Below are 66,893 nucleotides of genomic sequence, written 5' to 3' on the forward strand. Positions count from 1 at the left end.
AAACAGATTCGGGAGATTGTGGGAGGCCTGTATGAGAAGAAATTCATTACAGCTAAACAAAGGTACTACCTGTCTGGTGAGGACCCTCCACGTCCACGCAAATTCTACCTCTTGCCTAAGATCCATAAGGATCCAGAGACCTGGACGGTCCCACATCAGGTTCCTCCCGGCAGACCTATTGTTTCTGACTGTGGAAGTGAATCATACAGAATAGCAGAGTTTGTCGATCATTATATCAACCCCTTGTCGCAAAAACATGAGAGCTATATTAAAGACACCTATGAGTTTGTGACCAAACTTAGATATATCATGGTGCCACCTGGTGGAATGCTTTTCTCTGTGGATATTGACTCTCTTTACACCAACATAGAGACTCAACTGGGCCTGAAAGCGGTACGAGAGATCCTCAGGAAGTACCCTGACCCCACTAGGCCGGATGAGGCCCTCCTCACACTTTTGGAACTAGGCCTTGTGAAAAATGACTTTGAATTTAACTCTGAATGGTATCTCCAGGTCCATGGAACTGCGATGGGGAAGAAGTTCGCCCCGGCCTACGCCAACATTTATATGGCAGACTGGGAGCGTACAGTCTTCCCCAAGTGCAGCAAACTTCCAAGCTTCTATGTCAGATACCTGGATGATATCTTCGGGATTTGGAGTCATTCCAAGGCCGACTTCTCTGATTTCATTTCGGTTCTTAACAACCACCACCCCTCCATCTCGGTTAAATATGATTTACAACAAGACAAAATTCCATTTTTGGATACCGAGGTGTTTCTGATTAGGAGGGAAAATGGGGAGGGGAGCCTGGGAACGAGGGTGTATTTTAAGCCGACCGACACCCACGCACTGTTACACAAGTCCAGTTACCACCCGAAACACACCTACCGGGGAATTGTGAAATCACAATTAATAAGGTTTCGTAGGATTTGTACGGTAGCGGGGGATGTCGAGTCTGCGACAATGACCCTATTCCGGGCCCTGAGACGTCGGGGGTATAGCAGGACCTTCCTCCGGGGGATTAAGGTTGATGTCCAGCGGGACTACCAACTAAGCCTGAAACCCAGGGGGGGGGATGATAACCATCACCTGCTCCCCTTTGTCTCCACCTTTTCTCCTGCCTCCAGGACCTTGAATGTCAAGGTGAAAAAGAACTTTAAGAGGGTACAGGACGAAGTGGAATCACTTTTGGATTTCAAAATTATAGCAGCGTTTAGAAGAAACAAAAATATAAAAGATCTTCTCGTACATGCCTCCCTGGGCGGAAAACATAAAAAAGACAAGCATAATAGACACTTTAAAAACACTAAATTCATGGTGAACCAACACACTCACTTGAGTGCACCCGTTTGGCACCTGACCAAACCAGGGTCAATGAATTTGGTGTATTGTATCGAGTGTGGGGTTTGTAACAAACTGTATATTGGGCAAACCAAGAACAGTTTAATTCTAAGACTGAAGCAACACCTCAACTTGATCGACAAAATGAATAAAGTAACTCACCTCTACGAACACTTTAGACAACATGGGAGGGAAAACCTCCTCATCATGGGGCTGGAGTCAGGATCCTGGTGGTCGGATAGACAGCGACTGGCTAAAGAAAGACAGTGGATTAATAAACTTAATACAGTTTATCCACATGGTCTTAACCAAAATAATTAGAGCCAGTGGATCAAAACGATGGACTTACCTCCTCTGATGAGGGTGGGGACACCTGAAAATATGAAAAAATATACAATACAAACCCCTCTTGAGAAATACAAGTATTAATGCCGATATTTTGTGTGCCCGTGCCCTCTGACTGCCTAAAGGCAGCCAGACCCTTTTTTTTCCCCTGCACCTAACCCTAACCCTAACCCTAACCCCTAACCCTAACCCTAACCCTAACCCTAACCCTAACCCTAACCCCTAACCCCTAACCCTAACCCTAACCCTAACCCTAACCCCCCTAACCCTAACCCTAACCCGCAGCAGGCTCACACAATCTCCTGAGGAAGCCGATACTAGGCGAAACGTCGAGACCACTCTCTCTCCTTTTTAAACTTTTTTATGGCAAGCTTTTGGACTTTGTATTTTTAAAGTCTAGATCTTTTAAAACTGGGACAGCGATTGCCTTTTTTAGCCACCTAAACCCGCACGATGGCTGCACATCTTGTAAAACGCAGCTAAGAAGGCTTGGAGCAGGACAAGGCCGAGGGTGAGTCACCTGAATTCAAACAGCAAGAGTGTGCACACTGAAGACATCTGCCAGGATTCACCAAACTCGGAGCCTTTGACTCTTTAACTGCTGAACATTACACCCTGCTGTGTATACCTTGGAATACAAGGGGATCTACTACAACACTCTGATCCCTGAACGTGAGTGCCCGGTGGTGGGTTTTTAAATTGGCTGCAACCAGTTCCTAGTTTTAAAACTCCTTTTCTTTTTGCTACAGTGTTAAAAGTATTTAAAAAGAATTGCCTTTTCTCTTTTAACTGTTCTTTCTTTATTCTCGTCCATCTTTCTTGGATTGATTGAATTATTTGAATTGTTTTTGTTTGTTATCCCTTTTAGCAGCTCAACAAATGACTCTTGTTTTATTTTGTGACTGAAAGTCCCACCCTGTCTCCGGGTCGGAATCGGACTGATACACGACTTCTCTGTGGAAGACACCGGCAATCCAACTGGAAACCCCCCCCCCCCCTACAACCTTTCAACTTTCTTTCCAGCCCTACAGCATGACCCACCCAGCAATAACTCTTACAAATAGATTTAATCCACTGGTTTCTGCCCCTGGGGTGGAGGTGAGCGATGTTTCACACCGCTCTTCCCTCCCCCCCAGGGGTCAGAACCAACAGCCTCCACACACACATAAGACACCCTCAGACATTCACACACATACCAAAACCTACTTTAAAATACTTCAAGCCATCCATCATTCAGAAATTCTTAACAACACATTTAACACCAACACATTTCCACAGGGCATGATGAGGAAGGTGAAAAGACTTACCTCCTTCATCAAGCCCGCATCACCAACTGAAATAACATATCTCAAGGTTCAGCAGAACACGGATAACTGGATGCACACAAACATGACAATACTTAGGGAACACTACGATACGGTGATTGCTTTGGGGCTGGAAACAATTCCTCTTTTTAACCAGGTCATTTTTGACAAGGCGATTCAGTGGGGGAGAGCGAGATACCGGAGGAAGCTCACCCCCTCCTCCATCAACACACTGCGGGACATCATATCGAAGGTCCCGCCAACGGAGGAGGCTGCTTCCCTTGGTCCGCTCTCCCTCCAGGACTTTCCTCCACTCCCAACACCAGCCAACCTACCTTTCCAGCAACCCCACCTTCTTCAACCTTCTCCCCCCTCTTCTTCTCCCCCCACCTCCTTACCTCGCACTCCCTCCTTTTTTCCACCTGCCACTATCCCCACTGCCCGCTCTTCCTCCCCCCACCCACCCCATGCTTCCCCACCCCCTCTCTCCCAATCCAATCCCACCTCAACTCACCGAGACCTCTGTACCCCTGGAGAGGACACGGGTGGGCCTGATGTGGGGACAGCCCAGCAACCCAGACGCAACCCCGGACGGGAGGTGAAAATACAATTCCATGCCCTCCCCCAGAGACAGCCCCAACGTCTACTGGCCCCACGGGTTGTCCCTTCCGTCGACCCACCTGCACCCCCCTCCTCCTCTCCCCCCTCCTCCTCACATGTATGCTTACTCAGTAATGTTGCTCTACCATGCAGTAACACAATCTCATCCTCTCCATTGACAGAAATAACACCCGGACAGCAGAGGGAGCCAGTGCTGGTTGCCGTCGGGCCCGCTAACACGCAGGCGGGCACTGAGGTGGACAACGGACTCATGATGATGAAGGGAACAACAAAAAGCGAAAAGCTGACTTCATCCCCAACACCTGAGTTGTCCACCTCAAACCACAGCAGGGGCTCGGCGGTGCCACCTGGCTCCCCAGGACGGCTAGAACCCCACAAACACCCCCACACCCATAGAAAATCACAAGACTGGTCGCTGGACGTGCGGAAGACGACCCTGATTGTTGGGGACTCGAACCTCGCACGCATCCCAACATTTAGACATCCACACATACAGATAGATAGTTACCCCGGAGCCACCCTTTACCATATCACAGACGTATTTAAGAAACTCCCTCCTCAGTTAGACACAGTACACATCATTCTCTCAATAGGCCTCAATAACTGTTTGGCAGAGAACCATCTCCTCACCATGCAAAAACAACTCGGACATCTGTGGAGGACCAGCCAACTCACTTTTCCCAACGCCACCATCTACATCCCAATTATCAACTTTTCGGACACACTGACACCCAGAAAACAAACACTTCTCACCCAGTTTAACACTTTCATCGCTAACAAATACAACTTCATTCCGGAAATTAACCCACTTCTCTTTCACGTCAACCCAAAAGATGGTATTCACTGGACAGCGGAGACGGCCGGAGTGTTGCTCAGGTACTGGAAGCAACATTTAAACATGTAACTGGGGAGGAATGTAATCATACATCTCCCCATACCTCCAATATCACCAACCTCTGTTCTACCTTCTCCCTCACGGCCGCACAGCTGGAGATACTGGAAAAAGGTCTCACTTTCATTCCCACACCAAGACCTCCCACCCGACCGGAGCTCAGGGGGGATCTCCACACCTTTCACAGGAGGCTGAAACTGATCGACCACTTCTGGGGAGCACAGGGGCGGGAGCCTGTACCCTTCACTGGACCGTCCATCTGGGAACCACGCTCGGACACCATCTCACCAGTAATCACACAATTAATTCACATGAATTTACAAACACTCACACGATGGCGTCCCCCTACACACACGCAATCCAACATTAGCCAGGAACATCAACGCATCATTAAAACACTTAGCAACAACAAACACATAGTCATCAAACCAGCAGATAAAGGGGGACAAATAGTTTTACAGGACAGACACAACTACATTTTAGAAGCCGAAAGACAGTTAAATGACAACACATACTATAAACCACTTACACATTCTATACAACTAGAAACACAACAACTTGTAAGGAACATTACACATAGTCTACACCATAACAAACATATCACTGCAAAACAAAAACAATACCTGGACGGTCCAGATGAACCCAGGCCTCGCCTCTTCTACCTTCTCCCCAAGATCCACAAGCCTCCTGGGACGTGGACGGTCCCCTCTGTTGTTCCGGTCGGCCGCCCCATTGTCAGTGACTGTAGCTCCGAAACATATAGAATAACAGAATACATAGACCATTTCATCAACCCACTCTCCAGACTTCATCCCAGTTATCTTCAAGACACCTACCAGTTTGTTAATAAAATAAAAAACCTTCAAGTACCCGGTCACACTTTCCTTTTTTCCATAGACATAGACTCCCTTTATACGAATATTGAAACACCACTCGGCCTTGCTGCCATTCAACACATTTTCAATAAACACCCAGATCCAGCCAGACCCGACAAAGAAATCATACAGTTACTACAAATCACCCTCACCAGAAATGACTTCAAGTTCAACAATAAACACTATCTCCAGCTGTGTGGCTGTGCAATGGGCCGGAAATACTCACCATCGTATGCTGACATCTACCTGGCCCATTGGGAGGAGGAGGCCTTCACCAAAATGCAATATAAACCCCTCCTGTACTTCCGGTACCTGGACGACATCTTCGGCCTCTGGAATCACACAGAACAGGACTTTCATACATTTCTGGACACCCTCAACTCACATCATCCCAGGATCAAACTCAAACACAATATCCAGGCAGACACGGTCGAGTTCCTCGACACACGGGTCTTCTTCCGTGACTCCGGCGACCAGCAGAAAACACTAGCCACTAGGGTATATTTTAAGGACACTGACCGCCATGCACTCCTTCACAAGTCGAGCTATCACCCCAAGCACACGTACAGAGGTCTCATCAAATCCCAGCTGATCCGCTTCCACAGAATCTGCACCTTCCCGGAGCATGTGGAGGAGGCTACCAGCACCCTCTTTGGTGCGTTGAGGCTCAGGGGTTACTCGAAGCGCTTCCTCAGAAGTACTAAGGCGGAGGTAGCCGGCACCTTCAACAACAACACCCAGGTGCGTCCGTCCGACCTATCCCTTGTCCCCTTAATTACAACCTTCTCAGATGGGACACACAACTTTCTAAAGACACTGAGAAGCAACTTCCAGGGGACGAGGGAGGACTGTGCCGCCCTGGTTGGGTGCCGGATGATCTCCGCCTTTCGTAGGAATAAAAACCTAAAGGATATCCTGGTCCACACTGACCTGAACAAAACAGAGACCAGGAGGGAGGCGCTTCGAGGTTCGGAGATCGGTTTTATGCGTCTCCCCCACGTTTTTAACCCCCAGAGCAAACTCGGTTTTAACTTGGGGCAGGCCCTGCCACCCACAGCATCGAATGTGGTTTATGCTCTTAGATGCGGGGCCTGCCACAAACTATACGTGGGGGAGACAAAGAATGAGCTGCACCTTAGAATTAAGCAGCATTTTTATATGATCAATAGTGGGAATGGTACCAGCGTCCTATATGCACATTTTAAACTCCATGGCTCACATGGTCTCCAAAGTGTGGGCCTGGAGAGCAGCGGGCAGTGGAGCGGGGCACAGCGGCAAGCAGCGGAGAGGAAATGGATCCACAGACTGGGTACTATAGACCCTCACGGGCTGAACGAAAAATACTAACTCCCAGTCTGTTTTTATTGGAGCCTCGCCTGCCATCCCTTTGTCCCTTCTCTCACCCCCATTACATCTCCAGCAGGGTATTTATCTTATATTATATACATGTTTATTTATTTATTAATATTTTATATATTTATACTTGTCTTTCACGTTTGGTTTTAATATATTATGCATGTTTTTATTCACCCGCTTAACGATTTTAATTGTGTATTATTGTTAAATTATTTATTTATATTTTTAATTATCTGATTATTTATTTATTTATTTTAAATCTTCCCATGTTGGAGATGCACCCTATGTCCTTCCCTCCCCCCACAGGCAGACGAGGCCCATTTTTTAGATTCCCAACCGTGTGGCTGAAGTTGGAGGGGGTTATTTGGCATAATTTTAGACATGTTTCCAATTTTGTATGTTTTTTTACATTTTAAAGCACTTAATTTTTAAAAGCACTTATCTATTTATTTTTTTTTTTTTAAGTTTTAGATGTGTGTGTGTGTTTACATTTATTATATGTTAAATTATCTTTTTATATTTATATAATTATTGTGCCTTTTAACCTCCCTTCCCCTTTTAGCATCTCCTCTCCGTCTGTCCCGCTGGCGGTTGCTCTGCTGTCAGGCTGTTTTTAATAAAATTGTCTAATTGTTTTTTAATTGTTTTTTATTAGGGTTTTTTTAAAAGCCTTTTTAAAGGACAGCCCCCTTGTGCCAGTGCCCCTCGTGGCCCTCTTAGGAGGGCCCCGCTCTTAACTAAACCTAACCCTAACCCCTAACCCCTAACCCCAACCCCAACCCACCCCAACCCCAACCCCAACCCTAACCCTAACCCTAATAAACAGATCTCTGCCAAACATAAGGGTACTTACCTTCAACTTACCTGATTTCAGGACTGGAGTTTGGGGTGGGGTGATCCGCGGGTGGACGCCAAAATAAAAACTTAAAAATGCTGTCCAGTGGCCTAAAGGAAAAACAACAGAAAATAGTCATTTTATTTGGAGGCGCAAGAGGGAGCAGGATAAAACTGTATGTGCCCGTGCTTTCTGCCTACCCCTATGGTAGGCAGAATTACTTTTTTCCCTAACCCTAACCCCTAACCCCTACCCCTAACCCCAACCCCTAACCCCCAACCCCCAACCCTAACCCCTAACCCCCTAACCCTAACCCCCTAACCCTAACCCCCTAACCCTAACCCCCTAACCCTAACCCCCTAACCCCAACCCCTAACCCCAACCCTAAACCCAAACCCTAAACCCAACCCCTAACCCCTAACCCCCAACCCCAACACTAACCCCAACCCCTAACCCCAACCCCAACCCCTAACCCTAACCCTAACCCCTAACCCTACTACCGGATGACCCAGCACACTGGACACCAACGACTGCCTTGGAGATGCTAGAGTGTTGGCTCAAACAGTTGATGTAGGAGTTGGGGCGCAGAGAATATGTAGCTACATACTAATGGACAGATCTCTGCCAAACATAAGGGTACTTACCCTCAACTTACCTGATTTCAGGACTGGACTTTGGGGAGGGGTGATCCGCGGGTGGACGCCGGAAGGAAAACTCAAAAATGTTGTCCAGCGGCCTAAAGGAAAAACAAAAATAGTCATCTTATTTGGAGGCGGAAGAGGGAGCAGGATACACTGTATGTGCCCGTGCTCTCTGCCTACCCCTTTGGTAGGCAGAATTACTTTTTTCCCTTACCTAACCCTAACCCCTAACCCTAACCCCTAACCCTAACCCCCTAACCCAACCCTAACCCTCGTGGCCCTCTTAGGAGGGCCCCGCTCTTAACTAAACCTAACCCTCCCAATTAACCCTAACCCCTTAACCCTAACCCCAATATTTTATTATGCACGTGTGATAATTTATGTACAGAAATTATTTGGTCATACATTTTTGTAATTCAGTCATTCTCAACAGCCATAACAGACACAAAAATTCAATGCATCACATTATGTGGTTCAGATACAGCTGCCTGTGATTATACACTTGGCCAGTAGGTGGTTTCGTGTGCACATGAAGCTTCGAGAAATTAACCCTTTCTTGAACCAATTGGCTGAAGTGGTTCGATGCCTCATGAGGCTTCATCTCACCATCACTAACGACCGCCAAACGGTCCAGATCCCGGACAAGCCTCAAACTGTCACGACCTGGCTCTGACAGTCATAACCTAATCAGGGAGATGCAGACAGGTTACCAAAAGCAAAGCGTTTTATTCGACATAACAATACATCAAACGACAAAGGTGGCTGGAAAGAGCCGTTCTCGTTCCTCCATGGGGTGATAGGAGAGCGGAGCCCTGTTGCCAGGAAGGCGGAGCTTTATACTGGAGCACTGGCCCAGGTGTCTCCAGTCTGCAATCTCCCGGATCCTGCCATTAAAGGGACACGCACACAAACCAGGAATATGGCAGGGAACCGTCACAACACCCATACCAAAGGAAGGAGCCACAGTCTCCAAATTGAATACACATCAGACATAAGACAAACACACACAAGAAATTTAAAAAAAAGTTTTAGACGATTGGAGCATCATCAATTTGATGATCGTTGTTATTACCCCCTTACCTGCACTCGGTCAAAGTACATATGGTTGGGGGGATGCTGAGTGACATGCGCAATCCTGTGCCTTGCCTTAGATATCTATTCAACTGCGGAGTCGATGGACGACGCGGGGAGATCTATGGGTATACGATTTCACTCAAACTTAAACCACGCACACAAAATAAAGATTTCATGGACAATGCATGATTCTCCAATCACCCAATTCCAAAGAAAAATTTGACAATTTCTATCTCAATAACTCTTATTTATTGACCATGACAAATATTTATGGAATGTGCATCACAAAAAGGTCTAAATTAAGATTAAACTTTAATATCAAAGGAAGTGACATCATATTTGTTCATCTAAAGAACTATAGCAATATGAGACCTTAAATATATCAACAACATAGATTGCATATTGCATTTGTTAATAGCTTACCTGTGATCATACACTTATAGTTTTCTGGTTGGCTCCGTTTCTTGCAAATACAATTTTAATAACACATGTGACTTATACAGCTAAACATTAATATTTGCAATTGTGGGAATATTTTTTTGCAATACTTACTTTGATAAAAGATTTGAGATTTTCATGCTGGATGTGCACTGCTTTCTTTGTCAATGCTCAGATGATAAATGTCTCATTCTTTTGTCAAGAACAAAGCAACACTTGTTACTGACTTAACTCATCACCACATATGCCAAAGAAAAAATCACTACATACGCTCAACAATGATATAATAGAAACACACTCAGTAATTCAAGGGCTACAGTTATGACAAGTCTCAAAATAAGAATGTTACACTTGAGAACATTGAAATAGAACACAGCACTACAGATTCTTGAATAGCAGAGCAACATAACAAGTACAACACACTTGGTGCAAAGAAGGCTTTTCTTTTTCTTTCTTCAAAAACAATAGCTTTTTGTGTGCCTGAACATGTAGAAATTGCAACATTCCCAATGCATTATACTTTTTTTTTCTTTAAAAAGCAACAAAAAAGATCTCAATTCCAGAGAAGGGTAGACCATACTATCACATCATGCTTAGTAATTTTCAGTTATACTAGGAATAGTACTACTTTTTATGACCATGAATTTTAGTTTTTGTAGATTGTAGAGTTTCAAACCATTGTGTTGTCCAGCAGACCGCTGCAGCAGGTTACAAGGTGTTTTAGGTGTCGGCTACATGCTGACTGGACAGCTTGGACACAGATGTCTCATATTTCTGCTCATTTCTCTCCACAAGCTGAAGAGACTTCTTACTCCAAATGCTGTATGAAGTTTTCTGGGAATAGTCCTTTGTGAGCACCAGTGCCAAGTATTAACCACTCACTTTCTTTGATTCCTGTGAGCCAGCCGGCATCCTGCAACAACCACAAAATTACTATCAGCCTAAATTACTGTTGACATTATGTTCATTCCTGTATGCTGGTGGCTTTTAATTGCCAGACCAAAATGTCTCACCACCACTTCTCACCTGATCCTCTACTGAAGCAGTGGGAACCACCAACACCACATCACCTCTTTTAAGTTCCAGCTCATCTGAATTTGCAGCCTCAAAGTCATGCATTGTCTCCACCTGCAGGAAGAAAAACATCATCACCCCTCTGCTGACAACAGGTTGAGCATGTAAATTATTCATGTTGAAAAAAACATTACAGCACATCAACTGTGTATTTTAGAATTATCTGCTTTAAACGTTAGAAGTTGGTTTCTGGAGGAAGACCCGCCTTGTAGAGGAAGTCATCAGGGAGTCCCGACACTCCACCAGATTGATTCATGTGTTTGATGGTCTGGTTTTCAGCTGTTACACCGTTGTCACTGATGAGAGTGGGAGAGATGATGTCAGCATCACGGTCGTCATCTCCTTCATTACTGGAGGCCGGCTCGACCACCACGGAGGGGATTGGCATCTTTTCCTGAAGACAAAAAAAATGTAATCTCACATTAGTAACCTTTCACTTTCTCTGAGTTATAATAATAAATAAATAAAGAAGCATAACTGAATGTTTTACACTTAATTATATCTAAATTAATTATGTATTGTATCGCCACGTTACTGATCATAATTTAAAATTCAATGAAGAACATGTTGTAGTGTCTGATTGGGTTAGTTGATTGTCTATTCATGGTCATGTTAATGTTAATGGTCAAGGGTTAATACTTTCAGACAGTGGGTTTAAATTTATTATTGATTATTACAGACCCATTCAGAATTGAAACACAATGATAATTAACTTGATTGCTTTTAATGCTTGTTTTGATTACCGGTCATAATGAAAGTTGAGTGATAGTTACCGATGGCGCTGCTTCACCTGCAGATGTTTCAGCTTCGTCAGCAGGAGGAATCTGTTTGCAAACAGAATTTTTTTCATGAAACAGGAACAGTCACATACGGAGTTAACACACATTCTGCTGCATATTAGTTGAAATGTATTCAAATATATTGATATTACTCAGAACACATCAGTTTGTATTTTGGACAAACATGCAATATAAAAATATTTCCCACAATTTCCATGTTAGACAGGGTTAGAATGATGATGATGATGGTAGTGATGATGGCTAGTGAGTATTTACTTCCACTTACATCAGGCTTGTCTTCCTTCAGGCTGCCAGAACCTTCTGCTATATCTTCCTCACCAGCAGAGGAAGCTCTAAATTCCTCCAACTCTCCTCCAGCTCCCACTGCTGGAGGTTGCTCACCAGCAGGTGGCGCTGGAAGCTCCTCACCAGCAGGTGGCGCTGGAAGCTCCTCACCAGCAGGTGGCGCTGGAAGCTCCTCACCAGCAGGTGGCGCTGGAAGCTCCTCACCAGCAGGTGGCGCTGGAAGCTCCTCACCAGCAGGTGGCGCTGGAAGCTCCTCACCAGCAGGTGGCGCTGGAAGCTCCTCACCAGCAGGTGGCGCTGGAGGTTGCTCACCAGCAGGTGGCGCTGGAAGCTCCTCACCAGCAGGTGGCGCTGGAAGCTCCTCACCAGCAGGTGGCGCTGGAAGCTCCTCACCAGCAGGTGGCGCTGGAAGCTCCTCACCAGCAGGTGGCGCTGGAAGCTCCTCACCAGCAGGTGGCGCTGGAAGCTCCTCACCAGCAGGTGGCGCTGGAAGCTCCTCACCAGCAGGTGGCGCTGGAAGCTCCTCACCAGCAGGTGGCGCTGGAGGTTCCTCACCAGCTGGTGGCACTGGAAGCTCCTCACCAGCAGGTGGCGCTGGAAGCTTCTCACTAGCAGGGCGAGATGAAGGCTTGTCTTGTTCCTCAGCAGCTTTTGTCACTGAGGCTTCTGGATCGTCGGTTGAGTCTGCGGTAACTTCATTCTTTTGTAAAGAAAGATAATGGTCAACCCTAAAATTATTTCTGTTGCATGAAACTTAATGTAAGGCTCAGAATTCTACATGTCTAAATGGACCATTCATGAATACTCATCCAGCTTTCATCTCTGCTTGTGTTGTTCATCTCAACATGCATAAAAGTTGAAAGTACTGCCCATACCGTACACAACACCTTTCATTTGCAAACCCGCAAAAACCTAGCTTTTCTTCCATCGACCTTCACCGACTGACTTTAACAATTTCTACGTCAACACCTTCTACCCGTCTCTTAGACCCCATCCCGACGAGGCTGTTTAAAGACGTTTTACCTGTAGTTAGCACCTCATTACTAGTTATTATCAATCTGTCTTTACTGCCATTACATTCTGTTACAGAGACTAGATAATTTGATTGGCATTAAAGGAAACGCGCTAAGCTGGTTTAAATCCTATTTATCAGATCAATCTCAGTTTGTAAATGATGAAACCTCGATGAACACCAACGTTAGTCATGGAGTTCCACAATGTTCTGTGCTTAGATCAATTTTATTCACCTTATATAGGCTTCCTTTCGGCAATATTATCAGAAAACACTTCATAAACTTCCATTGTTATGCAGATGATACTCAATTATATCTATCGATCAAGCCAAACGAAACCAACCAGTTCACTGATCCCATTATTACAAAAAATAGAAATGCCAGCAGAATGGTGGATAGGTGATATAAGAACTAGTTTACTATTTATAAATGATGCAAAAACAGAATGTAAATCTTTTCTTAATAATTTTTTTATATATATACTAGCTTTGGCTGTAACAGTTTGTCTATTTGTGCAGAACCGTCTAGGTACCGGGTCTAATGGTATATTCGATTGATGTACGTAATACAGAACTAAAGTCCACAAGTGCAAGTTCTGTCCGAAATATTTTAGCTGTAGGCCGTTAGCAAAAAAATGATATGTGGCTAACACAACAAGCTAACGCATAGATGTGCCGATCGCTGCAAGGAGGAAAAAGTAAACCTCGTCCTCATTACCACATTAGATGCAAAAACCGAATGGGATCCACCAATTGCAGAAGCAATCTGCATTTACATTGGCTTGGCGTTATGGCCATATTCCATAGTGCTGCTCAGATATAACAGAACTAATGACTCCAAATATTTACTCTGTGTGCTTTAACCACGTTACATTTATGTCACACTAGCGCACTGCAATACATACATGTTTGGGTGCTTTGAATATCTATTCAAGGTTAAGCTAATTGAAATACTGCTCCTAATGGGTTCATTTCATTTTTTTTATTATTCTACTTATTTCATATTTTTAGTTTAATAGCATAAACAATTATCCTTTTATAGCATATTTTGACCTGTTGCCTTTTGGAAACAGAGTAATACAGAAGTGTTTGTTGTTTTTATAATAAACATACTTTACCAAAGTTGCCCCAGCAGGAGGATTGTGTCCATCTTTGACACTTTCACTTCCATCTGTTCTATATAAATGAAAACTAATTGATCCGTATGCATTTGGTTTTCATTTCTGCAGTACCGATTATACCGATCAAATTATATTTTTGAGGTTACAAAGCACTATGGATCAAACAGTAAGAAGAGATACACTTGGCACAAATGTGGGCAAAAAGTACAATGTATATTGCAAAAAACTGATTGAAGGATAGAACTGCTGAACAGAAGAGTACATAAAATAAATGAATAGACCATTCCAAGTCGCAAGATGTACTTCAATTTAAAACTCACCATCTTATCAAAATCAGCAAAGAATGATGGGACAGTGGCATCCTTCAGGGAGCATGTATCAAAAGCAGAGAAGAAGAAGAGTCACAACTGCCAATCACAATCTGGAAATACATGATTGTTTTCATTCAGAGAAGAGAAGAAGAGTCTTTAGAGAATATGAAGATACAGGACGTACAGGGAATAAGGCTTCTGAGGGTCTGATGATGTAAGCATGCAGTTAGGGTCAATGTCTACTTTAAAGTAACTAACATCAGCAGCAACCTCTGACCTCTGCAGCAACTTCTAATCTTTGCAGTGACCTCTCACCTCTGCTCTGACCTCTTTGTTCCACTCAAAGACGAAAGATAAGTTCAGTAGTTAGACCTGGCCACTGACAGTTAACGAACATCTGAAAGATTGAAACTTACAGCTGGAGGGCTGAATGGCTAAATTACAATTAACTAATATCAGAAGTCCCTGTTGACTGAAATAGCTCTGAACAATCTGCAACTAAAATATGTGTAAATTGTAATCAGAACAGTTGAATTAATCTCTGCAAACTAATAATTTCAATGTTTCGATGGAGAATAGGTGCAAATTCAAGTTTAGTTTGAACAATTACCTGTGAAAATCCATTAAATGCATTGGTCACCTAAATTGAATTGCAAAGATACAAATTAGTGTTTGAAGGTAAAATAAGTCTAAGATGAGCTGTAACGATAGACTCGATGTGTGAATGAAAGAATCAAATGAACAAGCAGACAAAGCAGGCAAGAGGAGAAGTGGGAGGAGCTCAGGCTGGGATCCAGGTTTCTACTACTTTCTAACTACTTTCACTTCGGTTCTCAAACTGTGGGAAGGTAGAAGACAGAAAATGGGTTTTCATTTTTTTCTATTCTACCCTATACTAATCTACCACAATAAAGACGGGAGGAAGTCAAGTACCTCTTCCTTTTCTGTGTCTATCTCTTGGTACAACTTCCCAAATCTCCGGTTTGCAGACTCATCTTCGGACATGTCTGAATTTTCTGGTTCTTTGTGAATTATGGTAAGGACTACATCTTTAATTCCCTCTGCTGTTCCAGAGAAAGCAGCAGAAGCAAAGTTTTGTTGAGTGACAGAAGAGCCGAAGCCACTGTTGTGACTAACTTCCTGCCAGGACATGGCGTTGGAGGCAGGACCCTCAGTCTCTGAAGAGGCTGCTGGGAAAGTGCTGGCAAAAGGGTCTGTATCCCACCCACCTCTTCCATCCCAAGTGGGCACAAGTCCACTTTCTCCTGAGGTCGCAGCAAATGGATCAAATTCAAAATCCCCCCCCTTGTGAGCAAAAGGATCTAAATCAAACGCACCTCCTTCCTGTGTTACAGGTGAGGGAACTGAATCAAACAGACCTCCTCCCTGTGTTTCAGCAAAAGGATCTGAATCAAACGCACCTCCTCCCTGTGTTTCAGCAAAAGGATCACTATGAACTGATTTGAGATCAGTTACTTTTCCTGGCAGCTCTGCTGCATCGCTCTCTGGGGAATCTTGTTCTACTGATTGAGAACGATCTGCTGCTACACCATCATATCTACAACCCAACCCCTCTGAGACATTCACTGGGGGAAAATCTTCATATGAAAGTTCATCATCGGCACTCGCCCAGCCTCCCCCTTGACATCCATCTCCCCACTCCTCAGCGGTCTCATATTCAGACCCAGACCCATCTGGAGACCTGGACCACTTGTCCCCTCTGTCCTCTGTACTGTCCTCAATCTGTTCACCATACTCATTGGTAAATATCAGTCCTGGGGTGGACTTCCTGTGATCTTCCTGCCCTGCATCTCCCACTGAGTCTGACAGCCTTGTCTCAACTTCATCACCTCTAACTGCAGAGGAATGAAGGTCGGGGTTAGTTTGAGAGTTCCAGCTGCTAACCTCATCTTCAGCTTCTGTGGCTACCTCACTGTCCTGAGGAGGTGTAGCTGTGTCTGCATCTGGCTGCCAGCCGTCTGTCTGGGGCAAGTCCTGAGCCCCATTTGCCCCACCCTGTGCCCCCTCCAGCCCTACAGCAGGGGCCTCCACTCCTGGAGCAGCATCCTCATTTGCTGACACTGAACCAAAGTCAGCGGACCAGTTGGCGACGAAGCTGGTGTCTGCAGGCTGCTTGGGAAAAGCAGAAAATGTAGTGTTAAAGGTTGACCCCCCTGCTCTAAACCCACAGTTCTGAGTCAAACTGGATGCAAATACACAGTGTGTGTGCGTGTTTTTCAAGACCAAGACAGGAATGATGTGAGAATCTAGACAGGTTGCACATAGAATACAACTATGATCAGACTGTCTAACTAAGAGATGCATGAGACTCAGTTTTCTACTTAACAAATCTGTTAGTTCCTGACTGATGTTCTACAGGGTGAACATGTCATTTTACCAGTGGCAGGCTGTCAGGGCCTGCAAGGCCTTCTCTGTTGGCCTAAACAGAATCACAAAGCTATATCTATTTTATGATTTAATCATTTTTCTTAAATACACTTGTTGGGGTTCTGGCGCCACCTCCTGGCTGGTTGAGTCCCTCACATGGGCCTCCCCTCCTCACAAATGACCTAGGGTCTGATCCTTGCCCCCTTGAGATGACCACACCTCCACCTTCGGTCCACCGCGGAGGTGGACCTTTCATTGGCCGACAAGCCGTCTCCCGCTGTATGCAGAGACCCGCTTATAAGCGGCAACGCAGCCCAAAATCGGTCTCTTCGCTCTGGACTTCCATCTGGTCCCCAAGAAGAATCACCAGAGGACCCGATCGACCTCAACCCCCACTCATCTCAGCACGCACATGCCATTTCGCTGGTCGAAAACCGACCACGTCGTTTCTGAGTTAAGGCCTCGGCCCACGAGAAGCATCCTTCCTCCCACGCGCCGCTCCCCACCTTCGTGTACACGCCACGGTACTAGGGAGACCAAAACCTCTTCCTTCACCGACCATTACCGGGAGATATGAACCGACACGTGTCTCAGCCGACGTTGGAAACCACAGGCCCTCCTCTCTGCAGCGAGCCGGCCCGAAACAGCAGCCGCTCACCAGCGACGCCGAAACAGCAGCAGACTCACGCTTTTCTTTTTCCTCCTGGAGGAGGAAAAACCATTCATCGACAGCACTCTACAACGTTGCCACGAAGCATCTCATAGTAAGAGTTACGGTGTCTGGGCGTAGTTTAGCTTAAATTAACTTAAATTAAATTCAGGCCATTCATTTATATGTTATTATTCCCGTGTTTTTGTCGTGTTAAAGTCATTGTTTTCGTTTTGCTGAGAGATTGCGCAATCGTCGACGGAGCTCCGAGGCCCGTCGTACTGTGCGTTTCCTGTTTGACTGTTGCTTTTGGGATTATTTTATTTCATTTTTTGTTCTTGCTCTATTTCCTTGAATCGATTCTGTGAGTGAAGTGTGGAAACGCGACTATCGGGCATAAGTGTCGTCAGTTCGCGAAGCGACAACGCCAACTTGTGTGAGATACGATCGGCGATCCTCATTTTCACTACAACGCGACATCGCACACAGAAACTCTGATTCCTCTCTCTGCCCTTTTATTCCTCTTGTTTTCCGTAACTTGCACACACATAGAGCTCCGGATTGTGGGTGAAACTCTCACCTATTGTTCTAACACACGTGTGCGGCGACACACGCAACCACATATAGCTGACCCCCCTCCCCCCCACCCCCCTTCGCCATTTTGTCTAAGTCACTCGACTCCGCCTTCTGGTGGTAGGTTTTAGCTATAGCTCTTTAAGGCCCCTCCCTGTTTGTCGGCGTCACTCGACGCCGCCATCTTTGTAGTCTTTAGCTATAGCTTTAAGACCCCCCTTCCTTTCCACATCCAGACCCACACACACACACACATACTTGTATTACATACATCATCACCCATTTTATTCATTTGTTTAGATATTAGGCACATAAAATTGTATGATAGCGTTGTTGGTTGTGATATTAATTGATCTGATCACTTATTATTTCGATTTAATAAATTCTGTTATATTTTAAAGAGCAGTCGTTTGTGATTACTTGTGCATATTTGTGTAATAAGATCTGGATGTAGTAGCCCGTGTACGAACATAAACCTTCACTGTCACTTCGGATGTGTAGTCACACCTGACTATTGACATTACGAGTGGCCACTAATTATGAGACTTAGTTTATCGTTTGGTTATTAGTCTCTGTTTACAGGGTGGTGCCCCGTTGTTATTAATAATCATTAATAATTGTTACTTACATTAATAATTCTATTGATGTCAAAAATTCAGTTTCTTAAATGCTGATAAACCAAACACGCCCCTCTACGTTCCCAACACACTACATGTATTATAATTTATATAAATATTTTCCCCATTATCTTATTTTCTCATTGCACAGCTACGGTCTTCCTCAGTTGCTCTGCTTCCAGTGCAGCTTGTTTTAAGTAGAGCTTTTATCCAATCAGATTTCACCTCTGTGTCTCTAGGTAAGAAGTCTGTAAGTATGTGTTTCTTGTGTTGCTGCCTGTCTTGTCAACAGGTTTTAAATAAAGGTTAAAAAAAAGAAAGAAAAAAAAAAGAAAAGAGACCCAGTCCTGCAGACGGAGGCCTGCATCCATTTGCAGTTCAAGTGAACGGGGACGATATTGTTGATTGTCATATCCTTCAACCAATCAGATCTTTAGTTTGACATGTTGAGCGTATTCTTTGACGTGTCAGAGCCTGCTCGCCGGCCTATAATGACGTCAGCATTACGCTCAGTGTCTGCCGCGAGGTGCAGAGTGTGCTGTGATTGGTCAGTGGGCGAGCACGTGACTATCGTGAAACGAAGCTTAACAGCAGAGGTATGTCGGGTAGTGAACGACATCACGTGATGCAGCTCAGCCAATCAAATATGGGCATTCTGACTGAGTGAGATGAACCATGACACAGGGGGCTGAGATGAGGAAAGACACTGCAGAGCAGTACGTACAACGCTCAAGTTGTGAAACTAAAATCATAAGACGATCTCTTTGGGCCGTGACTTGTCATTAAGGAGTGATTGTGGGTCCCACAGCCAGATCAGCTGAGAACCACTGGCCTCCATGAGCGCAGAAAACATTATGTTTTCATGAATATAAGCTTCTGCATTCTCCAGATGCTCTAGTACAGGGATTCCCAAAGTGGGGTGCGCGCACCCCTGGGGGTGCGCGAGCTGCCTCTAGGGGGTGCGCGAGAGGAAAAGTGTAATGGCGGTCTGATGGTGTAATAATATTAAATATTAAAAAAAAATGTAATTTTAATTTAAAAACTGTCAGGTGGGACATCTGAAGCTATCAGTCGTAAAAGAGGAGAGGGACAGAGAGAGAGAGAGAGAGAGGAATCGGAGGCGAGGGGAACGGAGAGGTGCGTTATTGGGGAGAGACCGGGAGAAGAAATCGAGCCAGAGTCAGAGGAAGATGAGACGGAGGAAGGAGGAAGGGATTGCACAGACAAATCGGGAGCACATCGGCCCATCGCGGAGTCAAGGTGAAAAAAGAGGAAACGAGAGTGAGCATCAGACTGGGAAAAAAAGAGGAAATATGATGAAAAGTATCTGTGTCTGGGCTTCACTTGGATTGGCAACGCAGATTGCCCAAAGCCACAGTGCGTGGTGTGCAGTGAGGTTCTGGCTAACAGTCTGAAGCTCTTATTTACGTCGCCACCTGAACACCAAGCATGCCAGTGCAAGTCAAAAGCCCCTTACATTGTTTATATCGAAATTGGAGGAATTACAAAACAGCCAAAACAACTGCAGTCTCATTCATGTGTTGGGTCTATAAATGACGCACTACGGGCTTCATATCTGGTTACAGAAGAGCGAGAAAGGGGCTACCGCACACAATCGCCGAAGACGTGAGCTTGCCAGCTGCCAGAGAGATGGTGGAATGTATGATTGGGGAGAAAGAAGCAAAAAAGTTGGACATGATCCCGGTGTCCAACAACACTGTCGCGCCGCATCGATGCTTTGTCCGAAGACATCCTGGCTACATTAGTCGCTCATTAATTGTAAATTAAATGTGATAATCTGCCTCTGAGCCTGTGCGTGTGTGCTCGCGATCCGTATTGCTCTTTAAAAGTGACGCCTTGTGTCACTGAAAGTTATTGAAACTTTGTTGCAGTGTTTCAGGGCGTTTTCACACCTTCAGTTCGTTTGCTTTGTTCCGATTCAGGGATTAATATGATACAATGTTGCAGTTGCTCCTTTGTTCGGTTCACACTGCAACATTTAACAGCGGACTAAATCTTGTAAACAAATGCCACGCGCGAGCAAACTGTTCTCTCATTGGTCCGATTCTTATGCGGCTATGAAGGCTTAAAAGGCTCTGTTGCTTCTTTTTTTTTTTTTTTTTTATTAATGGGGGGGGGGGGGGGGGGGGTGCGCGAACCCGGTCTGGATGTAGAAGGGGGTGCGTGGCCTAAAAAGTTTGGGAACCGCTGCTCTAGTACTATTCAAACGTATTGCAAGTCTCGTACCGAACGTTACGTACATAGGTACGTACATAGGTACAGCCTTAGAAACTGATAATATCTGTGGCGCCATCATGTGGTTATAAGGTGGTATTTCAGCTGCAGGCCAACAGTGAAGGCCTAGGTATAAAATGCACGGCCCGCCACTGGATTTTACTGATGTTCTGCAGGGAGAACATGTGATTTCACTGATGTTTTAAAGTGAACATGTGAAAATATTGATGTTCTACATGGTGAATATCATCAGCGTGGGGACAGTGAGTTGAAATTAAAACTCACTCTTCATTAATAATTCATCGTGTTTTAGTGATGACGATGAACAGATGTGTAACTGTGTATAACAGTGTGTAACAGGTGTGTAACTGGTGTGTAACTGGTGTGTACTTACAGGTTGAGCTGTTTGAGCGTTTGCCTTAAAAAAAATCAGAAAAGCGTAGAAGATGGTTCAGAGACATCTACTCTGATCTGTGTACTGATGTAATGTATTCATTGATTTCTTTTTAGAAAAGTATTGATTCGTAAAGTTACTACACTAACTTCACTTTTACATTCATACCCCAACCTCCAAATATATCTAACTCTAAAAATGATCACATCATAAATTTAAAAGATGTTATTCAGTGTGCAGTGTAAATTCATATCTTTTAACAACTACAATTAAGACAGAAGACTTTACTTACCGACCACATATCCCAAGGCACAGCAGTCTGAAATAGGCAGAGCACATGTTGTTCATGTGGCTCATATTATAAACACATACCAGATACATATCAACATCTTATTATCAACTGGGATGGATTTGGAATGATGAACTGGACTTTTGAGTCTGACCACATCTTCACTTACTCATGTAGTCCACAGATATTTAGAAAATAATATATTCATGATTATAGTCTATGTTTTACTTATTTTTTGTATTTTGCTACAGTATCGAGAGATTAACGCTCATTTAAACACGAAACTCAACAGATTCCATAAGCAGGTGATCAGTGACCCGTCTACCTGAGACTGTGTCAAATTAAATATGCTGAGAGCAGGTAAATCATGTAAATCAGCACGCTTTGTAGTGATCTACTTCAGTCTCTTAGTCAACAGACCATTTTGTTGGTGCAACTTGGTGTTCTGGCATTGCTTTGTCCAATCAAACATATTCCAGTGTTCTTGATGTGAATGTCAGTTAAAGAGAACCTGAGGTATTGGAGAAACACTTTCATCTGGCTGAAAAGCATCAAAGTCCATGTCGAGAAGAGATTCTCCTGGTCTTTCATTGGGCTGTGGGCAGCAGCAACAACAACAACACCACACAAAGAGGTAAGCACGTGTATAAAAGCACACAAGGTACATATTATCTGCATCTGTTTGTTTTCGGAAATGTGAATGAACACAGAAGAGGACTCCACAGACCTGCGATGGTGAAGGTGCTGGTAAAAAATCTCCTCCAAACAGGTCGATGATCTGCTCTTCTGCCACCTCCTTGGTAGGTGTGGCTTTTGGTGGTGGAGGCACCGGCGGCCCCTTTTTAAGCTGCCAAAAAAAGAAAGATGTATGTTGTATAAATTGTAAAGTCCTCTGAGGCTAATTTGTGATTCGTGATTTTGGGCTATAATTGAATAGAATTATTGCAATTGCTTATTATCAGGCTGCTCTAACAGGTATCTGAAGACTCTTCAGTTGATCCAGAATGCTGCAGCACTTAGAGAAGAGATCATATTACTCCTATATTAGCTTCTCTGCACTGGCTCCCTGTATAATCTAGAATATAATTTAAAATATTTCTTTTTACCTATAGAGCCCAAATTGGTCACGCACCATCATAGCTTAAGGAGCTTATCGTACCATATTATGCTACTAGAGAGCTGCACTCCCTAAATTCAGGGTTACTTGTGGTTCCTAGAATCTTAAAAAGTAGAACAAGAACCAGAGTTTTCAGCTATCAAGCTCCTCTTCTGTGGAACCAGATTCCAGTATCAGTCCGGAGGGCTTAAGACTTTCCTTTTTGATAATGCTTACAGTTAAGGCTGGCTCAGGTTTATAGTTAGAGCTGGCTCAGGTATATAGTCAGAGCTGGCGCAGTTATATAGTTAGGGCTGGTTCAGGTTTGCCTTGGATCAGCACTAGATATGCTGCAATAGACCCAGACTGCTGGAGGACTTCCTTTGATACACTGAGCTCCTCTCGCCTCCTCTCCACTTTATATTCATGTCCCATTAATGCACAATACAAATTTTGCTTCTTCCCCGGAGTCTTTGTGCTTTTTCTCCTTACAGGATTCTATGGTTTTACCTGGACCCTGGTCGTGCCTTCTGCCATGTCCCTGCTGACACACACTGATATTATTATTATTATTATAGCTTTCATTAATGTGTTGGGGTTTGTTTTTTGTTGCTTCAGCTTAACATCATTTTGTTGAATTTGGTTAGTAAATTACACCTTTTAACATGTACTCCTCCCCATCAACCGACTTTTCAACATTTCAAAAGTTTTCCTCAGCCAAGCAACACCAATTTACCACCCCTTCATATTGGGTGGTGGCATGACATATACATATGTACACGCACATGACATATATACACATACATTACATATATACACACACATATTTGTCCAAATGCCTTTGACAAACATGTAACGCTATTAAAGGCCAACACTGAGTCAGTGTCTCGTGACCTTAACTATTCTAATCTCAGCCATCAACCTATGGTGTTATAAATTCACTCAACACATACAGTAAAACAGACAAATGTTACATGTTCACTCACCAGTTAACAGACAAAAAGAGGGCAGCAAAGAAAAACAGTCGCATAAAGTTACTGTGAAGTTCCAACAGTTGACTGAACCAACAAACAGATCTGATTAAAATAAAATATATAGAAACACTATATCTGCTGGTACAGAGGTTACAACAGTTATTTATCAATCACTCTTAAATAATCTACCAATCACTTTTATTAACCAATCATTGTTATACACATATATCATTATATAATTATCTATCAATCACTGTTAAATTGTCTTATTATGAGACAAATATTCTCAGTAAATATTTCATTTTTCGAGACCAATAACATTTGTTTTGAACCTCCGATGGAGATCTGGATCTATATACGATTAGGTCTCCCTGTGACGGAGATCTGGATCCGGTTAAGATTAGATCTCCCTGTGATGGAGATCTGGATCCAGTTAGGATTAGATCTCCCTGTGATGGAGATCTGGATCCGGTTAGGATTAGATCTCCCTGTGATGGAGATCTGGATCCAGGTAGGATTAGATCTCCCTGTGATGGAGATCTGGATCCAGGTAGGATTAGATCTCCCTGTGATGGAGATCTGGATCAAGTACAGATAACGTAAATCCATGATGAGATCTGGATCCAGATAGGGTGGGATCTACCTGTGATGCAATCTGGATCCAGATAGGGTGGGATCTACCTGTGATGCAATCTGGATCCAGATAGGGTGGGATCTACCTGTGATGAGATCTGGATCCAGATAGGGTGGGATCTACCTGTGATGAGATCTGGATCCAGATAGGGTGGGATCTACCTGTGATGAGATCTGGATCAAGTATGGATAACATATATCCATGATGAAGACCTGGATCCAGTCAGGATTTGATCTAATTGTTACTGAGATCTGCATCCAGTTATGGTAACATCTCCCTGTGATAGAGATCTGGATCCAGTTAGGATTTGATCAACCTGTACTGAATAATTGTATCAAGATAGGGTTGGATCTACCCATGATGAAGATCTGGATCCATTTACAATTACATCTACCTATGCTGTGAATCTGGAATGATTAAGCATGAGATCTACCTGTATAGGGGATTTGGGCCGCGGTGGTCCAGGTGAGATAGGGCGGAGCATGTGATTAGAGTTGGTGTCTGGACTCTCAGGTGGACTCTCATCTTCTGGTGGTGATGGGGTTCTGGCGAGTCGCAGTGGTCCTGAATCACTGCGGGACAAGACAGAATTCATGTGATCACATAGTGTCAGAGTCTTCTGACGGCCAATGTCAGATGTTATAAACAGACACCTGTATAGCAGGTGTTTGAATGTAATGCCATAAAGTGGACTAAAGTGTTCAACTGGCTTTCCTTGTCTAACTGTGCCTATATACTTTCAACTTAATGAACAAGTTTATTGGGAAAATACTATTTAGATGTCCCACAAACATAAACTTAACATTGTTTAAGGAAACATGAACTGGAAATCTTTCTGTGATGTTGTGCATACGTTTCCAACAATATATCTAACAGGTTAGACTCAGATGGTGATTGTATCTGTTTCTAAGTAGCAAAACATGAATGTTTTAGATGCACATATCACTGTAACTTTACATCATCTCTGAAGACATAACATTAAAACACACAGATGTGACCCAGTTAACTGAGATCAATGGACTTAAAACGCCTGAGATCGTCTTATCAAGAACATTCTCAAAGCATTATAACAATCTGAAAGATGATTCGATCACACAGAAAAATACACACTTGATCATTTCCGTGAAATAAAATCAAATATTTTACAAAACTACGATAACGTTTGAAAATGAAGATTGACCTTGGTGCTCCTTGGATGGTGAACATTTTGTCAGAATGCTGCTCAGCCAGTTGGGTCATCACCTCATACAGCTGCCTACATACCTGAAGGGGAACAGTGAGAAGAAAAATAACAAGTTTACCTCTCCCCATGTAACATGTGCTGTCACAAAGTGCCCAAACACACTGATGTCTGTCATGAGTCAGACTGAACAGTATAAGCTTTAAAACGTTCGTATTGTTCTAATCGTAAAAACAAAGTAGTTAACCCCCCCTACTCACCTGAGAGATCTCACGGTGAAATTTGGCCTCCAAATTGGTTACACTCTTATAGGTGCTGATGTAGAAACCAACCCGGCTACAGAAGTGAAAGAAAAACAATTGTTAGTGATTTTATGTCATTGTTGTTCTCCAGATGATCTAAACGTTGTTGATTAAACTCTTCTTCTGTGGATCTGCACACATTTTACAACAGAGGAAGTGTCAATAGTGCAGGAAGATGCAGTGCTAGAAGGTTTGTATTTGGTTAGTCAGTCAGCTCATGAACATCTAATGTAAACAGTCTAGACGATTTCCCATTAAGAGAGACTCAGCACCTGAATCTTCTGCAGTATCTTTACAAGTGGATGTTTTTCTAACATTTGTTTTAACGAACTAAGCCAATCAAAGATGTTTGACTTTCAACGAAATGCATTAATTGTACTATAAGTGTAACTAGAAGCTGACTCAGGTCTATTATGAGGGAGGGTTGTTTGATTCAGCCACATTTCTGTTTGAAATGTGAGAATAATTGCAGTCAGATTGAAGGCAACAAACATAAAGAGGACCACACTTTTATCCAAAGCGACTTACAATAAGTGTATTCAACATCGGTTTTTGAGAGAACTACTAGTCACCAGAAGTCATAAGTGCATCTCCCCTCTTCAAACAAGCATCTAAGAGCATAAACCAGCGCCAACGTACAATGCAGAAACAAACAAATGCAATAAGTGCCACAAACTAATAAGAAAACAATAAGTGCAATAAGCTAGTTTGAATACAATAGATGCTAAGTAAATGCTAAGTGGAAGGCTCAGTGTAGGCCTTTTTGAAGAGGCGAGTTTTCAGCCTGTGCCGAAAGATGGGCAGTGACTCTGCTGTCCTGACGTCAGTGGGGAGTTCATTCCACCACTGAGGGGCCAGGAGAGAAAACAGCCGCGAACGGGTCGATCGGCCGCAGGGACCTCTGAGCGACGGGGCAACCGATCGCCCCGAGGCAGCAGAGTGAAGTGGTCGGGCGGGGGTGTAGGGCTTGACCATGGCCTGGAGATAGGAAGGAGCTGTTCCTTTCACTGCCCTGTAGGCTAACACCAGAGTCTTAAACTGGATGCGAGCTCTTACAGGAAGCCAGTGTAGAGAACGGAGAAGGGAAGTTGTGTGGGAGAACTTGGGGCGATTGAACACCAGGTAAGCTGCAGCTTTCTGGACAAGCTCCAGAGGTCTGATGGCCGACGCCGGGGCTCCGGCAAGTAGTGAGTTGCAGTAGTCCAGGCGGGAGATGACAAGAGCCTGGATGAGCACCTGCACAGTTTCATCAGTGAGGAAGTGAATCCTCCTGATGTTGTAGAGCAGGAATCTGCAGGAGCGTGTAACCGATGCAATGTTTGCTGAGAACGACAATTGGTCCAAGAACTCACCAAGAGGCCCCGGTGGGCGATACACAACAGCAATGGTGAGCTTGACTGGATAAGTGACAGTAACCGCATGAAATTCGAAAGAGGACGGGGAGAACTGAGGAACCGAGACAAGAGTGTATTTCCATTTTGGGGAAATTAGCAAGCCAGTACCACCACCCCGCCTCGCAGCTCTGGGAGTGTGAGAGTAAGAGTACACTTCTGACAGAGCTGCGTAATACATTTCCACTGCACAAAGAAAAGCGTAAAGACTTTGTAAAAACATTTTTCAGCTAAACTCTGAGATTATTATCATGGAATCATATTTCTTCCCATCTTGGTGCCCTCTCATTTAACAATGCAGAAACCTCAGTATTATCTTTGGCACCCACCTTAACTTCTACCAGGATATTCATTTAGTTGTCTGTTAGTTCATTTGTATCTGCAAAGGCCTTGGAGACAGTAATTCATGCATTCAATTTGTCCCAGTTATATTACTGCAATGCACTCATGCCACATGCAACAACACCTAAATAGACTTAACAGAATAGCTTATTCAAAACGCTGCAACCAGTCTTGAGTTCAGAGGAGAGAACACATCACGCCAGTTTTAAAATCACTTCATCGGCTCTCAGTTCATCTTACAGTGGATTTAAAAATGTTAATAATAACTTTTAAGGCTCGTAGGGGGCTAGCTCCAGAATATAATGCTGACCTTCTGACTTCCTACGAGCCTGAATGCAAGCTGAGGTCCTGGTAGGTCATTTCTCGGTCAAAACTCGAAACTAAAGGCGACTGGGCCGATTATGTTCAGGCCCGTCTAGAAAAACCTGCCGGAGAAAATCAGGGATCTTCTTTTAAGTAAGAAAATCACCATTTCAGACTTGCTTTTTATTGTCTTTGCTGTTTTATTATTCTTTTGTGATCATAATATTGTGTTAACTGTTTGCATATTGTCTTCTTTAATTGTATGAAAAGCACTTTTTCACTTATTAAGTATTATTATTATTATTATTATTAGGGCCCGAGCACCGACGTGGGCCGCTAGGTTCCTACTGAAACGGTAGGAATTATTATTATTGTTATTATTTTTCTCTCGAATGAAACGCCTTTTTGGGGGCTTTATCATGTCCCCAACATTCCCATATTTGGTGAGCATATCAGGACTGCGGGAACATTTTTATATTTTATGGGTCTAATGCTCGAGCATGACAAAATTGCTCGCTAGCACCCCTACAAATGTTCTAAAACGCAGCCCAAGCGCTATGTTTGACCTACATATATGAAATTTGGTAGGCACATGTATCACATGAAGACTTAAAAAAGTGTCTTGGGACCATGCTCTAAAATTAAGGGGAAGTCGGCCATTTCGATTTTTGTGGGAATTTTCTCTTGATTTCTAGTCGCTATACTTGTATGTGCGTGTGTGTGTGTGTGAGGATGTCCTTGAGCCCTTTAAGATGGAAGGGAAAATAATAATAATAAAAAAACAACAAACCAAAAAAATAAAAAATAAAACTAACAGGTAAGTATGTGTGCATATGGATGTATGCATATATATATATATATATACACTATACAAATTGTAATATTAATAGGATGGGTGGTGTCACGTTTGCAGAAACATATTGAGGGATGACCAGGTGGAATGGTGTTCTGTTGTATTGTATATGATGGACGAGGTTAGATTTTCCATTGAAATATACTCTATCATTAAGTTTCTCCAGTGTGTGATGTGTGTGTTATTCCTTGAGTTCCAGTTCATGAGGATAGTTTTCTTGGCGATAGTTAGGGCCACGAGGAGTAATTTGCGATTTGTTTTTACTCAGATGTATTGTTGAGATGTCTCCTAGTAAGCACAGTGAAGGGGACAATGGGACGAGGCAGCCCAAGAAGACAGACAGTGACTCACTTATTTCCTTCCAAAAGTGATTAACTGGTGTGCAGTGCCAGGTGACGTGAACATAGCTATCCGGGCTGTTTTGAGTGCAATGTGGACAGATATCTGACGTGAATCCCATTTTAAACATTTTTTGCCCAGTGTAATGAATTCTGTGAAGTATTTTACACTGTATTTGTTGAAAATTGGCATTTTTAGTCATGAAGTAGAGGTTATTGCAGTTTTGGTTCCAGAAATCAGCATCAGGAGTGATGGACAGGTCTGATTCCCATTTTCTTGATGGTATGGATGATGTTTTGTCAGACTGTGATATTACTCTACATATTTTTGAGATTACCTTTTTTGAGAAGGGGATATTAATTAATTCTGAGGTTGAGGGGGGCAGTTCTAAGTTAGTGGCCTTAGTGGTAAGTTTGGATTGAACGGATGATTTGAGTTGCAGCTATTCCAAAAATTGATTGCTCCTGATGCCGTACTTCTGAACCAAGTGAGGGAATGAAACCATGGTGTTATTATTGACGATGTGTTTCAGATGAGTGATGCCTTTAGCGGACCATGTGTGAAGATTAAGAGGTGACTTAGAAAATCAGGATTGTTCCATATGAGAGTAAAATTTGAAGGTGCAAAAGTGATGTTAGTGATTTTGTGGAATTTCCACCAGGCTGTCAGAGTTTCTGCTATGGTTGAAAGAAGGATGGCGTTTGATAGATTGGCTTAAAAATGGTAGGTCAGAAATCTGAATGTCCTTACAAACTGTCTGTTCTATATCTAACCATGTGTTGTCTGATTGGTTGGGGTGGATCAATTTAAGAATGTATTGAAGTTTATTTGCTAGAGTGTATGTGGAGCTTCAAGTCCTCCTTGTGTTTTTGTAGAGTGGCCAGTTTAATTCTTGGTGTTTTATTTTTCCAGTAGAATTGAGTAATGATTGAGTCAAGTGATTTGAACCAGGAGTGGGTGGGTTGAGATGGTATCATTGTGAAAAGGTAATTTATTTTTGGAAGTATTGTCATTTTAACTGTAGCTATTCTGCCCATGAGTGACAATGGTAGGTTCATCCAGCGGAGGAGGTCGTCATTTATTGTTTGAATTCCTTTTATATAGATGTTCTGACGAATGGCTGCAGCTAACGGTTCAATGAAAATGGTAAAAAGTGAGGGAGAGAGTGGGCATCCTTGCCTAGACCCCCTGTGCAGTGTGAAGCTTTGTGAGGTTTGTCCATTGGTGATGACAGTGGCTGAAGGTGAAGTGTACAGCATTTTAACCCAGTTAATAAATGATTCCCCAAAGCCAAATCTCTTTAATGTGCTTGTGAGAAGTGTCCAGTTTACTCTGTCGAAAGCTTTTTCTGCATCTAAGGAGGCTATGATGGTACCAGTTTGTTGTAATGATGAGTAATTGATTAAATTAAACAGTCTGCGTGTGTTAGTGGATGAGTGTCTACCTTTGATAAATTCGGTTTGATCTGGATGAATTATGGATGGAGTGACTTTGTCTAATCTGTGAGTTAGTGCCTTAGTGATGATTTTAATATCTACATTGAGAAGAGAAATGGGACGGTAACTAGAAGGAAGAGTTGGATCTTTGTTTGGTTTGAGGAGGAGTGATATACTGGCTGTGTTCATGTTGGCTGGAAATTGCAAATTTTGTTTTCTTTCAGTTATCATTTTGTTAAAGAGTGGAGCTAGAATGAACCAGAAGTGTTTATAGAACTCAGCTGGGAAGCCATCGGGACCTGGTGCTTTGTTATTGGGCATAAGATTGAGGGCAGTAAAAAGTTTGTCCTGTGTTAATGGTGAATCAAGTATGTTGATTTGTTCTTTGTTAAGATGTGGTAGCAGGAATTTCACCGGCAGCCACAGCGGCCTGATTTAGCAGTCTTCTTCACAGCCTCTTTCCTTTCAAAATTTTTTTTAGACACCAATGTTTTTATTTGGGATTCTTTCTTTCAATCTTTTTATTTTCAGTTTACACAGGAGTGCGACATGTCACTCACAAACAGAACAGCACGTAAAATACCTGCCAACCACACAAACAACCAATCCCGGACACAAAAAATACAAAATTATTATTTGGGATTCTGAATTCTTCTCCTTCTACCCCCCTGCCCCTAAAATTGTGAAATTTACAGGTGTAAATGCACCCAAAACGCATTGAAGATGGATTGTGATCGGATCGGCCAAACCTCCCGCATTTCTGTATGTTGGCATACAACTAATTATGAAAATATATTTCCACGTTCTCACAACACTAATTTTCTTTAATAGCTGTAGTAACACCAATAACAGCAGGATAAGTATAGAACAATTAGGACTATTGATAACATTTTAAAATAGTATTGTTATTTGCAGGTGCTAAGCTTATGTTTTTCAGCAGAAGAGATGCTAGATTATTAGTCTGAGATTTGAATTTCACCTCTTTCTCGAGGCCCAGTTTCCATAGAAACAGGTTATCAAACTCCACAGACTGTAATGTCCAGTTATCTCTTCCTGTTTAACATACATAAAGCAAAATTTCGTCATCAGCTATCAGGCAGGTGTGTATGACATCTAACTCACCTGTCCCAGAGACTCGGTAGTTCATCCTGCAGACCGCCGTTCAACTCATCAAACACTTTCTGAGCCTTTTTCAACTCTTCTTCTGCCTTCAAACAATAACAAGTTTGTTTCATAAAATTAACTCCATACAGCACCTGAACAGGTGACATACAGCACCTGCACAGGTGACATTCAGAACCTGAACAGATTACACACAGAACCTGAACAGGTGACAAACAGAACCTGAAAAGGTGACATACAGAACCTGGTCCCTGAAGTTCTAATCTCCCTGTTTAATCACACGAGGACTCACCTTCATCATCTTGCGGTCGTTCTTCATCCCTGACACCTGCAGTGTTTCAACGTGATGACGAGCACTGTCATAGTCTATGAGTTTCCGACTTCGTTTGGCCACACGAGTCTGAAATGTCACAAAGTTTCAGTTTTTAGATGAATGAGTTTCTACATAAACACTGGGATTGATTTTTTTAATCAAAAGACAAAGTGTTTGTTACTTTGAGGTCAGGAAACTGTAGCAGGTACTCATCCAGGTTCAGCAATGTCGAGTCCACCAACTTGTTATGAAAGTCTTCCCACATTGCATCACAGTCCTGCAGGAATCACATAACAACTCATGTTGGCAACTCATGTTATTCTGGAAGATCTACAACGCCAGGGATCAGCATGCCTCGTTGGGGCTTTGGGTTAAAGCCGGCCAGCAGAGAGACGAGAGCACTACTCCAGGTCTGTTGTGGCCAATTCATAGCTTCAGTGAAGAACTCTTCTGGGCCGTAACCTCGGACCACTTTGACTTAATATACCCTGTAGGAGGAGCTGTTGCCACCAACAACAAAACTCCCAGGGTCACAAGGAAAAACATTGTGGTTGGGCTTAAAATAACTGCCTAAACTAAGTAAAACGTAACAACATAACATAAACATCAGTTCAAAAGGACTCAACACTGGTCTCCTGGTTGAAAGTCCCGTGTTTGTTTGATACATCCACCTCCTCTCCCCTTTCCCGCGGAGCATCTAATAATGACGCGAATAGGTTTACATTGTAGTTACTTGAAAGACTGGTGCGTCGCATATAGACGCTTAAGGGTGTCTTGTGAACCGGTATCAGTCGCTGAGGGCCGGGGCAAAGTTATATTTATTCATGTATGTACTTGACAACAAGCTGGTAACATGTAAACTTAGACAATAAGAAAGTCTTAGAGTTTAGTTTTAGTTTGTTCCCGGTGCAGAAATCTGTTTAAAACTTTGTTTGAAAATCACAAGTGTTTCAGTTTAGCTGGTGAAGACTTGCACACCTGGTCACCTGTGTGTTACAGTGAGACCTGGTCACCTGTGTGTTACAGTGAGACCTGGTCACCTGTGTGTTACAGTGAGACCTGGTCACCTGTGTGTTACAGTGAGACCTGGTCACCTGTGTGTTACAGTGAGACCTGGTCACCTGTGTGTTACAGTGAGACCTGGTCACCTGTGTGTTACAGTGAGACCTGGTCACCTGTGTTACAGTGAGACCTGGATACCTGTGTGTTACAGTGAGACCTGGATACCTGTGTGTTACAGTGAGACCTGGTCACCTGTGTTACAGTGAGACCTGGATACCTGTGTTACAGTGAGACCTGGATACCTGTGTGTTACAGTGAGACCTGGTCACCTGTGTGTTACAGTGAGACCTGGTCACCTGTGTTACAGTGAGACCTGGTCACCTGTGTGTTACAGTGAGACCTGGACACCTGTGTGTTACAGTGAGACCTGGTCACCTGTGTGTTACAGTGAGACCTAGACACCTGTCCTGTAATGTGGGTGATTTTATGACTCTGACCTTCCCAATGACCATGATGTCATCTTTTCCATGCCAGTCTGGTTCATAGACTTCATGCAGAGACTGTGCCAGGTTGATGGAGGCCTGCTGCATCCCTGCAGGGTCAAAAAGACAGTGAGCTGATGGACGTAGTCATTCATTTTTGATATATGTTTTATACATGATGTATGATATACTCAACAATAAATACTCTTTCTCACCCTTAATGGCAGACATGTAGGCCTTCATCTCCCTCTGCAGCCGCGAACCTTCAGACTGACAGAACAAACACCGAGCTGGTTAATAACACGGACAAACATCAGTCGTACTTTAGTGAATCGTGACGGCCTCCAGTTTTCTGGTATTTTGGTGTGTTTAATAGGTGAATCTGAAGTCAGGTTCATGTTTGTCAAAGATGAATTGAACTAGGCCAGAGCTAATGTCAACAATGAAGGAAACGTCTGTGTTAGAGAGCTGAGCATCGCCACAGACCGACATTAATACAAACTAAACCACCGACTCTCTTAAACACAAACTAAACCACAGACTCTCTTCAACACAAACTAAACCACAGACCCACTTCAACACAAACTAAACCACAGACCCACTTCAACACAAACATAAACAGACCCACTTCACACAAACTAAACCACAGACCCACTTCAACACAAACATAAACCACAGACCCACTTCAACACAAACTAAACCACAGACCCACTTCAACACAAACTAAACCACAGACTCTTCAACACAAACTAAACCACAGACCCACTTCAACACAAACATAAACCACAGACCCACTTCAACACAAACATAAACCACAGACCCACTTCAACACAAACATAAACCACAGACCCACTTCAACACAAACTAAACCACAGACCCACTTCAACACAAACTAAACCACAGACCCACTTCAACACAAACTAAACCACATACCCACTTCAACACAAACTAAACCACAGACCCACTTCAACACAAACTAAACCACAGACCCACTTCAACACAAACTAAACCACAGACCCACTTCAACACAAACTAAACCACAGACTCTCTTCAACACAAACTAAACCACAGACTCTCTTCAACACAAACTAAACCACAGACCCACTTCAACACAAACTAAACCACAGACCCACTTCAACACAAACTAAACCACAGACCTACTTCAACACAAACATAAACAGACCCACTTCAACACAAACTAAACCACAGACCCACTTCAACACACACTAAACCACAGACTCTCTTCAACACAAACTAAACCACAGAAGCACTTCAACACAAACTAAACCACAGAAGCACTTCAACACAAACAAAACCACAGACCCACTTCAACACAAACTAAACCACAGACCCACTTCAACACAAACTAAACCACAGACCCACTTCAACACAAACTAAACCACAGACCCACTTCAACACAAACTAAACCACAGACCCACTTCAACACAAACTAAACCACAGACCCACTTCAACACAAACTAAACCACAGACCCACTTCAACACAAACTAAACCACAGACCCACTTCAACACAAACATAAACAGACCCACTTCAACACAAACTAAACCACAGACCCACGTCAACACAAAATAAACCACAGACCTACTTCAAGACAAACTAAACCACAGACCCACTTCAAGACAAACTAAACCACAGAAGCACTTCAACACAAACTAAACCACAGACCCACTTCAACACAAACTAAACCACAGACCCACTTCAACACAAACTAAACCACAGACCCACTTTAACACAAACTAAACCACAGACCCACTTTAACACAAACTAAACCACAGACCCACTTCAACACAAACTAAACCACAGACCCACTTCAACACAAACAAACATACCCACTTCACACAAACTAAACCACAGACCCACTTCAACACAAACATAAACAGACCCACTTCAACACAAACTAAACCACAGACCCACTTCAACACAAACTAAACCACAGACCCACTTCAACACAAACTAAACCACAGACCCACTTCAACACAAACTAAACCACAGACCCACTTCAACACAAACTAAACCACAGACTCTCTTCAACACAAACTAAACCACAGACCCACTTCAACACAAACTAAACCACAGACCCACTTCAACACAAACATAAACCACAGACCCACTTCAACACAAACATAAACAGACCCACTTCAACACAAACTAAACCACAGACCCACTTCAACACAAACATAAACAGACCCACTTCACACAAACTAAACCACAGACCCACTTCAACACAAACATAAACAGACCCACAGACCCACTTCAATGCAAACTAAACCGCAGACCGACTTTAATGCGAACTAAACCGCAGACCGACTTTATTGCGAACTAAACAGCAGACCGACTTTAATGCGAACTAAACCGCAGACCGACTTTATTGCGAACTAAACAGCAGACCGACTTTAATGCGAACTAAACCGCAGACCGACTTTAATGCGAACTAAACAGCAGACCGACTTTAATGCGAACTAAACCGCAGACCGACTTTAATGCGAACTAAACAGCAGACCGACTTTAATGCAAACTAAACCGCAGACCGACTTTAATGCAAACTAAACCGCAGACCGACTTTAATGCGAACTAAACCGCAGACCGACTTTAATGCGAACTAAACCACAGACCGACTTTAATGCAAACTAAACTACAGACGTTTTATATTGATAGAGATTTGAGCCATTATTTCAATGGCCTTTTCTGGTTGGCACATGTATCAATATGCAATAAGGTGTTTTAGGGCACTTACGTATCCATTCATGACCAAATGTTTGAGTGGACATGATGAATGGAAATACATCTGATGGAAATGATGCACACGCACATTTCTGTCTTCGTGCTAACCAGAGTTTTGGTTGGAAATCGACACAGCTGTATGTGTATTGTATCGTTCGTCGCTTCAGTGAGTTAATTTAGTCAACAACTTTGTAATGCTGGTCTGTAAACATCTCTCACCTCCTGTCTCCTGAAGTTTACAACCACTTGTTCAAACTGCTCATCTTTGGTCTCATCTGCTTTTCCCAGTTTCTGCAGCACCTGAGAAATGACAAAATTATTCAGATTCATTAATGCTGACATAAAATACTGCCACTTTTCTAATTAAACAGTCACATTTTAACAACAATATGTTACATTTTGACACAATACAATTGTATCTCAGCTCCCCCTAAACATCAACATACATGTGACTAACTGAAAGATAACGTAAAAACAATAAGCATCAGAAAACCTTGATGACTTTGTTATTGTCTCTTGTTTTAAAAGACCTGACAGCAGCTTTACAGAAAGGGAGTCAAGAAACAACATTTTAATTTTACAGGAAATATTCTAAGGTTTTTTCCTTTTTTTATACAAAACAATAAATTGTCCATAGATTTACATATATTTGCAGTATTTCAAAACTTTGCTGTCAAAAATACAAGTAATGAAACATTATTTAAGATTACATTCATACAAATATATATATATATATATATATATATATATATATATATATATATATATATATATATATATATATATATATATGTTATAATTTAATGCATTTGGAGAGATTCTAATTGTAATTTCATGTTTCTTGTTCATCAGAATCAGAATTGTTTATTGCCAAGGAAGTTTGCACCTACAAGGAATTTGTCATGGCGGGTGGTGCGTAACATTTAACAATAAACAATAACATTAAACTATCACAATCAGCACATGATGACCTCATGCATATACAATTACAGAAATCAGTAGTCATTGCAAGTCAAATTGCAGGTCCTTAAACATGTTGATAAAAATTGTTTTCATGTTTCTTAAAAGGTAATTGTACAAACTCAGGTGTTCTGCAGAGCTTGACTAGAGATATACCGACTCAACACATTTAAACCTGGGAGAACAAACAACCTGCAGCCACTGGGTCAAGTTCTGAGAAAACACGTATTTTATTCTGCGCAGGTGCATCAGCTTAAATAGACAGTCACATGACACACTCACACCTGAAATGCATTGGCAATAATTGGGAGCACAATCAGTTGCTTCAATTAACACCCCCACTTGATCACACATTATTGACAACCATAAATCATACAAGGGGAAAAACATGGAAACCAACTGCACTTAACTGCACTTAACTGGCTATGCCCCAAACAAGAACATGGAAAAAGTAAGTAGCTTTGCTTTAGTAGCTGGTTTTGTCATCAGGTCAGCTACCATCCGGTCTGTTGGGCAATACTCCAAACATACTTTACAGTCATTAACAGTTGATCTCACAAAATGGTATTTTATATCAATGTGCTTACATCGCTGTCTGCTCACTGGATTCTTGGCTAATGCAATTGTACCTTGGTTATCTTCAAAAATCTTAGGTACATCATACAGACAGTCATCAAGATGTTCAAGCAGTTGAGATAAGTAAAGACACTCTTGTGTGGTTGCGGCCAACGCCATATACTCTGCCTCACAAGTTGACAGTGCTACCGTTGGCTGCTTTTTGGTCTTCCAGGAAATCAGAGGACCATTCTCACTCAGACTAACACAATAACCAGTTGTACTGCGTCTGTCAGTTGCATCACCTGCCCAATCTGCATCACTGTAAGCAAACAACCTCAGCTCATCACATTTTCTGTAACACAACATTTTGTCATTTGTGCCCTTCAAATATTTCAGTACATGCTTAACAGTTGTCCACTGCTCTTCTGTCGGCTCACTGAAATGCTGTGACAGTCTGCTTACAACAAAGCTCAGATCAGGTCTGGTGCATGAGGTTAGGTAGATTAGGCTACCCACTGCCTCTCTGTATTTTCTGGGGTCACCTAGCTTCTCATCAGTGTAATGCAGCTTTGGTTCACAAGGTGTTGACCTGGGCTTACAATCCTGCATATTAAACCTGTCAAGCAGCTTGTCAACATAGCTCTGCTGTGACATGGTCACACATCCATTACACTGGTCAAAAGTGATACCAAGAAAATTCTTCAGTCTGCCCAAATCTTTCATCTGGAACTTCACAGCAAGCATCTTTTTTACTGCTTTTAAAGCACTCATCACTGGCTGCAATAACCAGGTCATCAACCCAGATCAGTAGGATCACCTTGTCATGTTCTGTTTCTCTCTCATAAACACAGTGATCGGCTGGATTCTGTACAAACATATTTTCACATAGATAGTCATGCAACATTATGTTCCAGTTTCGACCTGATTGTTTAAGCCCATATAGTGACTTCTTTAGTCTACACACCATCTTCCCATTTGTCTGAGATTTTACATCATAACCCTCTGGCTGTTCCATGTAAATCTCACAATCAATTGGTGCATGTAAGTAGGCGGTTTTAACATCCATCTGATGTAGGATCAGATCCTCCTGGGCAGCTTTCTGCATCAACACTCTCACACTAGTCAGGTCGGCAGTAGGAGAAAACGTTTCTCCATAATCTACACCCATCCGTTGACTGTATCCCTTGGCTACATAGCGGGCCTTGTACTTGTCAGATCCATCAACATTGGTTTTGAGAGTATACACCCATCTACCCCCCACTGCTTTCTTGCCCTCAGGTAAGGTGGTCAGAGTAAATGTGTTGTTATCCCTCAGTGCCGTCATCTCCTCATCCATTGCATCTATCCACTTACTTGAGTTGGATGAAGACACAGCATCTCTGAACGTCTGCGGTACATTACAAACCATCCTGTAGCAATAATCAATGTTGATCTGAGCCTGATCACTCTCTATCCCATAGAAGTCTGGCCTCCTCCTCTCTCTAGCAGGGTATCTCCGTGGAGACTGGGATTCGGGCTTGACTCCACCTGTCTGTAGGCCTATCTGGCTTGGACCTGGCCTAGCTTCTGGGATGTCGTTCTGCTCGGGTTTGTCAGGGTCAGGTCTGGTTGCGTTAGACTGCACACCAGTGTCATCGTCGGACATGTCATCAGTCTGCTGTCCCTCAACACAGGACATGAACCTCACCAGTCGGTGCTTCATCACCTTCCTGCTGTCAGGGTAGTAGACCATATAGGCTGGACTGTTCTTGTCATAACCAACGAAGATGCCCTTGTCAGACCTTGACTCTAGCTTCTTCCTGTCCTGCCTGTAGGCGTAACATACAGTACCAAACTTCTGCATCCTGGAGACATTAGGTCTCCTTCCTGTCAGCATAAAGTAAGGTGTCTCTCTGGTGCGGTTGTTGAAACATCTATTCCTCACCACTGCTGCTGTCTGGACCGCATACGGCCATAGCTCCTTGGCTAACTGGCTCTCCAAGAGCATACATCTCGCCATGTCAAAAAGGGTTCTCCAGTTACGCTCAGCAGTGCCATTCTGGTGTGGTGAGTATGGTGCTGATGTTTCATGTCTGATTCTATTCCTACGCAGTAGAGCTTGGTAACCCTGCCCTGTGAACTCTGTACCATTGTCGACCACGCTGACAGTCTCTTACCTTGTGACCTCTCTGGCCACAACGGAAACACACAATGTCCCCGCTCTCGGTGCTGCGTGCACCTGCGCCTGCTGGGGCAGCCCTCCTTGGATGCGCCTGGGCCCTCATGACATTGTCGTCGGCCGCAGCTGTGCGCATACCTTCAGTGCTCTCATAACTGCGCAACTTAGTCTTGAACTCCGCAAAAGAGAGAGTCTCATAACTTTGAGTGATAAAAATGGAAAAAGGCTTAAATGAGTCTGGCAGCCCCTTCAAAATCATTGCAACCAATAGTCCATCGCTTAAAACCTCTCCAGCATTACGCAGCGCTGTGATCGAAATCTCAGCACGTATGACATAGTCAGTCACACTCTCACTACTCATCTTTTGCAAAGAAGTCAGTTCTGTATACAGGCATACAATGCGGGGCTTACCCTTGCCTGCATAATAGTCACGCAAAATCCTGAGCGCTCCACGCCCGTCATCCGCTGCCTCTCGCATGACCAGAGACAAACTTTTGTCATCAAGGAATTGGATCAGTTCCGCGTACGCTTCCGCGTTCTTCGCCGCATCCTCAGCCAGTGCGTTTTCTTCTGCGCCATCGGCGGGCTGATTCAAAATGGTGTCCTTCAGTTTCTGCAACCGCAGATGTCCCAAAAACTTCGTCTCCCACAGTTCATAGTTCTTTTCGTCCCCATTAAAAACAAGACGAGACCAACGTGAACTCGTATGTTCGCTCATGGTGCTGGCACTCCAATCCGTGAGATACGCACACAAGCAAATGTCTCTCAGTGGCTACTCACGCCGGATATCTCTTCGCACAAACGTCTAACGCATCTGGGCCCATAACCTGTTCTGCAGAGCTTGACTAGAGATATACCGACTCAACACATTTAAACCTGGGAGAACAAACAACCTGCAGCCACTGGGTCAAGTTCTGAGAAAACACGTATTTTATTCTGCGCAGGTGCATCAGCTTAAATAGACAGTCACATGACACACTCACACCTGAAATGCATTGGCAATAATTGGGAGCACAATCAGTTGCTTCAATTAACACAGGACTAAATAATTGTAGAAAGACAATTGTAAAATATTCTTTTACAGATCAAAACCAAACTAGACATTTTGCTGGGGGGTACATTATCATTTCAATTATTAAAATGACCAATACAAATGAAAACTTAAGAGTATATGTATGGAAGAGAAGAAATGGATCAAAGTTCAGAACTTAGATTTTTGGGTCCATGGCTCCTTTAATGTTCAATGCAAATTATTTGACATTAGAATTCTCGAACATGACTAACTAACATTGTAAATTTGCACTAATTCCTTATGAATTAAAAGTACATATTATGTGTTGATACATTCTGTTGTCAGTGGCCTTTTTGACGTACCATACTTGTTTTTACACTGTCCAATGAACATTTATAAACTGTAAATGTGCTCTGTATTTATACAGTTTATCATACGTCATTTTGTGGGAAGATAATTTGTTGTAGTTTGAGTATCCGAGAAAAAGCTACCTTTAAAACATGACTCTGCTAAGTGTTTAATATTTAATAGGCCCAGTGTGTATGGGTACATCCCAAGTCTCTTAACTGCATCCCCGTTTCCCTCCCTTGCGTCCTTTCCTTGCGTCTTAGTCCCTCCCACCAGGGATGCATAGAGGAAACCATGCAAGGAGAGAGGAACGAGGAAATATGTTTTAGGAGACATGAGACGTCCTTTCCTCAGTTTTGTCACGTGAAGCGACGTCTGTTTCTGATGATGGAGGATCAGCTGATCACAGCTGATCAGCTGTCAGTCGGCTTTAACAGCTGGAGAGACTTTAGAGAAGTTAGTGTCTGTTCACATGATCACTGTACTTAATAACAGCAACTAATAATACGAATAACTAATAAAGACACACAGTGATCACCACTGTACTTAATAACAGTAACTAATAATACTAATAACTAATAAAGACACAGTGATCACCACTGTACTTAATAACAGTAACTAATAATACTAATAACTAATAAAGACACACAGTGATCACCACTGTAGAGTGTTTCTCTCTGTAGTCTGTTAATAAACTGTGTTCTGTGTTCTGTTTATAAGCTCAGGATCCATTTCTACCGGCGGAATGCGATCGTCTTATTGATGAATTATTTGCATCTGTACGTTTTGAAATTGTGACTGTGGCGTCATTTTTAAATAGCCCAGAATATGATTGTTGTTTCTCTTAAATGATAAAACTCAAACACTCAGGAATGATGTAGAAAGTGTTTCGTCTCTCAGATCTCTCTGACTTTAATTGTATTCATAATAAAGTTCTTGAGGGAAACATCAGATCATGAAAACACAAATCTTTCAAATAAATGTAGAAAGTTGTTTGTGGTCCTTTTGTTGTTCAGACTACAATGAACATTTATTTAAACCAGATGTTGAATCAGAAACCTAATCAAATATAACGAGTTTATTCTGTGATCCGTCTTCACTCTGGCGTTAAACTCAGTCAGTCCGATCGGCTGCAGCGTCCAATCACATGACTGATGAACAATGAGGGGGCGTGTCGGCCGTTAAAAGACTTCCTGGAAGTCTGTTCTCGTGGGTCCTCGGTCACGGCTCCTCGCTCCTCTGAGCTACATTAGAGCTTTGGGACGGCCGTCGATATGGCAGCGCAGAAACAACTTCCGGTTGAAGCGAGGACCGAGGAGCGAGGAAATGACAATTAAGAGACTTGAGATGCACCCGATGGAACCCAGCAACACCTCAGATCAACCTGCTTAATGTGTCCCTGAACGCAACACAAAGGAGTGTATGTTCCATCTTTAGGAGACAGATTTGATCAACACACAGTGTGACAGAACTTCCTAACAGCTGGTTGAAACCATCACTAACAATATATATATATATATATATATATATATATATATATATATATATATATATATATATATATATATATATATATATATATATATATATATATATATATATATATATATATATATAATCTGTGAGAATGAACAGTGATACCTGCAGGACAGGTGAAAGAAGTGGTGGTGGTGGAGGACAGGACTTCTATCAAACTTATGTGTGTGTTTCTATGTGTAAACAAATATATATCTATGTGTATACGCAATTAATTCCGGGACCTGCTGTCCAAAATCCCTCTCCCCGATAAATAACGTGCAGGTAGCTGATCCTGCGTCAGAAGTGACGTCATCGCGCCACAGACAGGGCATCCCCTTCTGCCGACCTTGGATCAGGAGAACACCTTCTCACCGTCATTTATTTAAACACGTGAAATACATGCGTGACATGTGACATCATAGCAAAGTGTTACAATCAACGTTAATCCGCTCGGTCTGCTTCAGCCATCAAACACTCTCCGTCACTTTGATGATTTCACTGTTTTATGGGCTGATTTTAACGGAAACATCATGACGTCACCCTCTCTGCGCGAATCAATATGTGATCATGAAAAAAAACGTGAATATCGGAAAAGACGAATAATATCACGAAGCACTGCGGGCCTGCAGCCTCCATATCTCCGACGTCCTCCATCTGTCGCCCACCGTCACCACCTGCTTCATCCTCATCATCACATCCTCATTATGATCAGCAGCAGGTCTTACCTTCTCCTGCGCGCGGTTGAGCCTTTTCTGCACGTTTTTAGCAAAGATTCCCGTTTTGATTTCCGCCATGATGACTGCAGAGAGAGAGAGAGAGAGAGAGAGGCGGATTAACAACTAGAGAGACGAGCTGACAGGAGGGGGAGGTGTTTGTGTACGTGTGTATGTGCGTGTGTTTTGAGTGGGCGGGTTTTAAAGCGACGACAAGTCAGCTGATTGGATTGTTTTTATCAGCCAACTAGTTTATTTTGTTTGAAGGAAACTGTGTATCAAACACTGCCGTTTTAAATAACATACAGTCTCGACTGTCCCTTTAAATGTAAATACATTCATTACAAATAACATACAATCTGTACTGTCTCTTTAAATGTATACATTCATTATAAATAACATACAATCTGTACTGTCCGTTTAAATGTAAATACATTCATTATAAATAACAGACAATCTGTACTGTCCCTTTAAATGTAAATACATTCATTATAAATAATATACAGTCTGTACTGTCCCTTTAAATGTAAATGCATCATTATAAATAACATACAATCTGTACTGTCTCTTTAAATGTAAATACATTCATTATAAATAATATACAGTCTGTACTGTCCCTTTAAATGTAAATACATTCATTATAAATAACATACAGTCTGTACTGTCCCTTTAAATGTAAATGCTTTCATTATAAATAACATACAATCTGTACTGTCTCTTTAAATGTAAATACATTCATTATAAATAATATACAGTCTGTACTGTCCCTTTAAATGTAAATACATTCATACTGAAAAATATACAGTCTGTACTGTCTCTTTAAATGTAAATACAGTCATTATAAATATTATGTAGTCTGTACTGTCCCTTTTAAATGTAAATACGGACATGAAAACACTGCATTATTGACATGAAAACACTGCAATACGGACAGTACAGACATGAAAACGCTGCATTACAGGCATGAGGACACTATAGTACGGGTAATAAAATATCCGAGTATGAACATTTTAACCACCTTTTAGTCATTACATTTAATCAAAAACTTTCTCTCTTGATTATATCAGCTGTTTTTTTATTTAGTCTTCGTCCTATGTCAAGTTTCCTTTTTAGTCATCAGATTACACTGAACTTCTCAGTGAATCTAGTCGAGCCAAAACCAATCATTTTGTCATTTCACTCCTTCCACATAAGATTATATATTCATTGTTTGAGTATCCGAGTGTGATGACCCCTCCTGTCCACTAGGGGTGAGTGTCCCGACTCTTCTTTGTCTTTCAGTCTCTCCAACTCAACATGGACTCTCTTCCTTTGCCAACACGGCTGCTGTCCAGTTTTGTTTGCTCCACACATTTCACACATCCCCACATACTGACGTCACTCTGACTGTCCGTTTGTTTTTTAGTTGTTGGTATTCTTTAAGTAAATGGGTTTATTACTTTTAACTTGTTTGGCCTCTGATTTGTGTTGCAGCCTTTGAGCCAGGCAGTAACACACAGGTTGAATGATTAAGCAGCTTTAGTCTTAGTCCTAAACTGTGCACATTAGTGACTCAAAACACACAGCGTCTGCTATTGCTGGAGAAAAGTAGCCTTTCACAGTCATACTGACATACGAAAGTATATGTTGTAGATAAGCTGCTATAGACCGAGAGGACTTCCTAGGATACACTGAGCTCCTCTCTCTTCTATATGAATTCATGTGCCATTAATGCACATTAATAACTTTTCTTCTTCCTCAGAGTCTTTGTGCTTTCTCTCCTCACAGGTTCACATAGATCCTGGTTTTATCTGGACCCTGGTCCTGACTGACACCCACAGTTACTATCATTATTAGTCACATTTCTATTACAGATACGATTACTGATTTTATCATCATTATTATTATTATTATTATTATACTATATCCACTGCTGCGTCATCATTTTCGATCATTATTCTGCTTACTACTCCCATTACATGAATCATTTCTGTCATATGTTACAACCCGGCTCAAAGGCTGCAACATGGAGGTAGACCAGACGAGTTCAAAGTAATAAATACACATTTCTTTAAAGAATACATGAACAAACCTCAAATCAGCAGCCGTGTCAGACAAGGAAGAGCTGAGAATTTAAATAATTACCAGGTAACAAAAAGTACAGAACCAAACCACCGTAAGCGTTAATCTGAAGTAGCATCCAACAGGTTCCTCTGACACAAAAGCTCACTAGACAACCAAGTCGTCCACAGACGACAAAGAGGCAACCAGATTACAACTCAGCTCAGACTAACCAAGGTATGAACTGTAGCGCTCATGTTCTAAAGCTAGCAGGCTAAGCTAACAGTTTGTATGTCACAACAACATACTGTTCACCACATCCCTCCTTTATCTACCGACTTGTTTACCACATAAACCATTCATACCTACTGCACACTGTGCAGCAGTCTTCAGGTTAAACACCTGCAAGGTAACTGGTCCAATACCTAGACACCTAGAATGCTCTCAGTCCAGAATTACCCAGAAACATCCAGAACACGACCATGATCACATAAAAACCAGAATACACAACATGCAGTTAGCAGGAAAGCAGGAACCAGAAACTATCGTTTTCCTCAGTGAATCCAGGAACATCAAATGCTTCAGACACCAGAAGACCAACAGCATCCAACTTAAATCTGACACCTAACAAGCAGAGCTCCAATAGATCCTCCAAATAAACCAGAACAGAGGAAACAAACTGACTGCCCCAACACAAAACCCAAACTGATCCGTACAGAATTCATCAGACTAACACACCAGCAGCCCTCACACAGCTAACATCACTGCAGCCCGTCCCTCTGACTGCCTAACCAGAACTAAGTAAGCTCCCCCCTAGTCGTCAGGGATTACTTGTGGAGGGTACTTACGCACTAAAACCCACAGACCCGGTAAAGCAACCATGAACTGGTAACCCACCTGCAGCCTCAAATATGCCCCCGAGACAACTGCTCCAACCACTTTCATTACCACACTATCAAACCCCCAATAAACTCCAAAGGGAATCCGCTCTTCAACCTAACTGACAGAACAGTTTACTCACCGTGTAAACAGGACCACCTGAACTCTGTTCCACAAACATCACCAGCATATCACTGCTCTGTGAAACAAACACACTCCTCAGGAACACTAATCACTAAGACCAGACCAGTTAAAAGTAATAACTGTGGCTAAGTGGCGAGCAGGGCCGTCCTTCAATCAGAGGATCGTTGGTTCCATCCCCGGCTCTGGCTCTGCTATTCTGATATCGATGTGTCCTTGACCCCAAAACATTTCTCCCTTCCTGGCCTGTGTATGAATGTGATAGAATCTGAAATGTACGTCGCTTTGGATAAAAGCGTCTGCTAAATGACTGTAATGTGTTGTAACTTCACCACTAGATGCCGACAAACAAAGACACTATTTAAAGGTCAAAGTTATAGACTGTTCAAAATTGTTTAAAAATAGTTTTTTGTAGAAAACAAAGGTCTGACGATGACTTTATATATGTGTGTGCGTGTTTATATATATATATATATATATATATATATATATATATATATATATATATATATATATATATATATATATATATAAATATATTATTTCCTAATCATATATCTGCAATTTTGGGTTATCAGTCTGGGTCAGATAAGAAGACAAAATGTGTTTTAGAGGCTCAGGTGAGAATACTGTAACACCTGTCTTCCACCAGCAGAGGGCATGCTGATGTCACAGTGTGTGTGTGTGTGTGTGTGTGTGACACGTCTGTTCTGAGCTTGCTCCATCTGCTGTGTGCAGGACTATAACAACAAACTCCATTAAAAATGTATTTTACACCAACAGAGTTTCTCCTCCACGTGAGGTGATGATTCTGTACTGAGTCACCAGTGTGTGTGTGTGTGGTATGAATGAATCAGGGACACTCTCTCTTCCTACTCCTCTCTCCTTCCTCCTCTTCTGTCGTGACGTTCATTCAGGAGGAAACACCACAAAGAGTCCTGAGATATTCTGAGAGACTTTACTCATAGTTTGTGCGCGCGTGTGTGTGTGTGTGTGTGTGTGTGTGGGGATGTGTGTGAGTGTGTGTGTGAATCACAGGGAATACCTCTGTAGATGGGGGAGGGATTAAACAGAGAGAGGTATAATTACAGTAACAGAGCAGAGAGGGAGAGTAGAGTGACCCTGCACACGGTGTTCATTCAGCTCGGACCACCAAACTATCAGGACCAGAACCATCAGGATACATAAGGACCAGGTCTGGAACACCTTAGAGATTGAAAGACCACTCTGCTGATCTTGAGGATTTTTGAAGTTCAACGTGAGCTGCTGACTTCTTCGTGTTTCTGTTACTTCTCCTCATTAAAGACCACGAAAGACTCTACTGCTGGACTCTACTTAGTCAGAGGTCTTGAACGAAAGGATCTTGAACTGTTCACCTGCTGCTTCCTGTTTCTGAATGTAGACCGGTTGTCTCTCACTCAGATACTCTACAAACTGTATTGATATTGTCTCTCACTCAGATACTGTTGGAGCATCATGTCCTCTCAGTTTTCGGTGCTCTTCTTCATGGCCATCGGTCTTCTCGTTGACGCCTTTCCGACAGTCTCTCCTGCTCTGGAAGTTGATGTAACATCTCGACTTCAGGAGGGGGCACTGTCTTCAGACTGTCCGTCCTGCTCTCTGCTTCAGATGAGGACCAATTCATCTTCGTCAGGAGGACAGAGCGACATGGTGGAAGCTGTCAAACGTCACATTCTCAACATGCTGCACCTGAGCACTCGGCCCAACGTGACGCAGCCGATCCCTCGAGCAGCGCTGCTCAATGCCATCAAAAAGCTGCACGTCGGCCGCGTGGCTGAAGACGGCAGCGTGGAGATCCAGGAGGAGGGCCGGGGGCCCTGGGCCCCAACACCACCGGAACCACCATCTGAAATGATCACCTTTGCAGAGCCAGGTGAGTCTGACAACCAATCAGAGATGTCAGGTTTACTTTTAGTTTGAACAGTTAGGAGTTAGTAAGTAAGATAATTTCAGTCACTGCTCCTAAATACTTGTGCAGAGGTCGAATTCTATATATGAATACCTTGTGACAATTTAAAAAACCTAAAGTTATGACTTTAAGTTTTTTAAATAAATTTACAGTTACAAGGCTAGAGCGTTACAGAGTTACAGATACAATGTGAGAGAGTTACAGTTAAAAAGTTACAGAATTAAAGTTACAGGGTTACACGGTTGTGGTTTTACAGAGTTACAGAGTTACAGTTAAAAGATTACAGAGTTACATAGTTACACGGTTGTGGTTTTACAGAGTTACAGAGTTACAGTTAAAAGATCCCAGAGTTACAGAGTTACATAGTTACACGGTTGTGGTTTTACAGAGTTACAGAGTTACAGTTAAAAGATCCCAGAGTTACAGAGTTACATAGTTACAGTGAAAAGATCCCAGAGTTAGAGTTACAGTTAAAAGATCCCAGAGTTACAGTGAAAATATCCCAGAGTTACAGAGTTACAGTGAAAAGATCCCAGAGTTAGAGTTACAGTTAAAAGATCACAGAGTTACAGAGTTACAGTGAAAAGTTCCCAGAGTTAGAGTTACAGTTAAAAGATCACAGAGTTACAGTTAAAAGATCACAGAGTTACAGTTAAAAGATCACAGAATTACAGTTAAAAGATCACAGAGTTACAGTTAAAAGATCACAGAGTTGCAGAGTTACAGAGTTATAGGCCCTGATCAGACAGACTGGGACAACGTTTTGTAATTGTTTTCAATGAATTGCTGAGAGTCTTGTGTTTTTCCGCTCAATGCACCTCACCTAAAGTTGAAAACAATTGAAGTGGAAAAAGTACACATCATTGGCGTATTTTCTCATGGTGACTTTTGCTTGATAATTTACTAGTTACTAGTGTACCAACTGTAGTTCTCATTATCTGAACAGAAAACAGCAGGACACAAGTTCGTGCGATACGTGAGATTTTGGTCAAGTTCATTCATTTAAACTGTACTATTAACTAATAAGTGGCATATAGTTCATGTGTTGTTTTAAGATAATAGTAGCACTCATTGGGTGGTTGACCAGCCACAATAAAAAAGATGCCACAAAGAAACATTCTGTCTGATCAAGCAACAAAATGGCAGCGCGGTGTGCATTGTGTGTTCCACCTGCAAAATGGTGTCTCTGATTAGAGATACAGAGTTACAGTTATAAGGTCACAGAGTTACAGAGTTATAAAGTTAGAGAGTTCCATAGTTACAGAGTTATAAAGTTAGAGAGTTAGAGTTATAAAGTTACAGAGTTAGAGAGTTACAGAGTTATAAAGTTACAGAGTTACAGAGTTATAAAGTTAGAGAGTTACAGAGTTAGAGAGTTACAGAGTTACAGAGTTAGAGAGTTACAGAGTTATAAAGTTAGAGCGTTACAGAGTTACAGAGTTAGAGAGTTACAGAGTTACAAAGTTAGAGAGTTACATAGTTAGAGAGTTACAGAGTTATAAAGTTAGAGAGTTACAGAGCTAGAGAGTGAGAGAGTTATAAAGATAGAGAGCTAGAGAGTTACAAAGTTAGAGTTACAGAGTTAGAGAGTGAGAGAGTTATAAAGATAGAGAGCTAGAGAGTTACAAAGTTAGAGTTACAGAGTTAGAGAGTTACAGAGTTATAAAGTTACAGAGCTAGAGAGTTATAAAGTTAGAGAGTTAGAGAGTTACAGAGTTACAGTGCTAGAGAGAGAGTTATAAAGTTACAGAGTTACAGAGTTAGAGTTACAGAGTTATAAAGTTACAGAGTTACAGAGTTACAGAGTTGGAGAGTTATAAAGTTACAGAGCTAGAGAGAGAGTTATAAAGTTAGAGAGCTAGAGAGTTAGATAGTTATAAAGTTACAGAGTTAGAGAGTTAGAGAGTTACAGAGTTATAAAGTTAGAGAGTTAGTGAGTTAGAGAGTTACAGAGTTATAAAGTTAGAGTTACAGAGTTACAAAGTTAGAGAGTTAGTGAGTTAGAGAGTTACAGAGCTACAGAGTTATAAAGTTACAGAGCTAGAGAGTTACAGAGTTATGAAGTTAGAGAGCTAGAGCGTTAGAGAGTTAGAGAGTGATACAGTTAGAGAGTTACAGAGTTATAAAGTTAGAGAATTACAGATTTACAGAGTTACAGAGTTATAAAGTTAGAGGGTTACAGAGTTAGAGTTATAAAGTTAGAGATTTAGAGAGTTACAGAGTTATAAAGTTAGAGAGTTACAGATTTGCAGACTTACAGAGTTATAAAATTGGAGAGTTACAGAGTTACACAGTTATAAAGTTAGAGAGCTAGAGAGTTACAGAGTTGTAAAGTTAGAGTTAGAGAGTTATAAAGTTACAGAGCTAGAGAGTTATAGAGTTATAAAGTTAGAGAGTTATAAAGTTAGAGTTACAGAGTTAGAGAGTTATAAAGTTACAGAGCTAGAGAGTTACAGAGTTATAAAGTTACAGAGTTAGAGAGTTTCAGAGTTATAAAGTTACAGAGTTAGAGAGCTAGAGAGTTACAGAGTTAGAGAGTTATAAAGTTAGAGAGCTAGAGAGTTACAGTTACAGAGTTACAGAGTTATAAATTTAGAGAGTTAGAGAGTTAGAGTTATAAAGTTAGAGAGCTCAAGAGTTTCAGAGTTAGAGAGTTACAGAATTACAGAGTTAGTCATCACATCATCAAGTTATAGCTAGAGAGTTTTAGTTATAATGTCACAGAGTTACAGTTATGAGGTCACAGTGGCTCATTGGGTAGAGAGGGTCGTCTGGTAATCTCAAGGTTGGCGGTTTGATCCTTGGCTGCTTCGTGTCTTGTGCCGAAGTGTCCATGAGCAAGACACCAAACCCCTCACCGCTTCTCAGTAGCCCGCTAGGGATGGGTTAAATGCAGAAGTTAAATTTCATACATATGTACCTCATGTATAATGACTATAATTAAGTTTTTTTTTTAAGTTTAAGAACAGAGTTACAGCTAACGCTGCTCACAGCTAACAGTGCAAATAGTGCTCATGTAGCAGTTGCGTACTCTCCATTGCGTTGTGTTTAATTCAGGACACGATATCTTTTGATGGCTCCAACCAGACGTTTATTCATCGGACAGAATATAGCTGGTAAAAGACAGAACAGCTTCAGTGACTCTCATAGACAACGTTGTGGTCACAAGCTCCGGAACACTGTTAAATCAAAAGGGACAAATACTTACGCTAACTGTGGTTAGCATGTTACTCATGCTAAATGCTAAATCAGTTAAAACCATTTGCTCTAGAAATTATAAATTAAAACAATTATACGAACAAAAAGGGACTTCTAGACATCTCTATATATCTCTCTATATATATATATATGTACATCAGACATCGAATGAGATGTTTCACAACGGAGCTTGTCACAGGTCAACCTACCATGAAAACAGCTTGCTTCAGACTAGTTCATGAAAGCTGGGCGCATCACTAGAGTCTGCAAGCAGCCAGCAGAGGGCGCTGTTACACACAACCCACTTGTCTCCATGGGGAACTAATGATACGTTGTAAATGATATTTAAACAAGGAAATAAAATGAAAATGATAAGGATTAGCAATAACTTAAATAATATAGTAATACTAGCAACCAATGGCCAGTGATGGCAAGTGGAATCATTAACTCTGTTACACTCACAGCTCACAGTGCTAACAGCTAACAGTGCTAACAGTGCTCACAGCTAACAGTGCTCACAGCTAACAGTGCTAACAGCTAACAGTGCTAACAGTGCTCACAGCTAACAGTTCTAACAGCTAACAGTGCTAACAGTATTCACAGCTAACAGTGCCAACAGTGCTAAACGTATACTACTATTTCATTTGCAAGTGCCTTCATCATTTTAAATGTTGATTGTAAAAATAGATGTTATTTATTTAACAGTGCTAATAGTGTTTACCTGTGGGGAAACGTTAACAGCTGTGGCACAACCAGTGAGGCTCACATGCACTCACATGCACTTGTATTACAACACACACAGATAGACATGTATCTTTACATACACAATCATTAATGCTCTGAATCATTTATATTGCACCTTTAACATGACTTGTTGTTAGCTTACCTCATGCCTTTACACAATTTTAATGTAAGTTTAGCAAATAATAAATCTTCCATGTCTTGATCAGGTGAACTAATCCAGTCGAGGAAAGGAGAGCTTCAGCAGCTCAGGTCAAGATTGCAATTTTGCAAAACTTCCTGCGATTTCTCATTATTTTCATAGTACTAAAGTTAATGACTATCACGTTACCTTACGATGAGAATGAAACTTAATTAAAAAACTTACTCTATCAACAAAAACAAGTCCTCATTTAGAAAAGATATCAACTTCTCATCATCAAAACAAACTGTGGGGAAAAATATATTTATGACATGAATAAATATCAATATATTACAGCAGGTGTGATTGTAATTTCCTGCCCACAGGCCATTCTGAATCTATGCATGATTTGTATATAAGAGGTATTGCTTAAGTATATTAGTTACTCAGAATACTAAAGACAGTTCTTACTTATTAAGTTCAGGCAAAATTGAAAAAATGTAATAATTCTATGCAATATAAAAGCACAATTATGAGAATATATTCATGATTGGGAGCTATAACAATCAAAATTCTAGCAGACTCTTTGTTTTTTTGGTTCATTCTATAGTCAGGCTCAGTTGTCTTAAGTTGATTACTTTGAATAGAAATGGATCATAAAGTCAACATAAGCCTGTGGATCCGGGTTAAGATCCCTAAATGCCAATTTATTATGACACATCACTATTGTTTTATGTCGATGCTCGCGCCTCCCAAATCCCACCACAAAGCAATCTGATTGGTTGATGAGGAACATAACATTTTACCCCAAATCTGTAAAGACAAGAAACAAACTGATAATCTACATACAGCCTGAAAATGATAAAGTCAGTAGAGTCAGACTCCACTGAGGTCTACTGGCCATCAGCTCCATTAGAGACGTCTGTCTGTCTGTCTGTCTGTGTGCTCTGTTATCAGCTCATTCACAAAAATCCAAAAAGTTCAAAGTTTGTTGACAGATTTCACAGTCACAGACTGGTTCTATTGATTCTCCTCAGTGTCTGAGTGAATGTTATCTTCCCCATACTTCCCCAGACAGATGAAATAATGATCAAGTCGAGCTCCATTCATTTGTCCATAAATTCTTTCATTCATTCTTTCATTCATTCTTTCATTCATTCTTTCATTCATTCTTTCATTCATTCTTTCATTCATTCTTTCATTCATCCCTTCATGTTGTTTTTGGAGCACATCGGTGCAGCTGAGTGAGCGACTAGACGGAGTTAAGACATTGTGAACTCTAACTCAGCCTGTCGCAGTTTTTAAGATCCACTCATTAAATGTGTTGGTGAAGTTTTGTGTTGATGAACGTGAAGCAGCTCGTGGCCGGCTGCATTGTCCCGCTGCTTGTTTGCTTACATAAATGTACAGAATGGCTTTGTGCTATAAATAGTCCTCTCTTTGGAGGAATCTTTAATTAAAAATGTCCCTCAAAGGCCGCCCGAAATTAGAGGACAGTAACGAGGGGGGGGGGGGGGCATACCAAGTGGTCTCAGGCCGTAAATAATCTCTTCATTCAGACAAATCTAGGCCTCAGTAATTATTTTGCAGCAGGAAACAAAGAGTGTGTGTGTGTGTGTGCATGTGTGCGTTTGGCCTTCAACGGCCCTTTTCTTTTTTTAGTGTCTCTGCTCATATCGAGTATATTTAGAGGTGGCTCCATTCATGCATTTATTGTCAATGACATTTTCTTTGTTCATTCATTGAAATGACAGGAAGACAGGAAGAGAAGGGGGGGGTCTGTTCAGACAGCAGGGTCACAGTTTCTTTATGTTGCCGATCATTTACTTCAGACAAAAACAGCTGCTTCAAATAATGTTTTTATTTACGTCTTCGTTCAAACTGTGAGAAAGTTGGTTCTCAGTGACAAATAAAGTTAAAGGTCTTAATCATCTTGAAGTTTTCCTGACGTCTGAAGGTTCCTGTTTGTTCATCAGGTTTGACTTGAGAAAACTGTGAGCTTCTTGTTCTCTAACAGCAGGCCCATCAGACTGAGGTCAGAGGTACAAAATTAAACTTTAATTAGGATGTACAATAATAAATGGTGATAGAACAGTCGAGACCACTACAGTCTAGCAGACACCTTATGTTACATCAGTCAGTCCTGTTAACAGCATTCATGTGAATGTTTTATTGATCTGTTCATTCTGATGGATTTGTCTGATTGCATGCTAACATGCTAACATGTCCCTCTGCTGCAGGAGACTCTCTGAACACGGTGACCTTTGACATTTCGAAGGAGGGCAGCGGCTCGTCGGTGGTGGAACAAGCGAACGTCTGGATCTTCCTGAAGAAGTCCGTGGCAAACCGAGTGAAAGGCAAAGTGATGCTGCGACTGCTGCAGCTTCATCATGAGGATGATGATGAGAAGGAAGAGTGTGTTTCAGAGAAGATGGTGGACACTCGTCGTAGTGGCTGGCACACCCTGTCCGTGTCCCGAAGTGTTCAGAATCTGCTGGACGGCAGCAGCAGCTCGCTCAGCCTGCGGGTTTCCTGCCCACTGTGCACTGAAGCCGGAGCCTCGGCCGTCCTGATGCCGGCCGGTGGGAGAGATCAGTCTCACCGTCCGTTCCTCATGGTGGCATTGAGAGCCGAAGAAGCGGCTCAGCGACGAGTCAAACGAGGTCTGGAGTGCGACGGGAAAATACGCGTCTGCTGCAAACGACAGTTTTTTGTGAATTTCAAAGATATTGGCTGGAACGACTGGATTATCGCTCCATCTGGTTACCATGCAAACTACTGCGAGGGCGACTGTCCAAACCACATGGCGAGCTTCAGCGGCTCATCCCTGTCCTTCCATTCGACGGTCATCAATCATTATCGTATGAGGGGCTACGGCCCGTTTCAGAACATTAAGTCGTGCTGCGTGCCGACGAGGCTGCGTGCGATGTCGATGCTGTACTACAACGAAGAGCAGAAGATCATCAAAAAAGACATCCAGGACATGATCGTGGACGAGTGCGGCTGCTCGTAAACATAAAGACGTTAGAAACACTTCCTGCGTCCTGCAGGAAAAATATCAATCCAAGTACTTTCCCAGTAAAGATAAAGTATTTATGTTTAGTGACCATCGCATTTCTTATTGGGAGAGACTCTTTTCCACATTGGAACGATCTGAGAATACTATGCAACAGCTCCTGCAAAGTCAAACCTTATTCGTCTACATTTATGTGTGTTTGTTTATTGTTTGTTTATTTTTAAGGTTCAGTCTGTGTAAAGATTTCTGATGCTGTTGAGATACTTGAAAGAAATGTGTTCAACCGGCTGCTGGAGCCAAACATTATGATTGTCATGATGATATTATTGTTATATAAGTTGAATGTTGATAGTTCCACACATTCCTGGAAGATATTTAGACTCAGAAGGAAGCCAAAGACACAGATGATGAAAGTTTGGTTCACTATAGTATAAATGAGACGATGTGTCAGTTAACGAGATGTGAGTAAATTAACCAGACCATGTGTCAGTGAACGAGATGTGAATAAATTAACTGGACCACGTGTCAGTTAACGAGCTGAGAGTAAATGAACAAAACGATGTGTCAGTTAACGAGCTCAGAGTAAATTAACAAAACGATGTGTCAGTTAACGAGCTGAGAGTAAATGAACAAAACGATGTCAGTTAACGAGCTGAGAGTAAATTAACTAAACGATGTGTCAGTTAACGAGCTGAGAGTAAATTAACTAAACGATGTGTTCGTTAACGAGCTCAGAGTTAATCAACTAAACGATGTGTCAGTTAACGAGCTCAGAGTAAATGAACGAAACAATATGTCAGTTAACGAGCTGAGAGTAAATTAACTAAACGATGTGTCAGTTAACGAGCTCAGAGTAAATTAACTAAACGATGTGTTAGTTAACGAGCTCAGAGTAAATCAACTAAACGATGTGTTAGTTAACGAGCTGAGAGTAAATTAACTAAACGATGTGTCAGTTAACGAGCTCAGAGTAAATCAACTAAACGATGTGTTAGTTAACGAGCTGAGAGTAAATTAACTGAACGATGTGTCAGTTAACGCGCTCAGAGTAAATCAACTAAACGATGTGTTAGTTAACGAGCTGAGAGTAAATTAACTGAACGATGTGTCAGTTAACGAGCTAAGAGTAAATCAACTAAACGATGTGTTAGTTAACGAGCTCAGAGTAAATCAACTAAACGATTTGTCAGTTAACGAGCTGAGAGTAAATGAACGAAACGATATGTCAGTTAACGAGCTCAGAGTAAATTAACTAAACGATGTGTCAGTTAACGAGCTCAGAGTAAATTAACTCAACGATGTGTCAGTTAACGAGCTCAGAGTAAATTAACTAAACGATGAGTTAGTTAACGAGCTCAGAGTAAATTAACTGAACGATGTGTCAGTTAACGAGCTCAGAGTAAATCAACTAAACGATGTGTCAGTTAACGAGCTCAGAGTAAATTAACTAAACGATGTGTCAGTTAACGAGCTCAGAGTAAATCAACTAAACGATGTGTCAGTTAACGAGCTCAGAGTAAATTAACTAAACGATGTGTTGTTAACGAGCTCAGAGTAAATTAACTAAACGATGTGTCAGTTAACGAGCTCAGAGTAAATCAACTAAACGTTGTGTCAGTTAACGAGCTCAGAGTAAATTAACTAAACGATGTGTCAGTTAACGAGCTGAGAGTAAATTAACTAAACGATGTGTTGTTAACGAGCTCAGAGTAAATTAACTAAACGATGTGTCAGTTAACGAGCTCAGAGTAAATCAACTAAACGTTGTGTCAGTTAACGAGCTCAGAGTAAATCAACTAAACGTTGTGTCAGTTAACGAGCTCAGAGTGAATTAACTAAACGATGTGTCAGTTAACGAGCTCAGAGTAAAACTAAACGATGTGTCAGTTAACGAGCTGAGAGTAAATGAACTGAACGATGTGTTAGTTAACGAGCTCAGAGTAAATTAACTAAACGATGTGTCAGTTAACGAGCTCAGAGTAAATTAACTAAACGATGAGTTAGTTAATGAGCTGAGAGTAAATGAACTAAACTATGAGTTAGTTAACGAGCTGAGAGTAAATCAACTAAACCAAATGCAGCTCGGTTGTTTCCAGCCGTGCTGCTCCGTTGTTTGTAGTTATGTCACGATCAGGCTTTGCCTTGTGTGTTCTGTGTGTTTCTTTCTGTAGCTCCTCACTCTAGCTGTCAGCCACTCCCTCAGCACCAGTCCAACTCCCTTCACCTGTCCCTGATCAGTAATCACGCACTCCCTCATCAGCACAACTCTCCTTGCCTGTTCAAGTCACTTTATAAACTCCTGTCACTCACTGCCAGGTCATTGTTCATGTCTACCCACCTGTTTGTGCTTGTCCTGTTCCCGGTTTCCCAGTCTGTCTGCCCTGCCTCATCCTGCCGGATTTCCCCCCTCGTCTCGTCCTTGGATTCCCCGTTGTGTTCGTGAGTCATTAAAACCCTTTTTCTCATTACATCTGACTGTCTGCGCTTGAGTCCTCCATCATGCCCCGTGACAAGCTATGCTCCTTTGTTGTTTCCAGCCATGCTGCTCTGGTAGTTTCCACAGACTTTTAGCTGGCCGGTCATCAGTGTTTGGTCCTAAATAAAAGGATCAAGTTCATGTCTCTTTTTTTCTCTTCCTGCATGAGCTGCTTCTGTTTTGAAAAAATGTTGAGAAGGTTTGTGGTCAGTATGTGAGTTGGGGTACTCATTTTACGCATAAGTAGTTCAGTTTGGTGTCGAGACCATTATATGCAGGAGGCATTCATGTAAACAAGTTAATACTTTTTGTTTATATGTTTTCACACTTAGTCAGGTCTAGTATTGTTATATTGATTTCTGTTAATTTGGCACTACCATTTTGTCTTTTCTTCCCCACATTTTGATAACCTTTGCAAAATAGTAACTCACTTTCATTTTGACTTCTATTCATTGGTTGTCGTGTTAACGGCTCTTTCTGCTCAGGGGGGAAACATATATTTTCCCATCTTGCTTGGTGGATTAAGGCCTTATTTAGACCGAACCAGACATGCTGATTGTTGGAACAGTAGAAAGACTAATGAACATGGTTGTGGTGAGTTTGGTTTTGTTTCTGTCCACTGTGAATGAAGACTGTTACCAGGTAATTAAACCTTTCTTAATTCAGTGTAAGAGAGGAACTGGAATTCAGAAGGTGTACACTTGTATTTTTCTGTTTAGGCGTAGAATATTTGTTTATTAATAAGCAAAAACTACCAGAGCTTGTGTAACAATAAAATTGCTGCTTGTGTGCAATGCGTACATGCAGGCAAGGCTCCGCAGCAGGAGAAATATGCTTTGTGTAAATAAAGCACACACTGGAGAACTTATTCATTCAGTGGACTACATTCACCATCAGTACTGATCGGACATAGACATAACATTTGGCAAATTTTCCATTTAAGTCTTCAGTCAATTTAGCAAATGTTTCAGAATTTGAAAGAAGAAAAAGTTCTGATGAAATCTGAAGGTCAGAGCAGATAGTATTTCCAGGTCAGTAGATGACGAGGCGTTATTTGTGATTTTATGATCCTGACTGATTCGTGATGGTGTGTTTGAAGCCAGTCGGCCTCTCTCAGGTGATTTTTCTTTTCAGAGACCAGGATCAGACTGAGCTCCACTCTGCTCTCACACTTTCACAAAGGCAGTCGGAGTGATGTAGAAACCCAACACTTGGCTCTTTGTTTTCAGGTAAAAACTGGAGCGATGGCCGGCAGACAGAGGCCCCTCCACTTCCTCCTCGGTTCGCTCTGCCATCTGGACTGAGCAGCCACTGATATTGGTTAAGTTAAACCTCTGCAGGTTGAGGAGAAGTGGGACAACCAGAGCCAATTGGCACGGCGATACTCGTTTGTTCGCTGACCTACAAACTCATCGCTGAGTTGACAAGTTGATTTAAGAAACACAAAGACGGCTGCTGAGGCAAACACAAAGCACTCTGGGTACTGGAGCACATCGCGTTAACAGAAACCCTTCCTGAAAACAGCCCGAAATACAACGCAACATTAAAACAAATATCAAAACTGATATCAGAGCTGCCCTCTGAAATAAAAAACACTTTGATTGAATTAAATGCTAAAATCTCAGACGGAAAAATGGTCTAAAGTCCACAAAAGTGTGGTCACTCCTGCTTTCAAGAGAGATGGCTGGTTATATGAAATAGTTTATGCTACATCCACAGCATAACAATGTGGTGATAATGGAGCATTGCAACACATGTTATGAGTTTGAATCCAGTTTGTTTTCACATTTAAAAGGGCTGAATAGTTCTATGTGACACGGTTACTCTATGCGCTCCACAGGCAAATATGAAGAAAGCTATTTAAGTTGTGAGCCACGTGCAGTTGCATAGAAAGGACCACTTTGCCTTGGGATATCCAACCAGCAACCAGGAGCCATGACCCCCGACCACACAGCTCCCAGGGCCACTAGGGTACACAAAGCCCTCCACCATGTAAAGGTGGCAATTAATTGGAGTATCTAATATGAATGGGGTGGTTTGCGATCAGAGCGCTGACAGTCGAATGTGTCACAATCTTGGTTTTGATTTAGTAAGTGCCCTGCCTCTTGTGTCCCGTGTTGTATATTTTCCCGCCTTTGTAATAGTCTTCCTCGCCCCTGATTAAATCCTCCTGTATCCAATCACCCCAGTGTATTTAAACCCTGTCTGCTATGCTTCATGCTTTGTTCCCTGTTATGCTTCCTGGTGTGGTCCTGCTAATATCCCTTGTGCAATTGTTTGATTTAGCAGTTCCTGTCTGATGTCGTTTGGCCTCTTGGAATTTTAGTTACCCATTTTTGGACTCCCCTGCTCTATAGGTTGTTTGTTTTGAATTAAAATCCCCAAAAATCATCCCTCTGTTCCCCCGTGGCTATCTGCATTTGGGTTCATCCTCTGTTGTATTTTTGCCCCATCGTGACAGACTGTTTATAGAAACATGAATGAAGTCTTCAGCTCCAATATGAGATGTGGATGGTGACTTAAATCTGTTTCAAACAAGAACTCGCCAGCAGAACACCAGAGAATCCACAAGTCAAACTGGTAGAAAATCTAAACTGGACTGGTGAACTGTCTGGGAGCACTACCACTGACTGTTTAACCCTGATTTACTAAAGCTGTTATTAATCACCTTATAGTTTTAACACATTTCCATAGTATTATATTATTAGTTTATTGATAAGTTGGCAACTCAAACGTGTTTGTTGTCCGCCCTGTATTTAATAATAACAATAGGGAGCGCCTCATAGGGGCTGTTAAATATGCATCATCATTAACACTTCAACACTTAAATCAGTAAACTGTGTGAACGGAGGTGAACCTGACCACAGATCAGGTCCATAGAGTTCATTACAGGTCTGAGTTTAACCTAGTTCAATGTGTTCAGAGAGGACAGAGAGCGTGAGTAGAGAAAAAACGTGAACAAACAGCCAGAGTTCATTACAGGTCTCAGTTGGAACCAGTTCATTCACCTGATGGCAGCCGGAAACATTCAAAGACTGCCAAACACTCAAGCAATGTTTGTACAACACATCAGAGTGTAACACTTGGGAGAGTGGGTCACGTCACTGGTTTAACTGGAGGAGAGTGGGTCACGTCACTGGTTTAACTGGAGGAGAGTGGGTCACTTCACTGGTTTAACTGGAGGAGAGTGGGTCACTTCACTGGTTTAACTGGAGGAGAGTGGGTCACTACACTGGATTGTTAGATGTGCACCGCTACGTACACGTCCATCACAAGTTATGCACCGCTACGTACACGTCCATCACAAGTTATGCACCGCTACGTACACGTCCATCACAAGTTGTGCACCGCTACGTACACGTCCATCACACGTTGTGCACCGCTACGTACACGCCCATCACAAGTTGTGCACCGCTATGTACACGTCCATCACAAGTTATGCACCGCTACGTACACGTCCATCACAAGTTATGCACCGCTACGTACACGTCCATCACACGTTGTGCACCGCTACGTACACGTCCATCACAAGTTATGCACCGCTACGTACACGTCCATCACAAGTTGTGCACCGCTACGTACACGCCCATCACAAGTTGTGCACCGCTATGTACACGTCCATCACAAGTTATGCACCGCTACGTACACGTCCATCACAAGTTGTGCACCGCTACGTACACGTCCATCACACGTTGTGCACCGCTACGTACACGTCCATCACACGTTGTGCACCGCTACGTACACGTCCATCACACGTTGTGCACCGCTACGTACACGTCCATCACACGTTGTGCACCGCTACGTACACGCCCATCACAAGTTGTGCACCGCTATGTACACGTCCATCACAAGTTATGCACCGCTACGTACACGCCCATCACAAGTTGTGCACCGCTACGTACACGCCCATCACACGTTGTGCACCGCTATGTACACGTCCATCACAAGTTATGCACCGCTACGTACACGTCCATCACACGTTGTGCACCGCTACGTACACGTCCATCACACGTTGTGCACCGCTACGTACACGCCCATCACAAGTTGTGCACCGCTACGTACACGCCCATCACAAGTTGTGCACCGCTACGTACACGCCCATCACAAGTTGTGCACCGCTACGTACATGTCCATCACACGTTGTGCACCGCTACGTACACGCCCATCACAAGTTGTGCACCGCTACGTACACGCCCATCACAAGTTGTGCACCGCTACGTACACGCCCATCACAAGTTGTGCACCGCTACGTACATGTCCATCACACGTTGTGCACCGCTACGTACACGCCCATCACACGTTGTGCACCGCTACGTACACGCCCATCACAAGTTGTGCACCGCTACGTACACGCCCATCACAAGTTGTGCACCGCTACGTACACGCCCATCACACGTTGTGCACCGCTACGTACACGCCCATCACAAGTTGTGCACCGCTACGTACATGTCCATCACAAGTTGTGCACCGCTACGTACACGTCCATCACGCACTGCTTCGTTTACCCATCTGCCATTTAAATAGTCTCAACCTGTGCACATAAATACTAGGTGCATGCAAGTGATATAAGTATACAAGCATATGAAATACATTCCTATGGGCCAGATTGACCGTGCCTCTGTGTAAATCAATTTGTATCACGATGTTTTATTGTCTTATAGTATGAACTTATTTTTATTCCAGTCTTGTTTTTTGTCTTCACCTTCCTCCCTTAGTTACATTTGGTCTACTCTTTTATGAGTTGTTTTACAAAATAACATATTTTTTAAAATCTCCTGTGAATCTGCCACAAACAGACTTTGTAAATCTGTCATTTTAAGTGTCTCATACAAAGAGCCAATCACAGGCCTTACGCCTCCTGTGTCCACTGTGAAGAACAGTTGGTAACGATCAGGTTTATTTTTACAGGTGAGCTGTTTTTCTGTGTGAAGATGAAACATTCAAAGCTGTCTGACGGAGGCAGTAATGGTGTGACTGTGCAGAAGGACTGCGAGGAGGGAAGACGTCCAGAGAAACGTGATGAGCGGTGGAGGATCGTCATGTGAGTCAAACTGAAGGATCTATTTTTTGTGTGTGGACATGCTGCGGGATACGTCAGTGCTGTTAGCTGGGGGAAGGCCTGATAACCTCAACACCACCTCCACTACAAACTGCTACTCCATCACTGAGCACACTAAGCTGCTATTCAAAGACATTCACACCCACAGCTTTACTCACACTCTGCTGCTGCTAAATTAGACCAGAGTTCAGTCGTCAGGACACCAGTCTGCTCATCTGTGTCTCCAGCAACTCATGTGACAATATTAAAACAGAAACACTGAAGTACATCTTAATGACTCTTTTTTTCCTTTGACTCAAAATCACTTTTACTCAGAGGAGAAATTCCGTCACCAGTTTAAATCAGAATCAGATTCATTGGCCATGTACGCGTACACATACAAGGAATTTGACTCCGGTTTTTCTTTGCTCTCCACGTACATACACAGAATTTACAAATAAACAGGAACATTTTTTTAAATATATAAAAAACAAGGACAACAAATGACAAAAAAATTAAAAAGTAGAACAGATGTAAGGATAAACATTTAACGACTATGCACAATATAAATATATGTCCAAAAAGTGTATATCTGTCTGTCTGTCTGTGTCAATGGAGTTAAGGTAATAGTGCAGAATGGAGTTAGTAGTGCAGTTTGTCTGATTAGTGTTCATCAGAGTGACGGCCAGTGGAAAGAAGCTGTTCCTGTGTCTGGTGGTTTTGGTGTACAGAGCTCTGTAGCGCCCACCAGAGGGGAGGAGGTGGAACAGGTTGTGTCCAGGGTGTGAGGGGTCTGCAGAGATCTTTCCAGCCCGTTTCCTGACTCTGGAGGTGAACAAGTCCAGGATGGAGTGCATGCTGGAACCAATGATCCTTTCTGCAGACCTGAGAGTCTGTTGAAGTCTGCTTCTGTCCTGTTTGCTGGCCCATCCAAACCACACAGTGACAGAGGAGCAGAGAACAGACTGACTTGATCACTTGATTCAAGATGTTTCAAATAAACAATAAAATTGCAAGACATGAAAGAAAATGACACATAATTCTAAGATAAATTACAGTTTTTTGTTTCACACAACCACACACACAAGTAGCAGAACACCTCAGATCTTTTGAAATAGTTTATATGAACCTAATCTTGTTGCTGTCGGGCACACGGTTCATACGATCTTAAAAAATGTAAAATACTTGAATATATTGACCAAAAACACACACAAAACCCGGACTGCACAATGATGAAAATATTGATTTATCTTCACATTGTAAAACCAATCAGTGTTAAAGCATTTCCAAAGGTTTCATTTTGCACTGTACATCAGAATGTAAAAACCCTAACCCCAACCCTAAATAGAATGTAGTACAAAAACAGCAAACATTTGTGGAAACAAAAAAGAAAGCATGAATTACAGTGTTTTCCTGTTGCTAATCAAGGTTTTTTTAAAACAGGCCTCTTGCTGCCATGTTGGCTTCCATTGTTTTAAACAGGACCTGTGGACTCTTTATAGAGCTCTGGGGACTAGATGTTGATTTAAATGGACTGTACTTGTATCGCACTTTTCTAGCACTTTAACACTACATGTCATCATTCATCCATTCACACACATTCATACACCGATGGCAGGAGCTACCATGCAAAGTGCCACCTGCCCAGCAGAACTATGTCATCATTCACACACACTCGTACACCGATGGCACAGCCTTCGGGAGCAATTTGGGGTTCAGTGAAACGTCAACATGGACTGGAGGAGCCATGGATCGAACTGCCAATCTTCTACTTGAAATGAATTAAAATTGAAAGATCTAGACCCAAGAGATCTGGGGACTAGATGTTGATTTATAGGGACTAGTTGCAGATATAAAGGGACTAGTTGCAGATATAAAGGGACTAGTTGCAAATGTAAAGGGACTAGTTGCAGATGTACAGTGACTAGTTGCAGATGTACAGTGACTAGTTGCAGATGTACAGTGACTAGTTGCAAATATAAAGGGACTAGTTGCAGATATAAAGGGACTAGTTGCAGATTTACAGGGACTAGTTGCAGATTTACAGGGACTAGTTGCAAATATAAAGGGACTAGTTGCAGATTTACAGGGACTAGTTGCAAATATAAAGGGACTAGTTGCAAATATAAAGGGACTAGTTGCAGATTTACAGGGACTAGTTGCAGATTTACAGGCACTAGTTGCAGAGGTACCGCCTCTCCTTCATTCATTGACTCTCTGCTCTGTTTTCATTCAGATGGTCAGTATCTTTTTTCGCACTTCATTTTGGCTTCACCAAAGAGTCAGTTTGTCCAAACACCCACAGAGCAGAGCGACAGATGACTCATCGTCATCGGAGGAGCAGCCTGATTTAAACAGTACAGAGTAAACAGTAAATGTTTTTAATTTCATTAAAATGTTCTTACTGGCACATACAGGCAGGCTACTTCCTTGGAGTAGCCTGTGTGTGTGTGTGTGTGTGTGATATTGTGTGTGTGTGTGTGTGTGTGTGTGGCGGTCCGATCCCCAGCTCCTCCTGTCCTTGACTGAGACCCTGAACCTCATGTTGATCCCCGGGTGCTCTACAGCAGCTGCTCCTCCACGTTTGCTTTGAGCAGTAAATGCAGCGTTCAGGTTCACACTCTGAAGGTAACGTGAGGTGACAGATTCTGAGGTTTGGCATTTTAAAGTCTCCTGGTTCAGCCTGGAGGAGGGGGGGGCGGGGCACTAACACTCCCACTCACATCAGAGTGCTTCTAGCTGAGAGGAAGGAAGAGATCAACCATTCATCTGGTTTAAAGACTCATGTCAGCACTCTTTCTGTTAAGCTGTCTGTTAATCTGAATCATTTCAGTTAACACTTGTAAATAAATACACGTCGCTTTGAAACCAAGCGTGGGTTTAATGAACAAACAGTTCCATGTAATTAAAAGCTCACAGTTAAAGAGTGGAGCTAAAAAAAACTTAGGAAACCTGCTTTCTGCCTATTTCATAGCAACTTCTTCAAATTAAAACATTTTCATTTATATTTATAAAAACCTGGTCGACTGTCTTCATCTTGCAGCATATAATAAAACATGGACTAATGGCGTTTAGTTCATGTTGACCAGTTCTTTCTTGTTGTTTTTCATTCATATGATTTACTGTGTGATAGACTGATATGCGAGTTACGTCTCAGTTTATGTTTGTCAGAAAAACTTTGTCCAACCTCGCCTGAAATCAACGTTTCTATTTGAACTTCCACACTGGAAAATGAAATAAAAAGTCGTCCGTCACAGAGACTTAAATATGGAGCACTTTTTATCATTTAGACATTAAATATTTCAATTATATTAATATTCTATTTGTATTTGCCTCAGAGGGCTTTACTATCTGTAGAACACACAACCTCCTCTGTCCCAGGACCCTCACATCGGAAGAGGAAAACTCCCATAAAGAACTATAACGAGGAGGTGAAACTCAGAGAGAGCAACAGAAGAGGGATTTCTATCCCAGGGAGAAGTTCATAATAGTATCAGTGGCTATACGCAGGGCTACGGCAGGAGGCACCACCATGGACGAGGTAAGACCACGATCCATGGAAACCTGTGAGGAGAGGAAGCACAAAGAGAGGAGCTCGATGTATCCTACGAAAACCTTCAGCAGTCTAAACTTACAGCAGCATAAGTAAGGGCCGGCCCTAACTATAAAGCTGAGCCAGCCCTAACTATAAAGCTGAGCCAGCCCTAACTATAGACCTGAACCAGTCATAACTATAAACCTGAACCAGCCCTAACTATAGACCTGAACCAGCCCTAACTATAAACCTGAACCAGCCCTAACTATAGACCTGAACCAGCCCTAACTATAATCCTGAACCAGCCCTAACTATAAACCTGAACCAGCCCTAACTATAAACCTGAACCAGCCCTAACTATAAACCTGAACCAGCCCTAACTATAATCCTGAACCAGCCCTAACTATAAACCTGAACCAGCCCTAACTATAATCCTGAACCAGCCCTAACTATAAACCTGAACCAGCCCTAACTATAAACCTGAACCAGCCCTAACTATAATCCTGAACCAGCCCTAACTATAAACCTGAA

General features: G+C 42.3%; 2 protein-coding genes across 2 annotated transcripts; one reads left to right on the forward strand and one right to left on the reverse strand.

The window, feature by feature from the left end:
• Positions 1 to 9,562: 9,562 nt before the first annotated feature.
• amph (amphiphysin) lies at positions 9,563 to 43,335 on the reverse strand. The gene is made up of 21 exons (XM_079285783.1): positions 43,260 to 43,335; positions 36,200 to 36,280; positions 33,455 to 33,509; positions 33,255 to 33,349; positions 31,937 to 32,032; positions 31,735 to 31,842; positions 31,443 to 31,528; positions 25,615 to 25,690; positions 25,355 to 25,437; positions 24,608 to 24,746; positions 22,198 to 22,317; positions 21,982 to 22,065; positions 21,474 to 21,500; positions 21,182 to 21,205; positions 16,231 to 16,455; positions 14,335 to 14,376; positions 11,862 to 12,581; positions 11,570 to 11,620; positions 11,002 to 11,190; positions 10,749 to 10,850; positions 9,563 to 10,635 (listed from the first exon to the last, which is right to left on the reverse strand). The coding sequence occupies exons 1-21, from the start codon at positions 43,326 to 43,328 to the stop codon at positions 10,531 to 10,533; spliced, it is 2,577 nt and encodes an 858-aa protein (XP_079141909.1). The 5' UTR covers positions 43,329 to 43,335; the 3' UTR covers positions 9,563 to 10,530.
• A 4,448-nt stretch (positions 43,336 to 47,783) lies between these two features.
• inhbab (inhibin subunit beta Ab) lies at positions 47,784 to 55,310 on the forward strand (the record flags this gene model as incomplete). Its single annotated transcript, XM_079284352.1, has 2 exons — positions 47,784 to 48,201; positions 54,538 to 55,310. 2 exons carry the CDS (start codon positions 47,784 to 47,786, stop codon positions 55,308 to 55,310), a joined length of 1,191 nt encoding a protein of 396 aa, XP_079140478.1.
• Positions 55,311 to 66,893: the final 11,583 nt, after the last annotated feature.

Source organism: Melanostigma gelatinosum (assembly GCF_949748355.1).
Source record: "Melanostigma gelatinosum genome assembly, chromosome: 15".
In the NCBI taxonomy this organism is placed as follows: domain Eukaryota; kingdom Metazoa; phylum Chordata; class Actinopteri; order Perciformes; family Zoarcidae; genus Melanostigma; species Melanostigma gelatinosum.

Excerpts from the sequence above, each read along its gene's own strand:
- amph (XM_079285783.1), bottom strand. The coding sequence starts at position 43,328 with ATGGCGGAAATCAAAACGGGAATCTTTGCTAAAAACGTGCAGAAAAGG. Across the intron at positions 36,281-43,259 it reads TCAACCGCGCGCAGGAGAAG|GTGCTGCAGAAACTGGGAAA; the intron begins GTAAGACCTGCT and ends GTCATTTCTCAG. Across the intron at positions 21,501-21,981 it reads GTGTTTCTCCAATACCTCAG|ACTGCTGTGCCTTGGGATAT; the intron begins GTTCTCTTTAAC and ends TGCCTATTTCAG.